Source organism: Mercenaria mercenaria, chromosome 2 (assembly GCF_021730395.1).
Source record: "Mercenaria mercenaria strain notata chromosome 2, MADL_Memer_1, whole genome shotgun sequence".
Taxonomy (NCBI): Eukaryota; Metazoa; Mollusca; class Bivalvia; order Venerida; family Veneridae; genus Mercenaria; species Mercenaria mercenaria.
The window spans coordinates 26,221,078-26,279,975 of record NC_069362.1 but is presented as its reverse complement, the minus strand read 5'-3'; the positions used below and the strand labels follow the sequence as shown (position 1 = coordinate 26,279,975).

The 58,898-nt window shown below is 35.7% G+C and overlaps 2 protein-coding genes across 2 annotated transcripts; one reads left to right on the top strand and one right to left on the bottom strand.

Annotated features, from left to right (window-relative positions):
• Nucleotides 1-1,134: 1,134 nt before the first annotated feature.
• Nucleotides 1,135-34,876, top strand: LOC123563561 (uncharacterized). The gene is made up of 3 exons (XM_045356418.2): nt 1,135-2,040; nt 31,256-31,477; nt 31,952-34,876. The coding sequence occupies exons 1-3, from the start codon at nt 1,791-1,793 to the stop codon at nt 32,434-32,436; spliced, it is 957 nt and encodes a 318-aa protein (XP_045212353.2). The 5' UTR covers nt 1,135-1,790; the 3' UTR covers nt 32,437-34,876.
• LOC128552112 (uncharacterized) lies at nt 15,749-17,043 on the bottom strand. Its single transcript, XM_053533128.1, has 2 exons — nt 16,178-17,043; nt 15,749-16,034 (listed from the first exon to the last, which is right to left on the bottom strand). Exons 1-2 carry the CDS (start codon nt 16,877-16,879, stop codon nt 15,954-15,956), a joined length of 783 nt encoding a protein of 260 aa, XP_053389103.1. The 5' UTR covers nt 16,880-17,043; the 3' UTR covers nt 15,749-15,953.
• Nucleotides 34,877-58,898: the final 24,022 nt, after the last annotated feature.

The following is a 58,898-nucleotide window of genomic DNA, read 5'->3' as shown; positions in this document are numbered from 1 at the left end:
TGTCAATTAAAAGTTCCGTTCGTTTGTTTATCAACAGAAGAAACTGTTTCTTTAGAAAAAATACCACTTCGATGAATACATTTTTTCTTTTCAATTCATGTAAAGACCCATAAACACCTTTAATTAATTTTGATTGATTTTCTTGATCACATTAATGTTCTAGAACTAAATTCGGTTGACTTACTTCAATTTGATATAACATTCTTTTACTTGAGTCTCAGCAGATATTGACAAATAGAACAATTAAAAGTACGAAAGTATGATTGACAGTAGTTTCAAAGTAAACAATCAGAAAAGTGTTTATATGTAAAATTTCCTAGTAAATAAAAGTTATGAGAACAAGCAATTAAAACTAATGTGGATTGATTTTATTGAGAATATTTTCTGTTAATTTTGGCGTTATCAAATATATTGTGCGCGGAACTATAATGATCAGCGGCCTGTTATGGTTGAGACCCTACTTCTATGACATATTTTAAATCTTGTCGCATGAAGCTGTATACCAGTAAAAGTGTTGAATTTACCATTTATGAAGGTTTGCAGACAACTATTTTGTGCTCATTAATACAGCACTTATTTTCTCTCAAATGATTTCTACGCAATACTTAAAAAGGTTGTGTTTCTTCAACAAATATTTTGTTAAATCTTTGTGTATTCAAAGTAAAAAATGATACATCATCGACAATTCTTAATTATGTTTTATTCAACGGATAAGGGTGATAAGATAAAATTTATTACTCGGAGCATCAAAGATATGTACAAAATATCCATTAAGTTTTTACAGATATTGATAACTTTTGCAGAGATCACTGACATGTGCTTGTTTGTTCTCAGCCAAGTTTAACTAAACAGAACAGGTGTTGTGTTGTTTTCTGTTTTATTTAACATTGTTATGTTTCACAAGAACAATATAAGTTATTGGCATAACGTCAGGTAGCTCTATTGCCCAACTACTGTATGCACGAGTGTTACGCATGCGTGCAAATTTGGAGCTTTTCTAGAAAGAAGGAAATAACCGGTCTATTCTTATAATAAATTCCTGATGGTCATTGTCTAAGGTTATATAGCTTGTGGTTTACGTCCAATATCGACTAGATAAGTCTTGACGGGCCATTATATGTGATTTTCTCTCAGAATAATTATTCAATAAACGCATTGATTTGTTTCACGAGCTGCTTCTACTTTTATAAGCGGCGTGCAAAATGACAAGTTATAGGAGATGTATCGTGGTTGTTGCATTGTTGACATAGCAACCCGTTTTAGACTGCACCGAGTTCCAGGAGAATTGTGGTGTAGAATATTAGATACGAACAGAATTGGAACAAACAGTTTTATGATTCATCCGACAGAAAAAATATCTCACTGTAGAATAATTATCTATTTTCTGTCAGAATATGGGTTTTGCTATAACTCTGCAGACGTTAAATTTTCTGTGAATTATTAGAAACGGCTTTGGTCTATATTGTCAGAAAGGAAGTACATTATTCATTAGGGAAATGAAATGGACGTATACATTTCTCTATAACAGTAGACCGTTTCTACAGACATTACATTGATTTTTACTCGAATGGGTCTGAAATGCCACGTTTATATGAGTATTGTAAGGAAAAAAATGGAATGCGTTATTTACGAAACTCTTTCATGAATTGGCAATTGACTGAACGTTCGCATACGACAATCATTTGCATACGCGCTAACACACAACAGAGTATGGAATAATAAATGCCAGTTCCGACGTGAAATCTTAAATATAAATCTGAAATCGATAGGGAGGTTGGTATACTGATGTCATGACAGTTGTAAAGAAATGTGTAACTACTTCCGTTATTTTGGCGGGAATGTCCGTTTTGTTCCAGACGATAAGTTTTATCATTCCTGGATGGTTCATAACTGAAACTAGGAAATTTAGTGTGAATATGGCTCTGTGGTATGTAATATTTTGTAATGGTGAACAAAACATTACAATCAGTGAACCATGCGAAACTGTTACATACAAGCGTCTATTTTCCGGAGAGAATGGAGACGGCCTTGCTCATCTGGGTAGGTACAATATATGGAATAATTTGTTTTGTTTAGGAGTCGCTGAAAACTGTATCATGTTTGTAGGCGGTATGAAAAAAGTAAAATAATTTTGAATTTTAATTTAAAAGGTTTGCAGTGGTGTTACAATATCCAAAGAGAACATTTTTTTAAATCTGCTGCACAAAGCTTTTCTTCGAATTTGAACTATTTCAGTATATCTAACTCAACAGATTCATACATTTATTAAACAACTGCAATTTTGTTCAAACTGCAAGTACAAGTTGGTAATGCTACAAATGTAAATGTCATTATACGAGAATATTAACAAAAAACTAGAATGAGTAAATCCGAGATAGGCTGCATATTGGGTGAGGAAGTGTTTTTGTTGTTGTCATTTTCTCAGCAGTATGTATATATTACGCTACTTTACCTACTTAGGGGAATTCCACGGATAGTTGGTTAAGTATGCACAGGTCGTGTGTTATTGTTCTTAAAATAACCAACCTACGACTTTCCCGAGATTATCACTAAAATACTTAAAAATCTTCGAAAATATGCTGTGCTGTAGCTACATTTACGATAGGTATTTATTTCAGTGATTAAATCGAAATACACAGAGGTGTAATATTTTACATAACCATCGCAAATACCACTCTAGATCTGTCTGTCTAATCGGCAATATTGGCCTACTACCGAGTACCTGCCAAGCTCTGTCAAAACATTTAGGTTATACATTTATGATGATGATATAAACAAAATGCAAGTCAAAACTGCCGAATTTTAGATATCTGATCAAACCTAACTCGTGCTGATAAAAGGGACAATAACAGCCCTTTGCTTTATAGGGTTATATAGTTGCATTATGAATTGAGATTATTTGCTGCTTTTTGATGATGCGGTAGATCTACAATAAAAGTCAGATAAACAAGTTGTTTCCTAGAGATGCTATTCACGTTTCTTTTCTTGTTTTGAAAATTTATCTGTAGCCATCGAGTTAAAGAGTGGAAAAAATCATTTTGCATACTAGTATTTGACTTCCAGTTTTACGTGCTCTTGCTGGTTTTCTTCTCTTTTTTTGAGAAAGCGAGCTGGCTTTCGAAAGGTTGGTGGTTCTATTTAGGTGCCTGCCCGTGATGATATAATGAGGAGTGACATCTGTCTACCATACAAAGCTGGAAAGTTGGCATATGAACTACAGATATGTCGGTGTGACGTTAACCCCACCAAACTGGTTGCATTTCATATACTTTATGCTTTCATTCGTTCTATTCTTACTTTTTTTAGTCTAACTGTGAACCTCCCCTAAGCTAATTTGTTCTTATCTTATTAGTGGATTTGACTCTTGTACGGCCAACGATGACAGAGGTTACTATTCTGATTTGATAGAGACTTGCTCTAGTTTATCAGTAGCTGTATTTAATTAAGGCTTTCTACTGTTCTGAAGATAATCAGGCATCTGAGTTAACATAATAATCCTAATTTAATTTGAATCCATTGTCGTCTGGAGGGAGAGCTTAAAAGAAAGGTTTCTCCCTTTTGTGCAACCTTTATCTGCGTCAGAACTGATATTTCCGTAGGTATATCAAATCCGAATAGCTTTAATTTCCTTAATTTTATTTCTTTTAACGCCGGTTTAAAGTGTTTTCCGGCTTTATGTGTTAAATTCATTGTGTGTAGAGATTTAATGCTTATAAATTCCTGAAATTATCATCATATTTATGATCAAAATGTATTCTATATTGATAAGGACCATGCTCTGGTCTAATAATTCGACAGTTAGCCTTTAAAAGTAATGCATAATGTAATATTTCGTTACGTTAGTTTTTTCTCAAAACCAAATTCTATGACTATACAATAACTCTACAAAAGGAATTAACCAAAACACAGGGATCATGACAGAAAAAAACAACAAACAATATAACTGAGACATGATAATATATAGTATTAAAATCCCAGTACCTGTGGAATAAAAACATATTTCTGGTTAAGACAACCCACTATTTTGGCATATAACCTTTCTTCGCCTGCAAAATAAGATAAAATAATAACAATAATAACAATAAAACAAAACAAAACAAAACATAAAAGCGCCTTATTGCCTATTCACGCTTCCGAAGAATCAACATTTATTTACAAAAGTCATTTAGAAAATATGGCTGCAATGTCTTCATGTACCTTTGTTCAGGTAAGGACAGCTGTAGGATTTGTGTTTTCCCGCATGCAAAACCCTGGATGCCGACCAATAGAAATGCGACTTTCGTTTTAAAATTATGCCTATGTACTTTTGATCTGATCACTTCCGGGAATGCTGCAAGTTCTCTGACCTCATTTTATAGGTTGTCAAAAACATAGGCATGTCTTTCGAGGTTGTATAAAATGTTGCCGTCGTTCTAAGGATATGCAAAAAGACTTCTTATTTGCAAATCGCACCAAATTTACAATAATTGTACATGCAATTACCACTAAAAATCCTGAACACAACGACCGGACAAATTCATGACAATGGAAATAAAACGAATATTAACATGCAACATTGAAGATTTCTAGTGTGAGGTTTACATCTGCTTATCGCCTGCTTGTCATGCATTTACTGCACTTGTGTCTGGAAAAGCAAAACATTGAAGTGTACCTAAGCTTTTTTACTATTGTAACAAGTAAATAGTGTCTTACAAAGTAATTGCTACTTCGAACAAGACATACCAGAAGGAAACAGATCAATGTGTGCTTCATTACAAGACAAAAAGCAAATGATTTACTGAGGAAACATGTTATTGAAAAACAGTTGTGAAACACATGAAGTTGTGCGTGCACAACTGTTTTCACGCTGAAATTGTTTCTAACATAAAGCTAGGTTAATAAAATGACAAGTTGCATGTCTCAGAACATATGGATCAATATGTTTGTTTTCTCACTGCTATGAACCAATGAAAATCTAAGAAACTGGTGATCTCATTGTTTTAAAGTTTTCTCTTATGTTAGATGTTATTTAGATGTTATTTACTAACTCCAGTAACTATTTAATATAAACAATTCGTACTATGTAATAGTAAATAGTGCGCACATTTCAATGAAAAGTATTGTTTTTCAAACTTTATTCAACAGATTGTGACGAAAGTTTTTGATTAAGCTTTTTTTTTACTAGCAGTATTATTAAACATTATACAATGTGGACCTGTGACGAAGATTGTAAAGACCTTTCCTTTTTATTGAACAACATTTACATCAGGTTTGGGAAAGCAGTTTTTAGACAAGTAATTGGTATTCCCATGGGAACAAATTGTGCATCCCTTGTCGCAGATTTGTTTTTATATTGTTATGAAAGAGACTTTACGTTGAGCCTTTCTCCAGATACGCAGGCAGATATTATAACTGCATTTAATAATACATCACGCTATCTGGATGATATTCTTAATATGGATAATCCGTCACTTGGTGGGTACTATTTATCCTAGGGAGCTTCAGTTAGATAAAACTTACCATTCGGATACTGATGCTTTATTTTTAGATTTACATCTCTCTATTTATGACAATATTATACATACCAAAATTTATGACAAGAGGGGTGATTTTAATTTTAGTATTGTAAATTTTCCCCATTTGGATGGGGATGTACCACAGGCTACATCTTATGGAGTACATATTTCTCAATTATGTTTCGGTCTGCCAGAGCGTGTAGTCATGTCAAGGATTTCAATGAACGTAATCAATATATTACAAGTAAACTTCTTCAGCAAGGCTACCGTTATTACAAACTTATTACAAATTGCGTAAATATTTTGCTAAATTTTACTATCGTAATTCTGATTTGGTTTTAAAATTCAGTAGTAATTTAAAGACACTTCTGCGAGAAGGTATTTCAAAACCCGTTTTTATGGGGATGTGGTTTACAAACTTCGTAAGATCATGGGTCATGGTAATTTTCCAACTGTCTTTGGTAAAATTATAAAACGTTATATTAAAAGAGGTTACAACCCAATTGTTTTGAGACTTACCGCATGTTTAGTGTTCAACCCGTTTACAGTCGGACACTACGCTTCCCTCTTTGATTGTGTCTGACGGAAGAGGGGGAGGACTCTATGATAAGCAGATTTAAATCCCACCAGGACTGAAATGTTTTGATTTCTGTCTTCTGGCCTGTTTCGTCGGATTCTTAAGGGTGTTTCTGTTGTTGCTCTGTCTTCTGCAAAGGAGTCTTCTGCACATACGTTTTTGGTTCTTAAGGTTTGCTTTTTATATATTTATACACGAGCATATTTGTGTATTACATACCATGTCTTTTTGTTTCCATTACGTGTGTTAGAGATTCACCTGGAGGGGATTACTTTTATTTACACTGTCCCGTGTCTTTGGAACATGGTGGGGGTAAGAGTGCGGTTGGGTGCGCACCATAAACCGGGTTAAGCTCCCCAGAGGTGTTTTTGTCACTGACCGTTCCAAGGCGGTGCCCCACTGTGTTCCTTTGTTTGTTCGTTTTGTCCTCGTGTGTTGACTTTGTGTGTGGGTGTTTGTGTGTTTGTTGTGTTCATGTCTGCGTGCTGTGGGTTGCGTTTTGGGAAGGCTACGTTTTTGGTACGTGGCATTCCCTGTTTGATATTTGTCTTTTTTTTTTTTAGAAGCACTTGCCCAGGGCTTGTTTCTTGCCTAACCCACCATCCACCTCTTCCCTTCTCCAATCCCACTTTGGTCGTGTCATGAGGAAGCCAGCAAGATGCATGTGGAAGGTCGGTAGGCTTACCAATTACCTGACTGCGTGTCTTACAGAAATATACGTCCACACTGTTGATATCACTTTATCCCATAAACAAACAAACAATGGCGTAAATGATGGCAAGAACAAACCTATAGCATAGCATTTAAGCTTTATAAGGGTCTTATTCCATGTGATACTTTTTAAAATCTTATTTCCTGCTTAATACTTTTTTCAAGGGGTTTGTAATATGAAAACATAAGTGATATTTCTAACGCGTTCGTTTACATTTGGTAATAACATAAACGATATATCAAATAGCAATATGATTTGTGCATCTGTAAGCGTTTTTACAAGAGGACTAAAATACCAGTTCAATATTACTGCGGCAGAGAGCTATCTGTAGTAGAATGATGTAAGATAGTTTCTCAACCGATCAGAAAACATATTGGCTCACTGGTTTCGACAAGCTTTTGAAGATAGACCGAAATGATATGTTTGCGTGATTGATGTGTTTATGATGATTACTCTCCTTTTCAATGATCATTAGGCCTGTTGACAGTCATACAGTTTTATTATATACATATAGCTGCGAAATAAATGGGGATCGCAACATCTAATGAATATTGAATAAAAGTGCCCAATACTTTAGGATCGTTGGACAAAATTGTATTTAAATTATAAGGCATTAAGACCTTTAAGATACAAATAATTCAATCTGATTATGAAAAAATATACACATGAATGACAAGCAGTCTCACAGAAATTTCAAAACCATCGTAAATGAAAGTGAGCTGAAATGTTGAAACTGAGTCTAAGCTTTTTTCCCATGTTTTTCCCTTTTTCAGACTCGATTCATCAAGCATCATAGAATATAATTCACTTCCAATGGACTAGACATGTATAATTGTTGTCGGTAACTGAATTATTAAAATCGTCTTTTCTGAAATCGCTCTTACAAACCAAGTCTGTTTTATTGTGCTTGTTGCATTCTGTGATTATAAAGAATCTGCTCATAGAACGGACTGACCTTATAAACAGTAATATTTTAAGTACCGCCTGGCGGCCTATAATTTAGCCCCATTGTTAGATTCAGTGTTGTTATTATTCAGATCCTTTAGATCACCGAGTCTATACCATGTTGCTATATAATAATATTCCGCCTAAGGCGGTGCTATACATATTTCATAACCACTCCAAGTGGATCCAGTCGAATCGAGTCCATAATTACTTGCTTACTTTCATTCTGTACTTTCAAAATATATTTTTACAGATATCTATAACTTTACACTCGTAAGGCTGTAAGGCTTGCCCCGTAAATGGACTCTATGCTTGTATCACTTCTGGTCCTCGACGATCAGGGAGTCCTGTCATAAGTGTTCCGCGTAATCTGATGATAAGGCGTGCAGGTACCACATCTCATTATCTCAGTCAAACCGAATCTGCTATTATTTCGCTTAGTGACATATTCATGTAAAATAAATGTATTATTAAATTAATATCGATTATATAAGAGTTGAAAATTGTCTCGAAATCGGGGATGGTAATATAGCCAGTTATCATATTTGTTCATGTGAAAATTATGACATTCATTTTATATGAACCATAAAAGCAACGGTGCTAATCTGACTACTGTCTGTTCACAGCTATTACCTAAAAGTTTAGTTCGGCATATTGTGTACATGCATCTTGGTCAGAGAATTGCTTCCTCCGCTTAACAAAGTTCGGTATGAAATCGTCTATTCTGTCGTTCAATTCGCATGAAAAATAAGTTCATGTATTAATTCAATGTGTTTGTTTCTAATTAACATACGGTTGATCCGGTTAAATTTTCGGAAATTCTGCTTTTGTAAATAAAATGACGATAATGATTTTTAAACGAAACAAAAAATAAATAAACTGTTCTCAGTTCTGCCTTCGAAATTCAGAATTCGGCGAATGAATAATGAACTCTGCCAATGTGGGTAACTTCAATTTCCTGTTCTAGAGATAGAATAATTGAATTTGCAACGTACGCATTTCTGTAGTTTAAATTAAAAATAGGGAAACAAGCAGTAAATTTAATCTTAAGGATGTAAGGGCTTTTTCAGGATGTCAGCCATTTTTTGAAAAAATGTTTCTTTGAATATGTCTTTCTAACAAATGCCGAAAATAAATGCTAAATCATCAAGATATGGCTGATCATGTACAGTGTAACTAAACAAATTTTATATGTTGCAAAAATGAATTTTTACCCTAATTTTCGGCCGGAATTTGCCTTAATATGTTGTAAGATGGGGTAGGCGCCGATAATTTCAAATATGTATTTAAGTAGACTAAGTAAAGGTTAATTTTATGCTTTGCTTTATTTATCTGTTACTTTTGCACTAATGTTAGAGCCTTTCTCAGCGGGGATTTTATTCACATTGTGTTGTTTAACTTGTTGAAAATAGGGTAAGTGCAAGGTTGGCATGCCTTAAACGCGTTTAAACCCCCAGTTTCCTTTATTTAGGTTACTGACCGTTACAAGGCGGTGCCCATATTTTCAACAGGTTGTTTTGTCCGTCTTGTATTGTGTGTTGCGTATGTTTTCTTGTTTGTTGTAAGCGTTTTTCCTCCGCCCCACTCCCCCTTTTGCCCTCTCCTTTCCTTTGTATTTACACTGGTTTTTGCATTCCCCCGTTACTTTTAGTAAGTTTTCGTGGCTTCTCTTTGTTTTGACAGCCGAATCCCAAGACGGTACTTGATTGTTTTTCCTACTTGTGTGGATGCGTTTGTAAGCTTTTGAGTCTATAACGGTGCCATACTATTTTCTTACGTGTTGCTTGTTCGTTTTTCTATGCTATTCAGTTGATCGTCGTTGTGTGTTTGTCTTTGGTACATGAGTGTCTGCGCTATTGTGGTTTACGTTGTAGTGCGACTGTATTTAAAGAACATGGCATTCCCTTGTATATTCGTCCTTGTTCAACTTTCCCCTTCGGATTCCTCCCCCACCCCGACCCCATTTCGCCCCTTACCAATTCCTTCACCTTTATCAATATTTAGCTTATATTAATATGTACTTGTTGGATGTTTAAAGCAACCCGTCTGAAATATTTTTCCATTACAGCTTCTTTTTGTTGTGGGCATACAATGTAAATGCGTGGCTCTGGGGCTGTATTTTTTGGTACTCTGTGCTTCCGAGAAATTTACCCTTACCTATTATCTTTTGTTCTGAAATATATTTGGACCGATATATTGATATTAAACTTTATTCAAAATAAAACAGAAGTATCAATTAAAACAAAAAAAACTAAAAACTAAACATAAAAATTCAACATTTTTACAGTTTCTTCTCTTAGATTCCCTGTTCTTCCCATTTTGAAGCATGTTTGTGTGTCATTACAGCAGCAAAATACTTTTAAAATATAAACAACAGATTGGTAAAAAGTGGGGGGGTGGGGGGGGGGAGTGTAATTTTGTCAACATACAAAAAGGACAGGGATTTTTTATGACATTTATGTTTATATTATGCTGATATCATCATGTTTTCAAAATAACCTGTAAGACTTGAAATGCCTATAATATTTAGTGGGATATATTTCTTTAAAATGCCCCCATTTTTCTAAGTTTTGGAAATGCTTAAACAAAGGGTGAAGAAAATACCCTATAACATAAAAAGGAATTCGTTGACCTGTGCTTTTTCTGTTTTTATGTGTCTTATATTAAGTTCTTAAGGTCTTGACTGTAGAAAACAATAACTTATTGGTTATTCAACTACCAGTCATTGACCATTAGTTGCAATACTTCATGGAAACTCTATCTATCAGAATTGTTAAACTTCCAGAAGGTTTACGGAAAAGTTTTGTTGCAGCACGTGTGGCATGAATCATTAGATATTTCATTATCGCTAAACATGTTGTTGTATATGATGCTATTGTTATTCTAATTGAACCCATTCGTCAGGGCATCAACCCCGCTGTATTTAATCGTACTTAATAGTAGTTGTCAGAGAAATTGTATCAAATGGGAAACAGCTAGACAATAACATTGCTGTACTTACTGAAAAGCAATATCGGGGGAAATTACTTGTTCCAATCCCTAAATACTCGAAAATAAATAATTTCAAACAACAGAAGTCGTGTGTTTATTTACACACAACATGGTATCAGGTTTTTAGATGTAGCATGTACATCAGGCAAAACCTATAAAAATCTAAGACGAAACAAACAAATAAAAGAATACAATGGCGTAAAGCATTAAAACGGTCAGTGGAATATCTATTTAGATTAGTTAGAACGATTTAATAAAATCACATGATTATCTCCAATTCTTACTGATATTAAGTAAATCATTAATATTATAAACAAAATTACATAAATAAAAAGCTGTTGTTTGGTCCAAGCCCTCATCAATACTTGATTCGGAGTGTTTATAATGAAAATATGTTCAAACAAGAAGCTCTAACAACAAATTCAGTAAAAGCGAATTACCATTCAAGTTACCTCTTAACCTTTCATCGATATGCTTGTTACTAAGTTCTTATTCTTGACGTGTCTTTTCTTCATTTTTACGGCTGCTGCTGCAATACAAACATAATCCAGGTTATCATTGAAAAAAAAATACATTTGAGCCGTGCCATGAGAAAACCAACATAGTGGGTTTGCGACCAGCATGGATCCAGACCAGCCTGCGCATCCGCGCAGTCTGGTCAGGATCGATGCTGTTCGCTTTTAAAGCCTATTGAAATTTGAGAAACTGTTAGCGAACAGCATGGATCCAGACCAGACTGCGCGGATGCGCAGGCTGGTCTGGATCCATGCTGGTCGCAAACCCACTATGTTGGTTTTCTCATGGCACGGCTCATTTGACAACATGCTGTGTTGTAGTTATAATGATGGCAGTTACATTGATCAGAAATGAATACAGGTGCTATTGATATAAAGCTAGGCGAATCATGATAGCATGGCGATTCCCGCTCGTCATATATCTGTATATTGGTAATATTAAAACCTGAAAAGAGAGCCATTTATGGTTTGTTTATGATTTTGTATACAGAGAACATAGGTACACTATTTTATCAAATCATGCTGATTAAATGTGACAACAGCATCTACATGAGTAGCTTTCCCAAATGTTATTGATGTTTTGTTGTTTGATCTAATATTTTTACCTCAGGGAATTTCCCGGATTAACTCTCTGATTTTAATCATCTAGCATCTAGGTTACATGAATACATGTTATTCTTCAATTGTTATAAGAAAAACATACTGCCTTTCTGATTTATTGTTTTTGCCCCAACGTTAAGATAAAAGATGTCTAAAAGAATAATTGAAATGAAAGACTCACTGCTTAGTTTTAAGAAACAATTTGCTCGATTAATTTCCAGTATTTGAAATATGAATAGCAGAATAATAGGCTGTTTCGGCCTTACGCCTGAAATGGTGCAATCCGACGTGCAAGTTGAGCATAATGATTTGACACAGTGTCATCTTTTAAAATGCTAGATACTTACAGAAGGCTAGGTAAAGTTACACGTCAATAATGGATCGAATGACACATGAATGGTATTGATAATTCGTCATGATCATCAAAGTAAATAAATCATTATAACGGGTAATGAAGAGTACACATATATCGCTTTGATGTATAAAACTTACCACTTTAAAATATTTCTCTTGTAATTTTGTTTTGTAATTATATTTACCGGGAACAACGGAACCAATCCTTGTAACACTACTTGTGATTTGAGTGTTTATAAGGGAGACATTCAATCAGGAACGTCTAAACACAAATTCAATAAAAGTGTATTGCCAAAGAAATTACGTACCAAATGGCACGTTGTACTGTCTACAAGACAACGGATGAATAATGAATTTATCCGTGTTAAGAAAGCCTTATAAGAAAATCTTTAGGAAGAAAAGAACGTAACCAAGCAAATTGATAGCCTACTCGCTTTGATTGTGTTTATCAATTAAATAAGCAAAGCCCTCGCGACTCAAAGCACCAGTAAAAACGGAAGTAGACATAAATAAAGCGGAACTAAGTTATACAAAAACATTCGACTCTAAGACCCTAACGGACCTGAGAATATAACGAAAAGAAGCCCAAGCTATGAAACCTTCCAAACACCAGTGATTATCATTATCTATAATACAAAATAGAAAATGGAACAGCACAGATGCCCTAAAAAGTGTGTTTAAAAATTGTGTTAAGTGGAATACGTGTACAGTAAAATTCGGTTAAAATGGGGCCGTCACCCCATGACGTTCTGGTCAGCGTTCTATGACGTTTGAGGAAACGTTGGTAGTCGCCCATGGTCGCTGGGATAGCGCCAGAAGAGCGTTGTGTGAACGCTAGTGAACGTCGATGATCGCCGGGAATCGGCGGAGAACGCTGGTCCGGAAAAAAAGTTTTGAACATGCACATAAGTTCTCACTGAGACCAGCGTTCTTCAACGTTTAATTTTAAACGCTGAAGAACGTTTAAGAACGTTCGTGGAACGTTTTACTAACGTTCGCCGAGCGTTGCACGCTTCGGCTATCGTTAGTCAGTCGTTACTCTAGCGTTACTTGGTTGTTACTAATCGTTTGCTTTGCAGTGAACGACTCACTGGCGACCTGTCAACGACCGCTGAACGGCCCCCTAGCGCACGCAGCGTGTGACTAAAATCAAACGAATGTCCTTTGGCGTCCATTGAGCGTCATTCGAGCGTTTCCCGAACGTCCATGCATATGGGTATATAAACCGATGCTTTGTAAGCAAGGTTCATTTGATTTTGGGCTACCGTAGAGAGCACCTACTATAGAAGATCCAGAAAGACTAAGGAGGCTATATATGCTTGCTATAGCCCAGCATGAAGTAGATGTACTGAACTTGAACATAGCTGAGCACATCGAGGGACCTCGCCCGCAGAGAAGAAGACCCCGACGAAGACGACAGTGCTGGACTAAATCAAGAATATTAAGGCGTCAAGAGTTTGGTCTGTACGACCAACTCATGGTTGAGCTTCGCCAGGAAGATGTCACTACCTTCACGAACTTCATGCGCATGCCACCTGAAATGTTTGATGAGATCCTTGGACGTGTCAGAGGCAGATTGACGAAGCAGCACACCTTTTACCGAGAGCCCCTCGAACCTGGCCTGAAACTGGCGGTGACACTGCGACATTTGGCCTCTGGATCTAAGTATGCTGATATGAAGTTTGGGTGGCGCGTTCCATCCAACACAATCTCCGTCCTTGTCCGTGAAGTGTGCCGGGCGATCGTTGACGAGTATCTGGATGATGTGATGACCCCTCCAAGCACTCCTGAAGCCTGGCGTGAGATTGCCAACTAGTTCATGACAAGGTGTTGTGGTGCCCTTGACGGCAAACATGTTGCCTGCAGATGCCCTAACTCTCTGGATCAACCTACTACAACTACAAGGGTTCTATGGTGATTATGGCCCTAGTGGACGCAGATTACGGCAAGTTCATCTGGGCAGATGTTGGTGGTAAGTGTTCTTTCACATAATGTCTTTAGTGGAGATTGAATTAGATTATTGTTGGTGTTACTATTTGTATTGTATGTTTACGTTGATGTAATTTGTGTTTTTCATGGAAAGGAGCAGCATCCGACGCACAAATCTATAACGGGTCTGAGCTGAAAGAATGCATCGATGATGGCTCCATTGGCTTCCCACCAGCTGAACCCCTGCCCAACGACAACAAGGATGTGCCGTACTACCTAATCGGTGACGACGCGTTCGCCTTGAGGTCTAACATGATGAAGCCGTATTCGCACCGTGGTATGAGCGACGACGAGAGGATCTTCAACTACAGGCTGTCAAGGGCACGTCGTGTGGTCGAGAATGCCTTTGGCATCCTTGCCAATAGGTTCCAGGTTTTCCTCACCACTATGAACCATGCTCCCGCAACCGTAAGGCTCATCGTTACCACGTGCCTGTGTTTGCACAATCTCATGCGTATGAGGTATCCACGTCAGCAGAACATTCGCATGGACCGCGAGGACGATAATCATCAAGTAATTCCTGGACAATGGAGAACACAGCGCAATCTGGAGGACGCCGTCAATGTCAGAGGGCCTAACGTGGACAACAGACAGGGGAAGCGCCAGAGGAACCTCCTGAAACACTGGTGCAACTCAGAGGCTGGTGCTGTTCCATGGCAATTGGATATGATATGAAAACTCTTGGGACATGAACAATGTGTGTTGATGTGTTTATGTTTTCTAATGATAAGCATTAAAAATCAAAACTTCAGTGTCAAATTTAAATCATTTATTTAAAGAACATAAACCCCCAAAAATAACACCCGATATTTCGTAAATCACAAAAATAATAATAGCAAATCAACGTAACATGAAACAATTAAAGGAAATAATAATCATAATAACACATTCATACAAGTGCTCGGCCTCATCCAGGACCCCTGAGTTTTGACCATAATCGCTTTCAACTGCAATTACACAATAATAAACAATAGGAAATTAACAATTGTCTTTCACTTGCTATTCAATATCGTAGTATAGTCAGTATTTCTGATAACCTGACTCGCAGAGCTGCTGGTCTTGAATCAGGGACATGTAGGCAGAGTCCGCGGAGTTGAAGACCGAAATGGCTTGGGGCGGTGGTGATCCCCACTCACTGAGAGGTGGCTGCCAACCTCCATGCTGTGACTGGCACTCGTCCTGGCTCTGACACGGCTTCTTGCTCGAGGGGTGTTGCGACGAGGTCGTGTCACCAGTGATACTGAAAATACATTAAAAAATGAAAATTCAGATGGCTTCCTAGAGTGGAGACGAGTGATTTTGATCAAAGTTTGAACCGATCTAACTAGATCTAATTGTACTTTTGACTAACTTTCGTGCCAGCTATTGGTCAATTTTAGTAATGAGGCAAGTCTGGATATACGAGGGGGTGCCTAATTACGCACCAATTCTAGTTATAATTCAAAGCAATAGTAATAATTAAGCTCACCATGACAGAATCGAGGGCTGTCTGGAGGGGGTCTATTGGACCGGTCCTCTCTGTCGTCGTCAGTTGAATCCGACTCGCAGAAAAGCTTCGGGCCCGGCGAAAGTCCTTTAAACTCAGCCCCAGCAGCACACTTTTGACGTAGGCGGCGTAGGTGGTCCTTTCGGTGACTGGCTCGGGAGGCGGGAGTTGATCACGCAGCATCGTCAGCATGTCGCCGCTCTCCTTGGCCTTCCTCTGGAGGGTCGACATGTCGGAGGACACCGACAGGGCTGGGGTGGGTTGACGTTCTGTGACGTTCTCATCAAACTCAAACTTCATCCCTCTCCTCCGCCGCTGCCCGCTCAGCCTTATCCAGGTCGCCCTGACTTTCGGCTATGATCGCCTTCAACTAAAAAGACACGAAATGACACAGGTAAACACAGCGTGTTTGGAAATTGACAATAAACATTTGTACAGACATTTATCTTTTACTTATTATTCAGTATTGAAGAATAATTATATGATTAGTTCAATATCTGTATCAGTACTTACACTCTTGACGGGCTTCGATCGGTGGTTGACAGCACGGTGGAAAAATCCAAATTTGTCTTTTATCCATGTCTCCCTCTCCGCCAATTGTTGCTGGCCATCCCCACTCTTCTTCTTGTCCAACCTGGTAGATATTATAAGCATACGGCAAAAATATGGTAAGTATATAAGTATATGGTAGGTATGTGGTAAGTATATAAATTCCATTATTATTAAAGTCAGGGCAATTACTTGAAGCATTTTCCAAAATTTAAACGTAAATACTTGCCTTGTGAACATGTCCCTGAGGGACTTGAACCAGGTCCACAAGTGGTCCACGCTGATCTGCAGTTCTGTGGCCTTGGCCTCGAGTATCCGTTGCCTCTTCGCCTTGTTCCTGTAATCTGTCTTCTGTGAGTTCCACAGCAGTTCGTTTTCGCGGAAAAACTCCACCAGACTGTCCTCAACCGCCCGGTCCAGGATCCTGCAATCCTTTCTCTGCTTCTTCCCTCTCTTTGCTATGGTCGGACCGTCCACGTTGGGGTTTTCAGGGTGTTTAGGGTCTTCAGGGGGTGTCACATGGTGCGTTACTTCTCGGATGTGCTCTTCCTCCTGGTGTTCTTCTTCGTCCGAAGACATTGCTAGTGAAAGAGGCTTTGCATTCTTCTTACTTGCAGCGCTAGTAGCAGAAGCCCCCATCCCACCCTTTTTTCGTCTTGGCGGCATGATGCTGACTGTTCAAACTCACAAGAACAACTGAGTTCACTATGAAATTTCCAGCGTTTTGTACCCGTTCGACCGTAAAAATTACACACCAGTAAAACGCTATTCTGTCGTTATTCACACGTTAGTCACACGCTCAACACGCTCGTCTAACGTTGACAAATCGTTCGTCGCGCGCCAGTGGCACGTTAGCACACGCTAATGGTTTTCAGGGGTATCTTACTTGGTCGCTGTAACACGCTTCTCGTGCGTTAGACACACGCTAGTCATGCGTTAGGCACACGTTAATCACACGCCAGATGTGTCATCCTCATTCTAGAACGCTCAAAAATTGAACGATTGAAATGTTCAGAGAACGTTGACCAGAACGTCATGGTGTGACGGCCCCATAAGGAACTCGTCGGGTTCATAAAAAAGTGTTCGCTATATCTGAGGTACGCTATACGCATATAGCAAACATATTTTGCGATAAATGAACTATAAACAAACATCTGACGAAAAGCGAACAGGTCTTGGAAAACTGAAATAATTCGTATAATATTTATTTATTTGGGTTTTACGGCGCACCAACACGGTATAGGTTATATGGCGCCAAACAGGACTACAAATTTTGGTTCCACATCTCATTTACATCGAAATAAAAACATGAGGTATGGAATCAAAATTTGCATGCCTGCTGGAATCACAGAGTTACTGCAAAATCAAGTGTTAAGACCCTATTAGTCGCCTCTTACGATCATGCAAGGGTAAGGCAGTGGTTCCAATTCTTTTCATACACAGATCGTCTTCGTATAATATGGAATAGAAGTAGAATCTCTTACTTTGCAATCGTAGGGGGTAAAATATATTAGCCAATTATATTTCATCGAAATATAAAACAGTTTGATATGAATTAAAGTGAAATACATCCTAATCATAATGCGCTGTTAGGTACTCTATCGCACAATGACGAAGCGAGATAAATTATTAGATAAAAGATTGAAATTGCTCAAATTATTCTTATTTACTTACTTGCACAGGAATTTGAACATACAAGAAATATAATGTAGTCACATATATAGTGACTGATTTATAAATTTGCATACTACGGTATGTTTGCTGCGAAATTTGAAATTATTGACCAAGTTTGTCATAAATGAGTGATATGTCATGTTTAGACATAGGAATGTGTTCCTTTCAACCGAATTTTCACTATATGCAAGTTCGTTATTATCCATGTGTTCTTTTTAAAATATATAGGAAGAAATCGATTTCCTTATTCCCGAGATTTCTTTATAACCGAGTTCGCTATAAATGAGTGTTACTCCATATAGAATTAACCGAAAATGTTGTTTTATCCGTTTTGATGGCAATAATGTTCATTATCAATACTTTTACCAAAGTTATCTGTCAAATTCATGAAGATCAAAATACATCCCAAAGGAAGCAATGCAATTCAGACGTACAGAGACAGGACAGAGAAAGTACATGGTACATAACCATATGTTTTTAGAACGTTCCATCTGTAAAATGAATACTTTTATAGCTTAACTTGCGGCACGAATCAATGTTTCTCTCGGTCAAATCTCGGTTGCAGCTGAATTTGTTATGCCACCCTATATCTCAAAATCGGTATCAACATCGCAACGTTTAATAATACTTAATATCGGGTCATGGCAAATAGCAGAAACTATCAAAAATCTTTAGCAAATGGAATTACTATCCTTGCTATGACACCAACTATGATAGAAATTCACCCACCCTCCCTGTTAATCATAGACTATTTGAGAGAGACACTCTTGTCACAGGTTTATTAGAAGTTACAGGTGCCTTACTCTGTATCAAAAGACAGATAATTGTTCAGTGACATTGCGATATCATCTATTGAACCAATTGTCTTTACAAGTATTGTCTAAGATGTTGTAGATAATAATTAATACTTTGACAAATAGTTATTCATTTATATGATCACATTTGCCTTCCTACGAAATTTTGAAGCCATGAAAAGTACCATATTCTTGCCTTCTTACGAAACTTTGAAAATAAAAAGGTAAGGTTAGTTTTTCAGGAAGCTCTGAGCATCCCAAACACAACCAGAGATCTATAAATCGCAAAGTAGGCCCGCAACAAATAGAAACTGTAGTGGAAAGATATAGCCGACGGGTTGCTGCAACAATTCAATACAAATGCAATTTAATTATATGCAATATACGAAAATATGTAAAAAGTAGATAACAGGGTGAGTGTGTTGGGGGAAGTGGTAAAAAGCAGAGCTGAATATTCAGAATGCCACGCTTCAAAAATGCAAGTCTGTCTACACTGCAAACCCCACAAAGTGCCATACTCTAGCCTTCATACAAACCATTGAAGCCATACAAAACACTTTAATTTTGCCTTCCCACGAAAATTTGAAGCCATACAAACAACTGTAATTTTTGCTTAGAAAAACAAATGTGAAAATTGCTGTAAAATCATTTATATTCGTGGATTTTATGGTTAATTCAATCCCATTGATCATATAAATGTTCCATTCATGTAACTCCCAAATACACGAATCTAGATCCCCATGAAATATCCGTTGTGAAAACCACGATATTTAATGCCAACGAAAATAAACGATTTCACAGTATTTCTTTCTATGCATGCATCCACCCTAGAACGTTTTGACAGCATAATACAAGTAGGTTACTCTGCAATTATATTATATGGTTGCATTTTATGCTTCCAAAGGATTTTTTTATAGATTTTATTTTTATAGCTCATGCACACTATTTACACCTTAAGAACAGCTGTATAATTCAACTTCAATTAGTGAGGCTTGCCTTATCCGCTATCCTCGGTGTTTACCACAGTATGGTAATGAGCTAAAAGTGCAGACACGCATAAAGTTGATCTATACCTCTAATGTTCTAATGATTTCAAGTGCTTCAGTTTTTACACCCTTTATTACTTTCAACAAAAAATTGTTGTGAAGATAAAGTTGAATACTTCCATTCTTTCGTGAACATTGTTGTATGAAATGTGCTTATCATTTGACTGAAAACAATCTATTTTTATAACTTGAGGGTTGTACTCCAGATTAAAGACACATTATTATAGAGTCTGAAAAGTTATTAGTCGATATTAATAAACAAATAGTTTACGATAGTGATATATAAAGAATATATACACAGCTAACTTCAGCATAGAAATCTTACTAATTTAGTTCCAAGTTATATCATACCTGTTCTCCACATTCTCAAAAATAAAACTTACTGTTCAAATTAATGGTGTACTCTATACCATATTGCAGTGTTACCTTACCATACTGCATTTTTCTCATTCCGTGATGTAAAATTCTAATAAAGATATAACAGATTTAAAGTGTATTTATTATGTCTCCCCCAGGAGACATATTGTTTTTGCCCTGTCCGGCCGTCCGTCTGTCCGTCCGTCCATCCGTACGTCACACTTCATTTCCGAGCAATAACTGGAGAACCATTTGACCTAGAACCTTCAAACTTCATAGGGTTGTAGGGCTGATCGAGTAGACGACCCCTATTGTTTTTGGGGTCACTCCATTAAAGGTCAAGGTCACAGGGGCCTGAACATTGAAAACAATTTCCGATCAATAACTAGAGAACCACTTGATCCAGAATGTTGAAACTTCATAGGATGATCGGTCATGAAGAGTAAATGACCTCTATTGATTTTAGGGTCACTTCGTCAAAGGTCAAGGTCACAGAGGCCTGAACATTGGAAACCATTTCCGATCAATAACTAGAGAACCACTTGACCCAGAATGTTGAAACTTAATAGGATGATTGGACATGCAGAGTACATGACCACTATTTATTTTGAGGTCACTTGATCAAAGGTCAGGGTCACAGGAGCCTGAACAGTGACTTGAGAACCACTAGGCCACGAGTATTGAAATTTAGCGGGATGACTGGACATGCCAAGTAGATGATCCCTATTGCAGCCAACCATCAGTGTCTCTTTGACTTTCGCTCCTGACCCCTATTGACTTCTTGCCTATAGGACTTTGCATTGGGGGAGACATGCGCTTTTTTACAAAAGCATTTTCTAGTTTATTTGGGTTTTTACGGCGCACCAACACAGTATAGATTATAGGGCGCCAAACAGGACTACAAAGTTTGGTTCCACATTTCATTTACATCGAAATAAAGGATTTAAAGTGTAAAGATGAATATATGTTGTAATGTGTTTGTAAGCTACACTTAAAACCTCTCCCTCCTCTCTGTCTCCTCTCTCTCTCTCTCTCTCTCTCTCTCTCTCTCTCAACCTGTCCCTCTCTCTCTCTCTATGTTTGAAAGAAAACGCACTGTTGTTAAAATAATAAAGTAAAACAATTTTAACAAGAGCAGTCTGAAAAAACAGCATATCCCATCCTCTCCCTTTTATGGTGAAATGTTAGATAAATTAGTAATTTATGAAGCTGACTGCTCTGCAATAAAATTCATCCCATTCTTTCAATACACTTAACAGAACATCTAATTTTAACATTTTCTAACTTACAATAATTAACATAATATTCGTCGAATTAAATACGAAATGGGAGCGAATGCGAAACGGCGCCCGATATTCACGTTTAGTTTTAACTTGAAACCATGCGCCGCTTTTGGTGAAGTTACATGGTTAATATTTTAAGGTTTAATTGCTTATGTAATAGAACGCAGCTTTCAAACCGAAACTTTTTGCATATGAACTACATGTACACTTCCATTTAGTGGAAAACAACTTTTCTAATTTCGACTTCCTGTAGCAGATATTATATAACTTGACTAGTTCATAGGATGTCGTGTTTTTTATATGAAATATCAGTACAGCTATGAAAGGTCACTTTAAGAGAAAACATAGAACATAACTAATGACGTCTTATTTGTTTTCTTTAAAATATTACGTGTTTATGGCGCATAATGTGACATAAACGGACACAAAAAGAGTCTGTTAATTTTTCTAATGAATAAACGATTTCTTTTGACGTAAACTGTCTCATTGAAATTATTTTTAAACTTGGATAATGCTTATCACAGCACGACTTGGCAAACACCAACAAGAACGGATGAAGTCAGTATATCTGTAAATGCGGCATACACATTTTAGAACTTGTTATTTAAGCTTTTCCTCCTCTGTGTTCTGCCTTCAGTCACCCAGATCCCAATTCAAGGGAAAGGAAATGTTTTCGTTTATTTATAACATTGCGTGATATTTTTGAGACATATTGAACTGTTATTAATTTATAAAACACGACAAGTACAGAATACTAAATGTGATACATGACATAATATGTATAAGAACAATGTTTTATCACTAAATCATCCTTTTCCGGATTTTTATACGAGTTCACTCGACTGATCACATGACCTCGTAAGAATACGGATATTTACGACACCGCGAATTCATTTCCACTCAGAAATGTCCTTACACCATACATACAAAATCGGAAAATTAAACAATACAAATTAAAGCAATAACTATCTCCTGGTAACCTATAAGCTTTCCAAATGTTTACTGATAAGGCTTACGAATTGAAACTGATGACTGTTCTACCCGAACGCCACTTTTCACAGAATGGTATTACATAATTACATTTCATGAGTACATATCATAGAGTACCGAAATTAATTCTTTCACCTTTTCGGTTACATTCTGCATCTTCTGTTCATCTGCCTAAAGATATCAGTACTTTTTAAGACATACACCATCAATCAGCCTTTATCCACTTAAGCTACATTCTGTACAATCATTTTATATTCCACGTACTAGTTTAAATTCTCCAGCTGTTTTTCGTAATAATCTACGTATTTGTCTATCACCTTTAACTACTACTATACTGAAGAAATAAAAAATAAAACATACAAATTTTCCACAGAGATGTAGAGAGTACCTTTCTATTAACAAGTGCAATTCTAAGAGGTGCAATGTCTTCTGGCCTGTTTCGTCGGGCCCTTAAGGGTGTTTCTCTTGTTGCTGTGTCCTCTGAAAAGGCATTGAGTACATACGTTTATGGTTCTAAAGGTTTGCTTTTTATATATTTATACACGAGCATTTTTGTGTTTTACATGCCATGCCTTTTTGTTTCCATTACGTGTGTTAAAGATTCGCCTGGAGGGGATTACTTTTATTTACACTGTCCCGTGTCTTTGGAACATGGTAGGGGTAAAAGTGAGTTTGGATGCGCACCATAAACCGGTTTAAGCTCCCCAGTGGTGTTTTTGCCACTGACCGTTCAAAGGCTGTGCCCCACTGTGTTCCTTTGTTTGTTCGTTTTGTCCTCATGTGTTGGCTTTGTGCGTGTGTGTGTGTGTGTGTGTGTGTGTGTGTGTGTGTGTGTGTTTTGGTGTGCACGTCTGCGTGCTGTGGGTTTCATTTTGGGGAGGCTGCGTTGTTGGTAAGTGGCATTCCCTGTTTGATATTTGTCTTTGTTTTTTTACGGTTTTAACAAGCCGAGTACCGAAACACCTTTGATTAAGTTCAATACTGTAAACGTTAGTAACTTTATTTTAAAGCTTTTGTACTTTAAATTTATGATAAGGAACATTCTCAGACGTTCCCTTAAGCATTTTAAGCGCCAGGTTAAATGATCCACTCTTAATCTTTAGATTGTAGTTCAGTTGCGAAACGATTTAAGCAACTCTGCCGATACCTTGAGGACTTTTAGTTTAAACCATTACAAAATTTATCTTTCTTTAATAACACTTTAATTACTATACTATAAATATACCTTAAATGCATAGGATCACATTATACTGGCAGGTGGATTTGAGGGTCGAGAAAAATCCAGCAAACTGGTTCCTAGGTGGCCTTTTTCTGAATTGTCAAAACACATTTGCTTTTTTTCTAAAGAGGCTTAATCAAACCGATTCTGCTAATGCTTTTGTTTTTGCAGCGTTCTTTGCTTAAAACCTATCTTATCACAATTTATAACAGCAATCCTTTAGTGTCGTGCAGCGATCAATCGTTAAATGTCGCCAGTGTTTGGTATTATTTCCTGTCCTTTAGGAGCATAAAGCTTACTCAATATTCTTTAATAAAATAGTTCCGCTGAGGCCGTTTCTATAGGGCGTGTGGGTATATATTCCATTACCTCTCGTGCAGAGAATCAATAATACAGAGCCTGCTATTGTTTTGCTTGGCTGTGTCCTATGCTTTTAAATATATTACTTTTTCAAAGTAGGCATAGCAATGACATTATCAAGACATCTAGCTGTCGCTATACCTTCTCCAAACAACAGATGGTTCAATGTTGACATCAATGTCTGCAAATGTGTAAGCATTGGCTAGTATAATTAATTAATTAAAGGAGGCTTACCTGAGAGTTGAAGTTCAATTATTTTTCTACTGCTACTGGACCACAGGGTTAAATGAGATGAACATGTGATTCTACAAATGCCTTTCAGAGCATATAAATCTAAAATGCGGCCAATTGTAGTTGAAAGGTTCGTTTTGCGAAACAAAAATGTTTTAGAACAGTTAAAATAAAATCAATCGTGGAATAAATTGCAAATAAGCTGATATTTTTAGTGGCAAACATGCTTATTATGTTCATTTTATTGACATGAGAATATTTTCATTGATTTCATAAAGTAATACTTCCTGTTGCCACATAAATGCCAATATGAATGCATAGATTTTAATAGTCTTTTAATTGATATAAATCAATATCAGCTGATTTGATATGGTAGGACATGCATTATGAATGGTTTTATTGCATCAATGTGTTAGCATTGATCGTTTGTTCATTTTATTAATACAATCTTGCTGTAATAAAATTGAATACTTATAAATGCGTATGGACATAATGGTATAGTCTATACAGCCATTTCAAGAAATGTTTGATTTTCTCAACGCATCCAAGAGATTATATTGTTTCTTTTTTATTCTATTATTAGTACGTATACGTTTGTTCACATACTTCGGTCTTTTTATACCTTTCTGTGCGGCAATAAAATGATATAGGAAATACCTTGTGTTATTCTGTGATTTGACTGCCTATCACTGTCTTTCTATAACCCTATAAGATTCTTGCTTTGCACCATTCAAATTTAATGAGTGTGAGCTTCTGTAACTTTTTGTTGACATACTATGTTCCCACAGATATTTCACAGGATTCAAATGTTTGACATCTTAAACAGTCAGTATTCTATAAAATGGCAGTTCATAAGTTTATATTCATAACATAAACATATTTGAAAGGTAAAGGTCACATGTAGAGGACAAATATTAAAGGGTATAGGTTTTGACGGCTGAGTAACCTTTTATACATGCATTTATATAAAAATTTATCGTACTTTTATGCGATATAAATGGCACAATCTTGGGATATAATACATCTTGGCCTAACGTTTTCTCGGTGAGAATGGACATCCGACTTGAAACTGAACTTTGGATAAAACTTCACTTGCTAGCAAATTAGAATTATTTAATCATGTTTAGCAGTACACAGAAGTCGAGTTCTAAACATAAAGTTAGTTTTAGTTTTTCATCTGTTCACTGTTTCAATTCAAATTACCATATACATGCCAGGCCGTGTACATTGGCTGACGTAATAATGTTAACAGATGCTTCAGACAGACACACACCTATTTGATGGGTAATTCTAATAGAAATATAATTTAAATGAAAAGGTAAGATACATATTTCACGCAGACTTCCTGTATACAATTACCACAATTTTGCAAGAATTATAAACATCTTGAGAAATACTCCACTCCTTTTTATAGCTATTTTTTATGTTGAATGTTGCATATTTATTTTTTCCTCCATAAACTGCCAGATGCATGTATAAGTTTCCTGAAATATATGCTTCATCTTAAACCCATCAGTTATGTCTGAATACAACCTGATAAAATTCTCATCATTTACGGAATTGGAATATTCATTTATTATTTAACTCAATAACAGATTTTTAATTAATTTATGTTTTTAGCACATCCGGTACTCCGACTGGTGAATTAGCACTAGCTTTTTTGTAGCACTTAGTTTGAAACATGTGGTTTAAGAATTGCTTTTGGAGTTAAAGTGTATTTATAGGTTATTAGCTTTGTATCGGGAAATATGCACGAGTTCTTCAGCGAAAATATTGCGCGACTTTAGGAGCGCAATATTCTTCCGCTGAAGAACGAGTGCATGTTTCCCGATGCAAAGATAATAACCTTTTTATTACATACTCATCTACACGTATAAATATAATGTAAATACCATAATTTTGTTCAATAGCCTGAATAGGATTGACAATACTGAACTAAATAGAAGAAAATAGTACAACAACACATACTGAATTACGTCACGCACCCGATATGAAATTCAGGCGTCAGTATATGGAAAAATATTGACGTTTCCGGTACCAGTGTAACTTAACGGGGAATAGAAACGAGTATGTAATAAATATATATATATGTACTTGTATGTTGATATATACCGATCAAGTTACAATATATTCATTATTAAACTTTTGTTTTTGCCTAAAAGAGAATGACTGTTAATATAACTGGCCAATTAGAAGTTATTGTACCATTGGAATATATCGGTTATTAGATAAAAAAAAAATATACCAACGCCATTTACACAAAATGTCTCTGTCTGAAAATTAGCTATGCCTTGGTTGACCTCTACTAAGTATTTGACTGTCCATTGTCTTTAATCTGCATATAACAAATTCGTTTTACTTAATCATTTTTAAAAGAAGAGCAGCCGAGGGAATGTAGGTAATGAAATTAGTATGAGTAATCAGAAAGTACCTTGCAAGGAAATTAATTTTCTTCTCCCTGATTAATCAAGAGAACAAATAACCGATTTGGAAAAGTTAATTTATTCAAACAATTGAATTTAGGTGTAGTATTTTTTCTATTATCTTGCGTTAATTTCATGTTTACAGTTTATCAATAAAACAGCAGCTTTCTTTCTGTTAATCTTTGTTAATGGCTTCTTACCCTGTCAGTGGATCACTTAAAAAGTAATGTATTATTCAGCATGGATTTTCAATGTTAATGATACTACAAAAGGATCAATTAGAAGCTATTGTTCCATTTGAAAATAACGGTTATTAGATATAATTACCAAAGCAGTTTACACGGAAAATTCCTAGCTTTAAAATTCCCATTACCATGCAACATAAACAACATTTCACGGATTTACCGATGATATTGTCATTAATTTCATATTAATTATAAAAAAAGTAGAGCTACATGCATTTTTAGAGAACACACGGGCTTACATGTTAGGTCTAGTTGTTTCTCTCATTTTTGATGGTTTTATGACATATAAATTATGAAAACATACATGCATTTCTTAAGAACGCACACTTATCCAAGCTTTCATGTTAGGTCTAGTGGTTTCTCTCATTTTTGATGGTTTTATGACATATAAATTATGAAAACATACATGCATTTCTTAAGAACGCACACTTATCCAAGCTTTCATGTTAGGTCTAGTTGTTTCTCTCATTTTTGATTGTGATTTCTTTCTCCGACTGTCTATTAAACATGCAACATTTTAAAAACTATATTTAACCGATAGAAACGGTAGTGGAAATGCATGCTACCGTCCACGCCTTCTAGCCCCGGGTTGAGCAGAACTCAGAACTCAACATTTACACATGCTAAAAGTACAAAAAGCAATTTAGAGACATCCACAGAAGCCTTGCAAATTCCTAAGACAATAGTGGCTTTTTCAAACCTATGTATGATAAAACCATTGCGACTAACGGAGAGACGTGACCACAAAAATGCTCTTTTTCTTTGAAGGAAATGCAAACTGAACTATAACTTTACATATTTAAACCCAATTCACGATATGTCCTTGTGTCAGTAGCTTTCTTGCCGAGACTACGGTGTTATATATTATAAAAATGGAAATACCTTCGAATAAGCCAAATGTATATATGATTCTAAAGCAGCCTCAAATCCATCTGTTGCCTGTTGCCTCTATCTCATGATAATTTTGAGACATTTCAACAATATAAAACATTATTTTGAAAATGCTCGCAAGGCCAAAACAATTAAATATGAGTTTAAAGTCAAAGCAGATACATAAAGTTTCGTCTTTGAATAGAGTGGTATTTACAGGAGATAATTAATTGTTATAAAACTAAATATGTTGAATATGTCAGATGACATACATGTTTCAACAAACTTACTCCTGAATTTCTGGTAACATATGAGCCGCGCCATGAGAAAACCAACATAGTGGGTGTGCGACCAGCATGGATCCAGACCAGCCTGCGCATCCGCGCAGTCTGGTCAGGCTCCATGCTGTTCGCTTTTAAAGCCTATTGGAATTGGAGAAACTGTTAGCGAACAGCATGGAGCCTGACCAGACTGCGCGGATGCGCAGGCTGGTCTGGATCCATGCTGGTCGCAAAGCCACTATGTTGGTTTTCTCATGGCACGGCTCATATTATTGTTGTGATATTAGACACAATCTTTTCCACTATTTTGATTTTAGCTAGAAACTGTTTTTACCTCGGAAGTTCTTAATAAAGACATTCATTCAATTGTTTAATTTTGAAAGTAATATATATATTAAGTGAGTAGATTTTGATGTTGAAATGTGTGTATTATCAATTGTATCACATAATTTGCCTTTTTCGTTTACTCATTACTTAGGATACGCTGAAATGTCTTTGCAGCTGTAAGTATTACAAACATCGTTGGTGTAAGACAGCAGCTCTGTGGTCAATGGAAAATAAGATATATTTGCAAACATATATTGACAAGTAGCAACTCACCTGTCAAAGAAGGTTAAAACGTTTTCGCAAACATATTTTGACAAGTGTGTTGAGTTTTAGGGAAAATGTCGGCAATGGATTGTTTGCACAGTATGTAATATTCATAACAATATTTATATCATATGTTTAAACATTTTATCATCATTATTTGATGAAAAATAACACGCAATTGTTACCCTACATACAAAGTATATTCTTTCAAAAATATTAACATTCGTCATTATGCTTCCTTCTCAATTATGCTGATATATTGTATTATGTTAACATAAATAAATCATTAAACAACTTCTATTTTTTCTTTTTTCTCAGTAATATTTTTGCAGATGACGATAATTTTCAAAATTATATGTTTTCGCATCTAAGAGGCGGAGTATTCTGAGTAAAATATCAATTTTCGAGACATTTGTCTCACACGAGTCACGGACTACTTTATTTATATATGATGAGCTGTGTTTGCCACTACCATCCACATTAAGTTGTTGATTAAAATTTCACACTTACAACTCGGTACAACCTCGAGTTCGTTTTAAGGAAAAATTCCTTGCTCGGATCTTTTTATCCACACGGGTGAAAGGGATAGCATCGTTTTAATCTTTTTTTATAATTTTGTAAATGGGAAATGAATAGAGATAACTTACAAATAAATGATGAAAATTCTATTCTTTCATAATGATAAACATGTCATGGCAGTCATGTAGTAATATTGGTCTGACAACGTCACTGTTGTAACCAAAAAAAAAACATTTATAACTTTAGTTGCAAGCGGGTGAATTAGCTGAAAAGTCCATAGTTTGATTTATTTGAAGGATATACAAAAATATTAATTGTTAAATTCATACACAGCCGCCGGAAAAAAACCCCATATAGATGCACTTTACAACTTAGGCCACTTTGCTTGAAAAACTATATTTTTATCTCCCTGGATGTTATATTGTGTTAACGAATTTTACAACCTCGTTTTAAGGAAAAGTCCCTTGCTCGGATCTTTTTATCCAGACGTCGTGAAAGGGGTAGCATCGTTTTATTTTTTTTTATAATTTTGTAAATGGGAAATGAATAGAGATAACTTATAAATAAATGATGAAAATTCTATTCTTTCATAATGATAAACATATCATGGCAGTCATGTAGTAATATTGTTCTGACAACGTCACTGTTGTAACCAAAAAAACATTTATAACTTTAGTTGCAAGCGGGTGAATTAGCTGAAAAGTCCATAGTTTGATTTATTTGAAGGACATACAAAAATATTAACTGTTAAATTCATAAACAGCCGCCAGAAAAAAGCCCTATATAGATGTATTTTACAACTTAGGCCACTTTGCTTGAAAAACTATATTTTTATCTCCCTGGATGTTAGATTGTGTTAACGAATTTTTGCATTTGACTGTTTAGTGCACATTTGACACATGTAAAAAAACTTTACTAGGGTTTCAGAAAGCAAAATGCATTTGTTTTGAAGATCTTTATCATCGTGTATATAAAATGACCCGTATACATTTATTTTCTTGCTGGCTGTGCATATGTGGGCGCTATCTGTCGTCAGGGAATCATAAATTGCAGAGATCTGTATGAATACACTCAGTTTTCAGTATCTAGGTCAAAGCTGTTCCCTAGACACATTCAAAAAGCTTAACATAGTTATACAGTGTATGCTTTGAATGTGTTTTTTTTTCCGTTCGGAAAATTATCATTGTGTTTTTCTGTACCGACCAATGTGTTTGTGTCGTGAATGGTTCGAATCAGATGGCTAGTATTCCTTTGTTTGTACTCAATGAGAATGGAGCATTATAGTTGACCAAAAGCATTTTATCTAAAACAATCACTCATATGTTTTAATAATGCACTTCCTCACTGTTGAAACGCAGTTCTCTATCATTTTGGGCATTTTGCTACCTGTTTAGCATCTCTTCAAAACATCTTGATCATCCAACGTTCGATAATACTCATATATATTACCAATAAATGAGAAATTGTAAATCAATACATTAATATTAATAATTTTAAAAACTGCAGTTAATGCACAGGAAGGGAAATATCTTAGTTAACGGGTACGTAAACAGCAGTACAGCTTGAAGAGATGCGTTCGTGATGTTTCCAAATAATTATTCGTCTCAGTGATTCATTATCCGAATATGATCTATATGTCTGCACATATCGTTGTGGAACTCCTGTGGGAGGGAAGATATATAATTATCAACATTGATTCTGACTGAAATATATATATCGATTTTTATATAAGAAAAAAAAAAGGCCAGCAACAAAGAGAAACTGTACCGGAATATATAACAGACGGGTTGCTTCAAAAATCAAACAACAAGTCCACAATGCATATACATGATCACAAGGTCAAAACACTTGCAAATGTTTCGTGTTACCCGTGATTTTACATATTTTTACGAATCCGTAAACGACCAAAAAAAAAGCACAATAAGGTTAAACTAAAATAAGTTCTCGTTTTGAATATTGCAGTCAGTACGTTTGTATACTGAAGAACACTCAGTTTTCAAGCTGTTTTATTTTTCACAGAGTATGTCTCAAATTAATCGTATACATTGTTAACCTTGTTACATTGTGATCACTTTGTAGACTATTTCTGGTTAGGATAGACATATATTAGATTAGAAAAAAAGCAATAACTTGATCGGTACAATATTTTGTATCTCCAGGTGCAATGTTTACGTCAGTGATTGGAACTCAAGTTCAGGTGACATCATGTCTGATTTTGGCAACTGGAGCTTTTCTCCTAATTTTGTTTCAACTTAAAACATTCCATCAGCAGACGCCAGGGCAACCGAGCATATTCGAGGACGAGCCAAGGGGCACATGCAATAGCAGAGCTAAATTTATCTACAGCGGTGGCTTCTCGGCTATATTTCAGTTGTTTTCAGGTAAGTTCCCCTTTTCTAGAAATCTGATCACAATTTTTGTATTTTGAATACTCCAATATATGTTTCTAGTTTTCCATCGACAAGTGGTTCAAACCGTTGGTCTACAATCACAGCCACTTTACCGCTGTAGGTTCAAAATCTTAATGAGGAATGTAGCATTATTTCCTTGCGAGATAAATGTTTAACTGGTTTAGGGAATGTCAGTGATTTTACGCTTTGGTCTGGAAATATAATGCAGAGAAGCATCTTGGTTTTCTTTTGATATTAAAGCTGAAAGTTGTAGTGTGACTAAAGCTATTCCAGTGTAACATTAAATAAAGTGAAAATTGTTACTGTTTGTGGCAACGCTTTCAAAATATATATCCAAAGAATAGACAGTTATATGTTAGTTAATCACTATAACACCAATAAACCTGCTATATCTACGCCAAGGGCATGTACTATAACATCGTTGTATTATATCTGTATTTTCAGGAATTTTACTAGGATTAGTTATCATTGACTTCGCTAAGAAGTACTACGCTTTTGGTAAACCAAGACCACCTATTCCATATACACTTTTTATAGCTGGTTTGGGCGCAGTATGTTCCGGCCTATGCGGTATCATTGAACTAGCTATAGCATTCCGGACAAAAGAAGACCGTAGTCGGCGTTTAAGCAGTGCGGCTGATAAACACTGCACCCCACAACAGCTAATACCTCTAAATCAAATTCAAGGTCAAAGTCATAAGAAAGGTCATTATCATGAGTCACAGTTAAGAAATATATCAGTTGACGAGGGTGATTATTATGGACAGGATTATGACGTAGAAAATCCAGCTTTCCATACACAAGGAGGGAGAAAGTCGGACGTATCCAGCTCACTATTTCCAGGATACAGACTTGGAAGACAAAATTTACAAGGACATGATAAGAAATGGTGGAGAAAAGTTACTTTCGCAGCGTTTACAGTATTGTAAAGTAGATCAGAGAGATATACTCAATATGTATGGAACTATCTCAATCAGTCATATTGGAAGAGAAATTATTTTATATACGGAATATTATACAAGCGTGTTGGTGTGTGCGTTTATATCACATCTCGTAGGTTGTTTTACGTTTTGTATCACCTTTGTCCGAAAAAATAGGGTGATACCAAAAGTAACAAAAGCAACGAGATGTGATACGATATGTTTAGATAAACACTTATGTTTACACTTAAATGTATTACCTTCCTACTCATGTTGTATCATAATCGACTCCGTGTTTTCGGTTTCCATCTTACCCTAGTCGGTTGATTGGACAAACTGACTGTACTACTTTCGATTAACGCCAAACCGACCGACACGGACTTTAGAGACACCGAGTCATTGCTGATACAAGACGATGTAGGGCCTATCACTTTATTTGATAAGTCCTTTATTTTGAACGGAAAATGTATAGCTGCTATTTCATCCACCTGAGCCATAACAGGATGTTTTCGTTAGCTACAGCTCTATTTTGCAAGGTCCAGATATAAATTATAAATCATTCTAAGGTCTCCGAATGTGGTAGTAGACTTTTTACAATTATCAATTTTTCTTTAATAATGTCTATTTTATAGCAAAAAAATGAACTCTCCCGTTATAAAAATTGGGCGAAATCACAACATCGGAACAATTAGAAATTTACAAAACGTTTTCATAATAGTCTATGCACAAATGGGGCAAAAAATTGAATAAAGAAAGATATATAGTCAGAAATGGCTGAAATGTACCAGTGAAAAAAACAACATTATTTTATTTTTTACTTTAAATTCATAACTAGTGAAATGTAAATGTAGAAAAGTAGAAAGTTTCTGCAACAACTCTCAGAGCTCTTTAGAATGGTATATAATATTAATAATATGAATTAAGGCAATGCCTCAATCGGGAGTCGTTACAGTTCATCAGCCTGCCCGGAAATATGCGTTTGTATCAATTTAAAGGTAGATTTTGGAATAAAAATCCATACTGCACATATTTGTTCTGATGTGCAAGACGTTATGGCTCGGACAAGCTATGTGGACGCTTATTACGCACAAGGAAAAGGCGTATTCTTCAAAAAAATCCGACGTCAGACGCTCTGTGCACGTGCCGGCAGACCACATGTTTTAATTCGATCCCATTCGGTATATATCGCATGTTACCGTAGAGGGATCGGTAGGATCGATTCCCTGTTATAGTATTGCCTTATATTAAAGAGAAATCGAGACATATTGTGGAAATAAGCTTTTTCTGACTCTCATGTAAATTGTGAGTGTTACGTAATGCGTATGAAAGCATGAAACTTGCTCTTGGACTATTGCAGAATTGTAAGTATCGCAGATTTCCATATATCATTATCTACCTCTAGTTTTAATCGCGCACCTGCTGTATCCTGAAAATCTGCCTTTAACTCTACAATGAATATGCTATATACAGATACAGTATTCATATTTTTTTCAAAAATGCTCAAGATCTGAATTGTCTATCATCGGTTAAACACTTTCATTTTCCCTGAACAAAAATGTTCGTTACTTTATGTACTCATCTGTTAGTAAGCATGTTATAACATTTATTGTTATAAAATAAAACATCACCTTTTCAATTCATAATATCCCGAAAGCAGTAAGTTAAGTCACAAATTTTCTTTTGTCTTTTTTTCTCTTCAAATGCATTCATCTTTTGTAAAAGTGTTAGAGCGTTTTTGTCCTAGAGGCGCGTCTAAACAAGTTTTGTGTGTCTTCGACATGTTGTATGCCAAGAAAATGCAAGATTGTAAAAGATATCCACATATATACTAGAATATTTTCTGAACTGTTTTTGGTTATTTAATTTGGCTGTTATTTCATGGCCGTGCTTTGAAAACCCGTAAAATTTGTGCTTTTCCTACCAATCGCCTAGGACAATCAAAGCATGCAGTTTATTACGTTAGAGCACCATTAGCTTGATGTCGTCTGCCGCTGGAATTTTATCCGTGGGACATTCAAGGACTATTGGATGAAGCAGTGAGGTCAGGAACGATAACTTCATAAAATCGAGTTACTGTATCTTGTTTTGATAATACAGTTCTTTTCTAATTTTCTGATCTGTTATAGTTTGCCAACAGCTTCGATCAGAGATAAATTGAATGTATTTTTTTTTTTCGTACTTAGCCTATTCCATAATTGTCTTTCAGATGACTGCTTACACTGCTGTTAATATTATTGTTTTCCATTTTGATTTCATTTTAAACCTTTTAAGCGGTCTACATTTGAATCGCATTACATTTCATATGTTTGGCCAATTTAAAAGACCGGTTGTTTTGGTTTGTTTTTATCAGTTATCATAAAACCTTTTTGTAGAATATATGTGATTCGTTACAGGCAAATCGACCATGCAATTTTGGGCCATTGTTGTCCATCTGGACATCTCTACTAATATTCACATGAAGATAATGCTACATATAAACTTATATTTCATGTATTATATATTTTAAAGAAATGTGGTTTTCAAACAGACTTGTATATTCGTAAGATATAATAATAAAATGGATATAAATATCAATAATCCTTTGTTTCTGCTTGATCAAAACAATACGTTGGAAAACATAAACAAGAAAAAGGCATTATCATAATACAACGAGTTTTTCTCAATTTAGTTACATTGTGTATTAAAACTGATTTATTTCCTTAAAATAAATACAACTTCAGTTAGGTTTGGCAGAAAATTTGTTTATCTTTCCCTTGCTGTTGCTCTTTTCTTTCTCTCAATAATATCCTAATCATTGCATCATGAAGAAATAAACATACTTCATTCATACTCACGATACTTTACTTTGCATATTTATAACAATATATGTATCTTATTATAATATGTTATTATCTTATTATTCACTCGCATCTCGATATAATATCTATAGCCGTGGAAACTTTATGTCAGATTTGAATGGTGGAAAGTGTAATAGTAGTTATTCGGTCGAGAAAGGTAATACATTTTTTTTTTTCAATTTGAGCGCATTTGCGTATAAATGGAGAGCAAATCGAGGATCGTGTCACTAGTGGAATATATTTACATGAAAAGACACTTAAATGCGGTATAATGAGGTTTCTTGACTACAGCTGACATGTATGTATGTCTTTTGGAAAATAGTTTTTTTGACTTATTGATCATTAGACTGTATACAGAAAAAGAGCTGACGTGATTAACTTTTACATGTAACAAAGTACAGTTTCTTTTAAAGTCCCATAAGGCTTTAAATATCATATTAAACAGCTGTCCAAATGGATTTTATGCATAATTATTTGGTTAGAAAAGCACTACCTGAAATACTACACATGAACTTACACAGTTAGAGCTATAAAGTGGGGGGGGGGGGGGGGGGGGGGGGTAATCAAAAATGATATTTTAAATAAAACTTTATACTATGTTAATCAATATTCAAACCTTTGACAAATATTTGAGAAAACAGTTACTGGAAGTAGGATTTAACAAGAAATTCATACAGTTTATATTCATAATAAAAGGTGGCAGCCACATTATGAACAACTTATGAGCCTTTAATGGTATATTACACTATATGAGGCAAATAATGTAATTTGCACAAAATTAACTGCAGACAAAGCGGAAAGACATAAATCTACTTCTAATTTTTGTTTTCATTTTTGAACAAGGGAGATCATTTTTCCAGCAAATCAAAATCATATTTGTATCATATAGATATGTTATCACGATGGTTCTGTTAAATTGGTGGTATTTTAGATAGAGTTGTGTACAGTTAACTTGAAAAGATAAAAATTGTAAATCTCTTGAAAAATGCAAAACTTGGTCTTGATAAAACTACAAATTGTCGAGTTTTACTGACGAAGATTTTCTGTAAAATAAAGGTGTTTTTGTCGAACTTGAAAGAAAATAGTTCCCTTTTTTAGGTGTTATAGCAGTAATTCGGTCAAAATATTTCGAAGGTCTAGTAAAATGCACCAAATAAGCAGAGTCAATTTTTTCTCTATTTTAAAGCATTTGCGTGTACATTTAGGGCCAAGAGTACCTTTGTTTATTTCTTGTTTACATGTAATTTACTTGAAAACGAAAGTAGGATACAGGACCATTTTCTGGAATGTAACAATATGGTGGTACTTGAATACAGTTGACTTGCACTTTACCGCATAAGATTCAACACTTCTTTCATATTTGCTGTTAAAGCATATAAATGGATGTCTTAAGAAATAAGTCTTTGACTTAGTGAAAATCTAAAAAATGTATGTCAAACTGGATCTGAACAACTCAAATAAAAGATATATCTAACAAGAAAATATCGGGAATTATTATGAGTCCACGATTACGGTCAGCTTGCTGCTATGATAGAATACTTCTACCATTTGAGAAATCAGCCGATTATAGGCTTATTATTATATAACAATTATTTCAACTTCTATTCATTACCAGGATTAAACCTTGTATTGGCAGAAGACAATTACTTCTTTTATATTGAAAGAGCAGAACACTGATAAATGTTTTCCGTTAGATTACAGAGGAATAAGCATAATCTTATGCATAAATGAGCCATGCCATGGGACAACCAACAGTGGCTTTGCGACCAGCATGGATCCAGACCAGCCTGCGCATCCGCGCAGACTGGTCAGGATCCATGCTGTTCGCTAACAGTTTCTCTAATAGAAATAGGCTTTGAAAGCGAACAGCATGGATCCTGACCAGAATGCGCGGATGCGCAGGCTGGTCTGGATCCATGCTGGTCGCAAACAACTATGTTGGTTTTCCCATGGCACGGCTCAAATAAACTGTATAACTCGATAGATAGTAATCGCATTACTTAGAAAGCAATAACATCTTTGCTGACTAAGAAAATAGGTAAAGACCCAAACGCTCGTGTGCGGAACAAGTACACATACTTAGATGCCTTATATTAAACAGTATATATCAATTGTTCGGACAAAATGGGTCGATTTCATAGATAGAGACTTCCTCCTTTAAGAAAACTGTAACTCAATAATATATAATGGAAACAGTATAGCTCTATTGAAAGCATTTACACGTGTTTTTAGGTACAAATTAAATGCACAGTCTTGGTCTCCTTGATTGTGGTAAGCCAGTAGAAGACGTAAAGGTATCACTGTCGAAGTGTACGCACAATATAGTGCTCATATCAAACACGGTAGAACTATAGTTGTTGAACGCAGCACAACTGGTGTAACAACGTTCGCGAGTACTAATCAACACCAGTAAATCTAAAATATGCATTTGTTAGGCTGGTCGCACAAATTTTACATCTACTTCAGTTCTAAACATGTTGTAGTAAAAGACGTTTGAATACTGCAAGACTGTGTAATAAAAGAAACTTCATATTTATAGAAATATTACCAATTGACGTTTATCCCTGTTTTATTGTTTGCTTCTTGTTCATTCATTACATCTATATCTTGTATCTTTGATTCGTTTTTTTTTGTTACACGTAAATAGTGTCTGACAAAATAATTATACGCCAGCTACCACAGTAATATGTGCTCCACTTCAAGGCAGATAATTTGCTAAGCAAACAACACATTATTGAAAAATACCTGTACAACAATAAAGTAAGGCATGCCATAGCTTCACATGCGGAACAGATTATTATCTTAAATACTTCTAATATAATGTTATGTGTTGCATCAATTTGTTTGTTGTATTGCGTCCGGGCAAGGAAAATGTAAGACACTGACGGACAAACATATACTTTTGCTGATGTTATTTAAAAAAGACATTAGATTTTTAATTTTCAAAACTTTTTTAAGTGTGCTTCTTGCAGTTTTATAACTGTATCTATTTTTGTGCCCATAGTTTTCAAATCCTCCATCAAACTTATCGAAATTAAATGTTTGATTTCAGGTACAAGTAAGCGCTCTTAACGTATTGTAGCAAAAAAGGGGAAGAAACACAACACGTATAACTCTTAAAGGCTAAATACACATGTGGTGTAAATATTCTCTAAATTAGTTTGCAACATTGACTTCGTGTCGTTTGTCCCTCGACTATGTAGTTGAAGGAGCTGACGGTCGGTTGTTCTATCAAGGTATCTGACCAACAGCTTCTGAAATAATACCCAGAGACAGAGCTGTGTTGATAAGACTTAAAACGCAACAAGATCACAAGAAGAGCATAAATGATGACAGGAAATAATTTCAAATAAATGCTGCATTTTTTTCTACAGGAACATACAGCTGCAATAACTTATCTATATACACTCACAACATTTAGAAATGGCACGCCACGACCATTGTCGAAATGCGATTACACCACAAGGTTTAAAATTAATTATTTCCATAGTAGACATACAGCACAAACGTATCTATCATAAATGATTGTTTTTTACAAAAATATATCAGATTTTAATATGGCATTGAGGCCAGCCATAAAAATGTTTTAATGACCTCAAAAGAAACGAACATTCAACTATACGCGCCCTGTTAAAGCAGTCTATAACACGTTTGCCTAATATAAGCTCCTTAGACCTTGTATAACGTTATGTGACGTTGTGGCGTTCACATCAAATATATCGGCGACATGAAGAAACTATCTGCAGCACGTTTGAGAGGCTGGTCCATTATTTCCCTATTTCGTACTACAATTCCTTCTCGGGGCCGGTAGATAGGTTTCCGTTCCCGATCATTTAGGACGTCCCAAATTATGGAACTGTTCCCTAGGAGCAAAACTGAACAAAACGAAATCAGTATATATCAATTCAATACTACTGCGATATTTTTTTAAAAATAAAATCATAAAGATTTTGAAATGTACGTCTTGATTTACAATACAATCAAACATCGTTAGTATTTCGACAGTTTAGCGATTATCAAATATGGACATGCATCATTTTCTATACGTTTACAACTCCAGTCATAATAACAAGGGCGCAAAGTTACAAATTTGTTTCATTTACAGTGTTGACTTGCCCCAAATGCCTTATGAAAATCCGATATATCATTATTAAATATGATAATTACCTTAAATTTTATGTTGTAGTATTTTTGTAGAAATAATCAAATTTTAACATTAACTATTTCTTTTTGTGAAGTTTCGTTCATACACAATGCCTGTGGTGTGCAATTTATTTCGAAATATTACAGGGGTATATAAATATGCTAACGCAGCTGTTAATTGATTACAGCATAAGAATCATTCCAAGTGAGTTTTAAATTTTCTACTTCAAATATATTCTCCTGTTGTTATATGAAAACATGATGCATTCATAATTTGCGGTTACCTTTGCCAATAACATGAAGTATATTTCAATTAGCAGTTTTTCAGCATTTACGTAAATCATTTTTCATTCACCGGTAAACGTTTTTACAAGAGAAAAGAAATATTCTGTTAATGCAGTTTAACACCACAAAATAACACCACTACAATTAGATGTTCCGATGATGGGCACAGTTTTCTTTTTCCGTTTAACCATTAGACCGGTTTGTTCCCAAAGTTTGTCTTCACCGAAATGTTTGACTGTATTATGCCCTTTTCTCGTTATTCCGAGCCCCTTAACTGGTATTTCAGTTCTTGTCAGTAACAGTTTTAAGTTTCAAAAGAGTTTTTGCTATAGTTTGATACTCCAACATCTAAACTTAAAAAAACCCCAAGAAGAAAAATTCTAAGGATTGCTGTCAATGAATAATTCAGGCTTTCACATGATGACCCCAACCCTCTGAAACAGCCGGATGCTTTCTCGTTGAACCGAGACTCGTGAACATTTGTATAGGCTCTCAAAAACTAAGGCTTTTTTGAAAAAGTTATTTTTTAAAATTAAGAACAGATATATAATTAAGTTTGCAGGCAAAAAAGTCTTACAATTAGTGGTTTCTGTTTTCCCAACAAAAAGGTTTATTTTAAACCCTTTATAAAACAATGTTCTAATTAGCATAAAAGAATGGAAAATGCCTGGAGAGTTAAACGATTTAGCTGCTCAATAGTTTTGACGATTTTGCTTGTGAGCTGAACAGAACTAAAACTATAATATCACTCAATATCAAATAAAGAAGATCAGTCTGAGCGTATGCTATGCCAAGAACCACTTATTACTATTTGGCATATTTTAATTGATAGCGTCGACAGCGCAGTACATATCTTTTTTACGCACAGTAATTGAAGAAGTTAGATGAAAAAGTTTCTGCAGACATTACGTTATGCTTTTTAAAAGAGGCAGTTTTTTTTTTTATCGTAGAATCTGAACATGAAATACTTTTACTTACATTTATTGCGATATTGTTGTTTTTACATTTGCCTCAAATTGTAGTATTTTTGAGACCTATATATCACTTGTTTTAATCACAAAATCATTTGATATGGCAGACTGAACAAAGAAAATAAAACTATACGATGTTGTGCGTATGATAGATTCGCTGTTCTCTACCATGAAATTTATCTAGTATTTTATGATTTTTCCCGTTCTAGTATCAACGCAGTTTTGTTTTGAATATCTATTGCAATTGCTACATCGCAAAGATCTTACATCTTAAAAAAATCAAACAAATTATCGCATTGTAAATCGAAGCGTCTCCAAAATCAAAATGAAAATATGATACATTTTGCACAAAATGTAATAGAAAGTAGAAATTAGTATACAAAAACAACTTGATGCTTTTGTTTTGTTTGTGTTAGGTTTAACGGCACACTGACGCAATTATGTCATATGGCGGGTTCCCTGCTTTAAGGGCGGAGGCAGAAGCCATTCTATGATTTGTTTTAATAACAGGCGGTTACACATTCTCGCATACCAGAGGTCTACCATGGTTCCATAGTTTTGACGAACCTCTGATGGATGAGAATAGAACAATCGACCTTCCAAAGCCAAAACAAGTTTATATCTCATTTATGAGTATTGTAAAATTTGAAGAGTTTTGATATTAATAATAACATGTTTATATTCTATTCGGTTTAATTTTTTTTTATTTTTCATTATTCATATGAAAGTGGAAAATTCAATTCGATGTAGAAACGCAATATCTGTTGTGAAACACCTAAACAAAATGGCTGTCATCGTTACTCTGCCAACAGCCATACCATCTCTGACAATGACAGGTTGGTAAAAAGCAATATGCAAACAATGGAGACAAATCAGTCCTCGTGTATTGTCAAAGAATGTCATATATTTTCTACGAGCTAGGTATAGATAAAATCTGTAAAAAGATCCTTTGGAAGAAGCAAATTCTTGAAGACTTGGTTTTGTTTAGTTTTGTTCATAAGCATTAAAGCTAGATACCCCCTCCACCCCGCACGCCCAGTAGCACCTGCTTATGAAATAGAAAAATGTAGTAACTTCACAGGTCGCTCAATGCAAAAAATGAAAATATTGCAGGCTCCGTTTTATTAAGGAGCGACCTGTGGAGTTTCCACTTTTTCCATTGAACATACAAAATACCGATAGTTGTCATATTAACTGATGTGAGAAGACAAATCGGTAAGGAACTGCTTACCAACTGCAAGAGTACGTCTGCTTATCGTCTGCATGTTTTTCTCAGTCACAAATGTAAACTTAGCAATGTTACTAAGCTGAGTTGTTTTCATTATTACTTGTAAATAGTATCTGACGAAACACGCGCTATCCAGACTAAGACATATTGAAATAAATAAATCTGCATTTCATTACAGATCAGACACTCCTATTACTTTTCCTATAGACTTCCATTATAAGAAATGACCCTGTCACATGCCCCAAAATTAAGAAATGACCATTAAAATGTGATTCTTTCAAGAAGACAGCATTTCAGACGCATAAAAATGGCAATTTTATATAGGCTTATCCGATCCATTTTCTTACAAATTTTCTTCAGACAAACCTACCCCCTTTCTTGAATGTCATTTAGAGGCAAAATGCCCACTGACACTTACTATTCTAAATACAGGATTGTAAAATCAACCATTCAGCCAGACACTAGTAAAATATTCCAAATTTCTCAGAAAACATTGTATTGCTTGATTTTGGCAAAAAATTTATGATTGTAGACATAACGTTTTTATCCTATCAGCTTACGACTTATTGAATCTTACGGGTTTCCCTACACATTTTTTCAACCAATCCAAAGCCGGCATTTAGTAACAATATCTGACCTACAAGGCCGCTGGCGCAAACATATGTTTTTAACATTCAACTCGGTATTACAAGTGTCTTTATTGCGCATGCGCATACATCCCTGTTTCGTTCTAAACAATTTTGTTTGCGGTGATGAATTTCATTGTTTACATTCTTTCCTCAACAATTTTTTGGAAATATTTCTGTCACGTGCATCATACTATCTTTCATCACACTCCTCAAGATTAACGTCATAATATCATAACTTATGAATAGGTAAGAAGATTTCTGCAATAAGAAAAAACCGACAAGTATTCTACCTATAAAGAAAAAAAACTAAACATGAGTAACTTGGCAACTTATTCCTAAGCTTGAAAAGTTATATCTCTATCGCCATAAATATTATAATCTGCATTAAAATTTGTTATTATTTAACAGTTTGTAGTTTTTTGTACAATCACTTTACTGAGAAAATGTATAAGAAGTAAGATAGTTTCTGTTTTATATGTACGAATGTTGGCTTATTGATATACTATATACACAGGTGTATATAATATCAAATTACGAAGCTGGAAATTCTGCACATGAACGTGATAACTTATATATGACATAAATGTATATATTTACATACCACACGTGAGTTTTATAATTACTTATTACATACTTCCTGCAAAATAACAAGACTGCCGGGGTTAACAATTTCCAACTGTTATTTATCAAAACTATCATATGTTTTACTGGAAGAGGATACGGCCGTATTTTTGAGACACGTTCAGCCCCTTTAAGTTTAGTTGGTCAATTGCTTTCCTGTTTGCTTTTGCAGCGACACTCTTTAACAATAAGCTGTTTCGTCCCCCATTGAACGAGATTGTTTGATGTCTGTCGCTTACCTATTTCGTCGTGCCCTAATAGTATTTCTCGTGTGTTTTTGGCTTCTTTCGTTTACAGTTTTGCCGGGTTCGTTGAATTATTATGAGACCATATTTGTTTTTAACAATGTCTTCCTTTGGTTGCTGTAACTTGTGTATACTGTATTGTTATAAAGGTACACGGATGCGGTTAAATAGAGCGGTTAAGCGCTAGTATACTGGTTAAATGTCTCAATGGCGGTCTTACCACTGACCGTTCCAAGGCTAAGCCCTACTGTGTTCCTCGTTCATGTTTATTTGTGTCTGTTTTTCTACTTTTCTACTTCTGTGTTTTTTCATTATTGCATATATAGCGTGCTTCTTCGATTTAAATGTGTAAATATGTACACGTGCACCTATTTCCATATCGAGTGCAATATTAGTTGTTACGTTCATAAATATTGCTTGTCCTCGGGACTTTCAACCCTGCTATTTAAGATAACGGTTCAATAAGTCATGTCTCTAAGCTTTAAGGTGCCTCCGTGATCGAGTGGTTAAGGTCACCGACTTCAAATCACCTGCCCCTCAACTATGTGGGTTCGAGTCTCACTCGGGGCTTTGAATTCTCCATTTAAGGAAGCAATCCAGCTTGCTTACGGAAGGTCGGTGGTTCTACCCAGGTGCCCGCTCGTGATGATATAATGAATGGAGGGGCACCTGGAGTCTTCCTCCACCATCAAAGCTGGAAAGTCGCCATATGACCTATGATTGTGTCGGTGCGACGTTAAACTCAACAAAAAACAAACAAACAAAACAACTTTGAAGCATGCGAAATAAGTGAAGCTTCACCAATTTTATAGTTGCATCCTTATGAAGTTATGAATTGTTTAGACGGATGAGCGTCCTGTATAGTTATCCCCATGACTTCAGTTGTCAAACTTTTTAAAATGTGATCTAATCACCAGATGGTTTCGTTAAATGCATTGTTCATCCAATGCACGTGTAGCGGATAATCTTAAGTCAGTTGACACTTTTGTAATGTGTTTTGTTAGTTTTTGTAGCGCCTATAGTTTCTATACCTTGACTAGTGCATAATACAATTGCTATTATACCTTGATGTTAGATTTAAACAGGTTCTTTGGGTTCAAATTTAATGGTTGTAATTTCGGATCCGGAACAAGCATCATTTTATTTATTTATGAAAGTTTTTTTTTCCAAGACTGCACCAAATATTATACTGGTGCCGATAGCATTGATAGATCAATTTTGAAAACAACACTTATTTTTGGTACCGTCAAAATTAAGTCGTAAAAAGTATTTTTGACTGTATACATAAAGGCTAACAGGTAAAACAATCAAATAAAACTGACACTGTATGGACACTTTTGATTATTATCATTGCCACAAGTAGTAATGTGTATATAAAACCCAGCGAGTGTCTGAATCTAGTTTTCCTTACTAAATATTTAAATTATGGTCAATAAAATACGATAACCTGAAATACATCCGGTGTTCTAGTTTTGTTTAAGCTATAAAGATAGTAATAATTACAATCAATTTCGCACTGCTTCTATCACTTGATATACCTTAAGTACATACGTACTGAAATACTAAGCTATTACAGCAAAAGTAGAACATTAGTAATTACCGCGTAACAGTACGAGTATAATTGTTAGGAAAGCGAAATAAACGGTTACAATCAGATCATATCAATTATTCTAATGAAAAACTAATGTAAGAATTTGTTTGAAGTAAAATGTAATTGCGTAAATACTATTGTATTATCATTTATAACAGCGCGACCTAGCGCCTAAACCAATAACTGACATTGAAGTACATACATCTGAAAAATGCAAAAGTAAGATTTTCATAGTAGTTCTTTACGCTTTCTTTCCTAATCGTTCTGTGTTTAGTTAAGGTTTAGCAGTATATCACCACACAACAGGATTATTTGGTAAACACATTACCTGTCCTATTTATATTTTACCATACTGTCTCCTACGACTGGATACTAAAACTTTTTTCAAAAAGTAATTCCCTTTAAAAATGAATGCCATTTGTAAAGAAATAAAAGTGTCAGAATAATTTGTATATTTGATATATTGATAACGTAGTTTTGTTCACATAAGCACAGCTAGTGCTTGACTCCCTTTTTAGGTTGTCATTGCTATAATTATTGTTGAATTGCTGTAAATAATAGAAATTGGGTCATTTGCGGCTGATTTTGGTTCATTATGTGGATAGCTGGATCCCAGCATCACACATTATGTCATATACAAAAGTTAAAACGAACCAGATATTTGATAGAGCAAGTACTTGTTGTAAAACGCTATGTTTAAATTTGGACCAATCAGAAACAAGTTCTAAAAATAGCACGTCTGCTAAGGTATAAATAGGTAGATGGATGACAGAGAGCTCATTCAGTATCCAGCGGTTAAAGAAGACACATCGAGGATTCAACTAATAATTTATCCCAGTACCTTGATAAGGAGACTATTGCAGTTACCCTGTCAGGGCGGATAAATTATTAAAAAGAAGACGTTTGGAGTTCAAAGACTAAAGAAGAGTTGCAGAATTTCAACAAGGATTCGAGCTATAGGGCCAGCGCATAAGAGTTTTACCTTAAGGGTAGTTGAATGCTATAGATGATAGCAAATATAGGCTGAGCATCCAAAAACTGAGACAGAGACCCAGAGTTTGGTAATCTACTGAGATAGTAAGAGAGTTCCAGCTTATAGACGGTTCAGCATTACTGGCGAAGTACAGCCAAGGCATCGGGGATATACCTATATAGTAGCTGAATGCTACATATGATAGCATATAGGCGCTGAGCATCCAGGAGTAAGGGCAATCATATAGAGTTGTGTAGCGGTGGGTGAACGAATGGGCTTTTCGGGTACAGAGCTGAGCGATTATGTGGATAGAAAAGAAAAGGAATACACCGAACGTGAGGAACGTATGCTGAGACGAGATGAGGAAAGACGACGTTATGATGATGAACAGCGTAGGTTTGAGGAGCTGAGAAGAAACAGCTGTTTGAGCTTGAGCAGGCCGAGAAGTTACGGCATCATCAGGAAGTACAGGCTGAGAAGAAAAGGTTATTTGAGTTGGAACGTTTAGAAAAGGAACGAGCTTTAAAAGAGAGGAAGAACGGGTTTTGAAAGCGCAGGAGTTTGGAATGTTAAAACTAAAGGCTGAAGCCGGAGCTTTAGGAGCTGATAAAGGTGCTGAGCACTTGAGCAGCAAAACATTACGGCCAAGGCTACCAAAGTTCGAAGAAAGTAAAGATGATATGGATGAATACCTCGAGCGATTTGAACAGTTTGCAAAAAGCCAGGGATGGAAAGATGAGACATGGGCTGTAAGCCTCAGCTCATTACTCACAGGAAAATGCGTGGACGTATATACAAGCATGCCTCCAGACCAAGCCAATGACTATCCTGCATTGAAGAAAGCTGTGCTGAAGCGTTATCAGTTAACAGAGAAAGGTTTTAGATTGAAGTTCAGGGAATGCAAGCAAGAGCGTGGTGAAACTGTTTTTAAGTTTATGGCAAGGCTGGACAGGTATTTCAGTCGATGAACAGAGATGGCAGAAGTTGACAATACGTTTGAAATGCTGAAAGACCTTATGATCAGAGAACAGTTCATCCAAACTTGTTCCAAGGACCTTGCTTTATTCCTAAAGGAAAGAGTTGCAAAGTCGAGAGCTGAGATTACGCAGTTGGCAGAACAATATATTGAAGCTCATGGTGGCTCTATCACATCTAACCGGATGAATAGAAGTAATTTGTCATGCAGCAAGGAGCCACAGCCTTCGACCGAGGTTCAGCCAGTGTCTCAGCCCACACAAAGAGAAAAGCCAGCTTTTAAGAAGTTCATATGTTTCATATGTAATAAGGAAGGTCATATAGCACGAGAATGCAGAGACCTATCCAAGAGGAAAGTAAGCGGTGCAGCTTTAGCTAGTAGGGGATCCTATGAGGAAAGACAGAGAAATAGGCATGGAAGGTAAGAGTCTACACCCACAGACTGGAGAAAGGAGGGCCAAGCGCAGAAAAACAGACAGTCGGATGACAGAAAAGTTTCAGTTAGAGCAATAACATTAGATGACGAACGGTTAAAAGACTGCATAGAAGATGGACGACTTATGTTAGCACATGGAAAATCGATTTCGGTTATAGCAAGCACCTGTACCATTGATTCAACAAACAGTGAAAGGAACTTGATATTGAAGAAAGGATATATAGGTGATAAAGAAGTTCAGGTTTTGAGAGATACAGGGTGTGAATTTGCAGCTGTCAAGAAAGATCTTTTATTTTATGCTTATTGGTGAAATACTGGAAAATAGCAGTGAGATATAAATCGATATCACTCACAGTGCCGAACTTCTTTTTTTTTCCAGATAAATTATCTCCCTTGAAATATATTCTTTAATTACCTCCCTTTGCTGCCTTTTAAATTACTGGATTATACTAATATTCAAGCCATACACGAGGCATGAACTGCTAGACAATCCTATATAGAACTGGCTAGCTATAATTAAATTTGCAAAAGAAATAATGTTACCTTTGTCAGCTTGGTTGCTAGGCCTTGCCATTCATGTAGCTACAGATCTGTTCCGTCTAATTTTTTTCCATTGGTTCACTATCGTATGGTAGATTTTACTGGCGACAGCACATTTAGTTGGTTGTTGTCTTAGTTAATTATCGCAAGACATCAACTCAACCTTACGTAATATGCCAGCATTTTCGTCCAAGTACTTTCCCACTCCAACTCCAGCCAGTTGTGTTCCAACTTCCATCCATTTTGTTATGCTATGCAGCTCCTAGATCAATATTTCCTAGCTATTTCCATTGAATCCATGATGATATTTAATTCTGTAGCTTGATATTCCAAGGACTTACGCATATTCCACAGTTTTTTTTAGATTTTTCGTGTTCTTTTTTTAATCTGACCTTCAGCGTGTGTTTTGGGCCCGTGTTTTGGTACACAAAGCAAGCTTCCGGTTATTCAACGAACTGACGGATTGACCCGAAAAGTTTTAAATATGCTTCTACTTAACTACCGGCATTTGTCAATGTCTCTGTTAGCCGCGGTGTGTATTTTTTACACACAATATTTAAATGCAGGTTTTGTTTTTAAAAAAAAAATGGCGTCGTGTTGATTTAATGAACCTAATCACCAATATTCGATATTAATGTGCCTAAGTGTCCATGGAAATTTAGCGGTTGTATTATATTTAACACGGTAGCTTAAATAAATCCGAATTTCGTCACGAAATATTGGATTTATATGAACATTTATGCACGTAATAAACAGAAAATTCATTGATCTTCACAAACTAGCATAAAATAAAAAGAAAATTTGTTTGTTTGCAGTGAGATATCGAAATATATCATCACCGATAAGGGAGACAATTCTGATATTTTCACTCAGGCTCCGCCTTCGTGAAAATATTCAATTGTCTCCCTTATCGGTGATGATATATTTCGATATCTCACTGCAAACAAACAAATATCCTCTATGTATTAAAGAATCAAATGTTAGATAAGAGGTACCTTATGGTTGCGATCGATGGACGTTCAAGGACAGTTCCTGCAGCAAAGATACAGGTTGATACAACATATTTTAAAGGTGAAATTGAGGCAATGGTTGTGCCGAACATGATATGCGATTTGATAATCGGTAATATAAAGGGAGTTTCAGATAAGCCAGACATAAACTGGAAAACCCGAGATGAAAGACAGTCTTTATCCGGCGAATATATTGCTGCAACTGGGATGACGGAAACCCAGCATGCAATAAATGTGGGTATTACAGAACCCTCTGAGGTTTGCGAAGTCAAAGAGCAAACGTTTGATGTTGAGAAAATGAAAATTGCTCAGAAAGATGATGAGACGTTAAAGAAACTTAGGACTTCTGCTACAGATAAGTCGAAGCTGAAAACAAAAAGAGGTTTCAGGTTTCATTATGAAGTGAGGAAAAACGTATTATATAGAATCTTCGAGGAGAAAAAGGGAAGAGTTGTTAAACAGATAGTAGTCCCAACCCAGTTCAGGAGAAGTGTTATGACATTAGCTCATAAGTCAATAGCCAGGGGACACTTATCAGCTAATGAGACACTTGATAAAATACGAACTAGTTTTCACTGGGCAGGCATCACAAATGAAGTAACAAGGTTTTGCCGGTCATGTGATGTATGCCAGAAAGTAAAGACTGACCTGGCATCATAGAGCAGTTACGGTAGACATGGTTTGCAAGAATATAGGCATCATGATAGAACAGAAAGAAACTGGAGACAATCTGATGACAGACCAGAGTCACACCATTTTGATGATCAAGGATTCAACCTGTATCATGAAAGGTCATCTATTAAGTACGTGAACAGAGGATCACGTTGGCATAACAGAAAGGGTATATATGATAGAGATATTAACAGACGAGATGATAGGGTTTATAAAGACCATGGCCCAAATAAATCTGAGCATAAGAAGTCATGGAGACAAAATGACATGAGAAATGATCTCGGTAAAGGGTTTATCCTACCATTATGCATTTATCTGCCTGCCGTGTAAACTTGAGCTTTATACAGTCAATGCAGGTTTATACCATCAATGCAACTGACGGACTACTTTTTCAAGTATAACTGCTATAGGCAATGTAAACTGGGTTGTGTTCGGAGCTCAAACATTTCATCATTTTATGAGGACGGCCACGGTAAAAAAAATAATAGAAATTGGTTCACTCTATCCTAGTAAACCTCCACACTGAATGGTACGGTGACGGTTTTTAAAGACTGTGTGAATCGTCCTTGACTTTGTTTATTTGGCGTTCACTCATTTTTAGTTAGAAATTTACACAAATAACCAGATTTAAGCAGTCGTTTATTGTAATTATTGGATCTAAACCATTCATGGTGGAAGGAATTTCATTATCTCACATTGTCTTGTAAATTTAAGACTGCGGGCATTTGAATTCATCTCAAGCGTGGTTTTCGGCTGTATTTTATCCGAGTCAAAACCATTCTGCTTGTTTTGTACGCGAATGCCCTGTTAGCACCGATGATTTATAATACACAGAACTTCAGAAGGCAAAGTATGAGGCATGAAATAATGTTTTATTGTAAGGAATCGTGTGTAACTGGATCAAGCAGACAAGGGGGTTGAAGGGCGTAGGAATTCACAAGTGAGTGAAATTCTAGATTATTTTTGCATAGCAAAAAAAAATTTGAAATTAAATATATGTTATACACATATTTTATTGACTGCAGGATAAATAGAATATTAGGTTACTGTCTTTCATAACTTAAGTTTATCCACCACGTCTCCGAAAGGTTTATCCCCCTCCGCAAACCTCGGGTGGATAAACCTTTCTCCAGCTTGGTGGATAAACTTAAGTTAAGAAAGACAGTAACCTAATATTCTATATTTATACGTAGGTCTGACAGAAGCTATCGTGTAAAAGGAGGTTTTGGTGATAACAATTATTATGTCAACAGAAAAGACTGTGTGAATCGTCCTTGACTTTGTTTATTTGGCGTTCACTCATTTTTAGTTAGAAATTTACACAAATAACCAGATTTAAGCAGTCGTTTATTGTAATTATTGAATCTAAACCATTCATGGTGGAAGGAATTTCATTATCTCACATTGTCTTGTAAATTTAAGACTGCGGGCATTTGAATTCATCTAAAGCGTGGTTTTCGGCTGTATTTTATCCGAGTCAAAACCATTCTGCTTGTTTTGTACGCGAATGCCCTGTTAGCACCGATGATTTATAATACACAGAACTTCAGAAGGCAAAGTATGAGGCATGAAATAATGTTTTATTGTAAGGAATCGTGTGTAACTGGATCAAGCAGACAAGGGGGTGGAAGGGCGTTGGAATTCACAAGTGAGTGAAATTCTGTATTATTTTTGCATAGAAAAAAAAATTGAAATTAAATATATGTTATACACATATTTTATTGACTGCAGGATAAATAGAATATTAGGTTACTGTCTTTCTTAACTTAAGTTTATCCACCACGTCTCCGAAAGGTTTATCCCCCTCGGCAAGCCTCGGGTGGATAAACCTTTCTCCAGCTTGGTGGATAAACTTAAGTTAAGAAAGACAGTAACCTAATATTCTCTATTTATACGTAGGTCTGACAGAAGCTATCGTGTAAAAGTAGGTTTTGGTGATAACAATTATTATTTCAACAGAAAAGATGACAAGTACTCTTACGATTAGGGAAACAAATGAATATCATTAATGACGATAGTAAAATAAAAAGGTTAGGAGATGAACTTTATATGATATTCTTGAAATCATATACTTTATGTTCAGTCTTTTAGAGATGTTTGATCTTTGAAACTAGTTTAATAAGTATATTACTGAATGTATGCTAATGATAGCAGTGATACATGATTTGTAAAAGTCGAGAAATAGTAAAAAGAAAAGGAGATTTTGTTTTGTACACAAATTATTCCTTAAGTGTTTGAAAAACTGAAAGTATTTTCTTGAGAAGGGGGCTATTGTCAGAATAATTTGTATATTTAATATATTGATAACGTAAAACATAAGCACAGGTAGTGCTTAACTCCCTTTTCAGATTGTCATTGCTATAATTATTGTTGAGTTGCTGTAAATAATAGAAATTGGGTCATTTGTGGCTGATTTTGGTTCATTATGTGGATAGCTGGATCCTAGCATCACACATTATGTCATATACAAAAGTTAAAGGGAACCAGATATTTGATAGGGCAAGTACGTGTTGTAAAACGCTATGTTTAAATTTGGACCAATCAGAAACAAGTTCTAAAAATAGCACGTCTGCTAAGGTATAAATAGGTAGATGGAGGACAGATAGCTCATTCGGTATACAGCGGTCAAAGAAGACACATCGATGATACAACTAATAATTTATCCTAGTAACTTGATAAGGAGACTATTGCAGTTATCCTGTCAGGGCGGATAAATTATTAAAAAGAAGACGTTTGGAGTTCAAAGACTAAAGAAGAGTTGCAGAATTTCAACAAGGTTTCGAGCTATAGGGCCAGCGCATAAGAGTTTTACCTTAAGGGTAGTTGAATGCTATAGATGATAGCAAATATAGGCTGAACATCGGAAAGCTGACAGAGACCCAGAGTTTGGTAATCTACTGAGAGAGTAAAAGAGTTCCAGCTTATAGACGGTTCAGCATTACTGGCTGAGTACAGCCAAGGCATCGGGGATATACCTATATAGTAGTTGAATGCTACATATGATAGCATATAGGCGTTGAGCATCCAGGAGTCAGGGCAATCGTATAGAGTTGAGAGGACAGAGGCCAAACATCTATGCGATAGGACTCGTATGTTGTTGATTCAAAGACATTGTCTGACGTGAACTTCAACAAAAAGACCAGTCAAGTATAGAGTCTCCAGCCTATAGGAGTTTGATCTAATCTAAAATTGTTAGTTTGAAACATTTAGTGATTTGCCTGATCCATGAAATTGTCTAGCTCATAATTAAAATCATTTACGAATCATTGGTACACGAATCATTTAGGCAAGGTTGCCAGAGGAAAATTCTATATATGAGATATTTGGTCTCACCAGCTCTACGTTTTAACAAAGGACTTTCTACATCGTTTGTCAGCTAGTCTAAGAGATAGTCACCTTAGCGATTGGACCCAAACCATTGTTCAAGATACTAAAGGCGTAGGCAATTCCCTGGGTCATATAACCAGTATCTTGACAAAAGTAAGCAAGAGCTGAAAACTACGTTTCAGCTAGATATGTGAAAATTCAGAACAGAAACATTATTGCAAATGTATCAAAACGAATATATGAAATGATGAGTTTTTAAAGGCGAAGAACTATCCAAAAGGGTGGCCCCTTTGTGTATTCCCTTTCTTGGGTTCAGTAAATTTACAATCGTTCTGTGGAATAATATATGCTGTTCAGTTTTCATGTGAAACATTACTTTCTTTCTGTCATTTGGTGTTGTTTGATTTTTTCTTTTTGCAAACATGGACCTAACCATTAGCACGAATGGGACTGCAAAAGACAATGTTATTGAATGTTTAACAAGAATTCATTTTATTTCTATACAGCATTGTTTTTACATCATACATAAAAATTATTTTTCAGTAAATGAATAAAAGGCAATAACTGTACAAATGTATAATGTTTATAACATGTAAACTTTCTGCTATTTTTTCCATATCCGTCATGTCCTATTTAAAATCACCATGATCATGGTTTTGCCAGAAAGGATATCTATTAATTTATTTAAAAGTTTGCGATATTCTAAGTCATTTTAGCGTCAGGATTTATGATTAACTTGAATGCATTAGGTTCAAAACGGGTAGATTAAATTTATAAATTAGATTTGATAAAGTCTGTTTATTAGAGGTTATTCAATGTACAAGATCCCTAACGACACATATCACCAACTTAAGCGAAACCCTATAATGGAACCCTATTACTTAACGTTAATGTAGCAAAATGGCACTTAAGACTTACTGTTGGGATAGCAAGTAAGATTTGAAAGAAGATCCTTTTGAAACCGTAACTAAGCAAAACAGCAGTATAAAACAAAGATGAATGTTTTAACAGGTAAGGCTACAACCTCTCGAAAACGCAACCCCTAGTGCGTGGACGAGCACAGGACTAGGCTAGCATGCATACACAAACACACGCACAGACAAAGCAAACACACAAGGAATAAACAAAAAACAAAGATACAAAATGAGTCAGCGCTTTCGAACGCCTTTTAATGGTCGGTGGCAAAACTATCACTAGGGAGTTTAAGCAAGTTTCTGATGCTCCCCTTACCTCACTCTTACTCCAGTTACTCCAAAGTCAAAGGACGGTGTAAATAAACGTTATTCCCGGCAGGCCAATTCCCAGGCATGGCATGTAAAACACAAAAATATTCTTGTAAATTCATATAAAACAACCCTTAGGAACCAGAAAAATAAACACATACTGAAGAAGACAGAGCATCAAGAGAAATATCCTTATTGGCCCGACGAAACAGGCCAGTAAACAAATATCAAAACTGCTTAGTCCTGCCGGGATTTTAAAACCGGCTATCAGAGAGTCTTCCACGTGTTCCTTCCGGTTTGACTGAATCGGTTCACGAGAGATAATGAAAACCGCGAGAAACTGGGGTTCCTCCAAGGTGATAATTCATAGAGAAATACATACGTTTTTAAAATCGCAGGAACAAAGATAACAAGCGGATGATTGTTATCAAGTAATAACGTTCTGATATAACCTTAGGGTAAAAATTTTATTGCCTCATATAACCAGACTCAAACTGAGTTTTCTGTTATCATAACTAGTCGCGTTCTCTGCTTCTCTGCTCCCAGTCGATGGTTTTACTTATGTATTATAAAACCCGTTATGATGCCAAAATATTGACTGTATATGTAGACACAGTCATCAAGGAAATGTAATTTGCCCAGTTAATTGAAAATTGCTTTAGTAGACAAACCCTATTGCATAATGGTAGTCAGAACTAGTAAGTATATTATGGTAATCAGAGTACATAAGTACATTACGGTAGTCATAGTAATTTAGTTAATTACGGCAGTCAGTTAGTTGAACATTATGACAGTAAGAGTAAAAAAGTATGTCCTTGATCGTTACTCTTAGGCATGACAAAGCCACAACTTAAGGTTTAATGCCGGTATTAAAGTCTGTTGTTAGTTACGTATGAATATAAGCGTTAATGTTTTCAAAATTAACAATTTATATGTTCTAAATGAAAGAGTCTGTTCATTGGTCTACTATTCGAATAAAGTATCAAAATGTTTATTTTCATGCCCACCATTTACCTGTTTTATCTCCACAGTGGTATTTCGCCTCTGACCGTTATAAGGTGGTGCCCAACTGTCATTTCTTTATTTCAGTTCATTGGTGTCTAAAATGTTTTGCATTGTCAATGAATATATATTTTTGTGTACATTTATTTCATTTACATATCTATATATACCTTGCTGAGTGGATTCGCTTGAGGAAGGCGGGGTTCTTCAAAACATGGCTATTCCTGTTGGAGCTTTGTCGTTGATGGTGTGTCTAAAATTAACAAATCACGAAGAGTTGCTAGTTTAACACTTTATTCTGTAACTCCCGTCTATACATACGTTGTATGTTCCAATTATAGGACACCCTATTAGAAGCGTATTGATATGGTCTAGGTTATATATACCAGACTTAATATTGATTTTCCGGAACTGTGAGACTGTAAGATAATAAGAAAAAGTGTTGATTTTGATAAAGTTCATTCACAGGAAATTACTTTTCTTCTCTCTGATTAATTCAGAGAACAACTGACCTAACTGGGCAAGACAATTTATTACGACAATTGTAGCTATGTCTAGTAATTGCCTTATCTGGTTTAGGCCAGTGCTAGAGGGTGTGAGAGGTGTTGCACATTTCATAACCTCCCACATGCAGACTCAATAAATTATATGGATAAATATCCAGTAGGAAAACAAAAGTTTTTATATATTAGCTTTTGTATGGATATGAACATGACTGACATATATACAAAAATACATGGACAAACAAATCATCTTACTCGAGCAAGGCAATGAAACACAGTGGTGCAACGCCCTGGAACGAGATGTGTCAAAATCACCGTTTGGGACTTGAATCCGGTGTATTTACAAAAGAAAAATAATAATGATAACATTTTGGCTTGAGATTTTAGAAGGCGTAAGAGGTGTTGCACTACCAATTACCTCTCATGAACAGACTCAATCAAACCGAGTCTGCTATTATTTTGTTTGTTTGTATCCTTGCTTCCAAAGGATCAGAAAATATTACAGTTTTTAATGTGTACAGCATGTCAAGTTCATAGAAGATAACCAAACTAATTAAAATGGACCAAATTGGGCATATCACATAGAACAATTGCTTGCCAAAAAGTTAAACCAAAGACATATGGATGTCAGCTTTCAAGTTATCAAACAACATATTCTTGAAATCGATTAGCAACAAGAGCTGTCTCCATAGGATGACACATGCCCCCGATGGCACTTTGAATGAATAGTTATGGCCGATGACAGAGTTTAGGATCTTTGACCTACGGACCTGGGTGTTGCGCGCGACACGTCGTCTTACTGTGCCATACATTCATGCGTAGTTATTTTAAAATCCATGCATGAATGACAAAGATATAGACCGGACACGCCCATCAATGCACTATCATGAAATATGACCCTTAACGTCTAAGTGTGACCTTGACCTTTGAGCTACAGACCTGGGTCTTGCGCGCGACACGTCATCTTACTGTGCCACAAATTTATGCGTAGTTACTTGAAAATCCATCTATGGATGACAAAGATATGGACCGGACACGCCCATCAATGCACTGTCATGAAATATGACATTTAACGTCTAAGTGTGACCTTGACCTTTGAGCTACAGACCATGGTCTTGCGCGCGACACGTCGTCTTACTGTGCAACACATTTATGCGTAGTTACTTGAAAATCCATCCATGGATGACAAAGATATGGACCGGACACGCCCATCAATGCACTATCATGAAAAATGACCTTTAACGTCTAAGTGTGACCTTGACCTTTGAGCTACAGACCATGGTCTTGCGCGCGACACGTCGTCTTACTGTGCCACACATTTATGTGTAGTCACTTGAAAATCCATCCATGGATGACAAAGATATGGACCGGACACGCCCATCAATGCACTATCATGAAAAATGACCTTTAACGTCTAAGTGTGACCTTGACCTTTGAGCTACGGACCTGGGTCTTGCGCGCGACACGTCGTCTTACTGTGGTACACATTCATGCCAAGTTATTTGAAAATCCATCCATGGATGACAAAGATATGGACCGGACACGAAAATTGCGGACAGACCGACAGACGGACAGACGGTTCATAAACTATATGCCTCCTTTCGGGGGCATAAAAATGATACATAAGTATCAACGAGTTTCGTAAATCAGAAATGCATTGAGTAGGTTCAGAATTGATTCGCACAATTTCTCTGTCGAAACTGGTATAATATGTATATCATTTTATCAGTACTTACCAAGTACAGAAACTGTGGACAGAAGTATTTTATAAGGTACTATTGTCATTGACCGAATACGTTAAAATTTAAAAACGTTATGTCCAGTTTAATAGATGAACAGTTATGGTACTACTTCTAGTTGATAGATAAACCAATATCAATCAAAGTTACAACCATTACATAGTCAGAAAAAAAACAGTCTAACTGAAACAGTAGTCGTTTCATCAGCGATTTATGAGGATGAACTTTTATAACCGTGTGGGTACTTATTTCATCCATTACATTTATATACATGTACATAATTCATAAGAGGGCGTGAATGCTGTTACATATATAATATTACATCTTATTAACAGATTCAATCAAAGTGATTCTATAATTGTGTTCTATGTTTTCAAATGACATTCTAAAAGATTTTATATTTTTATTATTCCTGTGAGTAACCAAGGGGTATGAACAATTTATGAAAACACTTGATAATGTCCGACAAGAATCAAATGTTCAGGTCGTTATAATTTAACTAACAATCTACGTACAATATTGACCGATCGGAGAGATACAACTGTAGTTTAAAAACACGCTTTTGTTACAATTTTCATCGGAAAGAAAGAAATATCATGCTTCAAATATGCGAAAGTATGGGATGAAAATCGCAAACGTGTTTGACAATGTGCACAATAAACTAAACATAAATCTGCACATTCAATTATGATAAAATTATATCTAACACCCTATCTACATTAAATTACAAGATACGTATAATATAATCACAATTGGGAAATACCACTCTTGATTTTATTAGAGAAAGAACAAAATAGCTATATTAGATATGACACTAACGTCGATCGCTTCTGGAATGTTTATGAAACTTCTGCATTTATTTTCTGGGATAGATAAAGGTATCTGCCGATTCTCGACAGCAATGACTATAAATTTTTCGAACAGAACGTATATCATATATAAGTATCTAAACTAGTTTTGTTTTAAGTGATATCAAGAATTGAACAGTCTTATCAAAGTTTCTTGTGTCATTGTTGTTACAAATGAAAAACAAATATGAGCTGCGCCATGAGAAAACCAACATAGTGCCTTTGCGACCAGCATGGATCCAGATCAGCCTGCGCATCTGCGCAGTCTGGTCAGGAACCATGAGGTTTGCTAATGGTTTCTCTTATTGCAATAGGCTTTGAAAGCGAACAGCATGGATCCTGACCAGATGCGCAGGCTGGTCTGGTTCCATGCTGGTCGCAAACGCACTATGTTGGTTTTCTCATGGTGCGGCTCATATGTGATTAATGATAATGCTTTTGACAATATATTTGCTGACCAGAAAAAATAGTATTATTTTGTCTTGAGTATTTTGATTACATGTCCATTACATTTATCCATACATCTTCTGTCATCAGTTCCTTTTTTAAAGGAATATATAACCATTCCGCTGATTTTCTTTCCTGAGAACAAATTTTGATGTCACATATATCCATGATATGATCTTTAAATGACAAGAAACAATTTATTCTTTCATTTTATGATTCCTTTGGC

Bases quoted from the DNA above. Each gene is read 5' to 3' on its own strand.
- LOC123563561 (XM_045356418.2), top strand. From the start codon at position 1,791: ATGACAGTTGTAAAGAAATGTGTAACTACTTCCGTTATTTTGGCGGGA. The intron at 2,041-31,255 runs GTAGGTACAATA...TTGTATCTCCAG, and splicing joins AGACGGCCTTGCTCATCTGG to GTGCAATGTTTACGTCAGTG. The intron at 31,478-31,951 runs GTAAGTTCCCCT...CTGTATTTTCAG, and splicing joins TATATTTCAGTTGTTTTCAG to GAATTTTACTAGGATTAGTT.
- LOC128552112 (XM_053533128.1), bottom strand. From the start codon at position 16,879: ATGCCGCCAAGACGAAAAAAGGGTGGGATGGGGGCTTCTGCTACTAGC. The intron at 16,035-16,177 runs GTAAGTACTGAT...GTGTCTTTTTAG, and splicing joins GATCGAAGCCCGTCAAGAGT to TTGAAGGCGATCATAGCCGA.